Genomic DNA, 72,089 nt, shown 5'->3' on the forward strand with positions numbered 1-72,089 from the left:
TGTGGCACTTGTGCGGCCTGCCCTCAGACTTCAAGATCTATCTCCATTGAAATAGGTACAGGTCGACCATGGGAACAAAGGAGATTTACTAACTTTTATAGAGAACGTCTAATCTACATGATCACCTGCCCTTGCCAATTGAAATATATTGGCATGACGATGAGAAAGATCAAGGTCCGGATCTCAGAGCATAAGAGCACAATACGGTGCGGAAGGCAAGCCACCAGATTGACCAGCCATTTCCTAGATGCAAAACATGGCCCCACTGATTTCATATGGACAGTGTTCGAACAACCATTTATCCCAGCACATACAGCTGACATAAGCAAATACCTACTAATTAAAAAACAGAAGTGGGTATATAAGCTTGACACTGATAAGACTGGCCTTAATGAAGATATACCTTGGATGTCCCTGTGAAGTGCTTTTCTAAGATGTGACCAGTCTTGTTACTCATTGATAACACCGTTTACCATTCATGATTTGTCCAGATAAAGCTTTGGCATTTCTTGCTGCACTTTTTACTGTTAGAAACAAGTGCACCTCGGTTGTATGTCAACACAACGCGGGCTTTTACCCCGCGTGCCATTACAACACGGGCTTTACAACGTAAGTCGTTACCACGACTTGCGCTGTAGGGTGCTGGACTTAGGAATAGTGAGATTTACTATTCCAACACCAGCCTATGTACAGTAGGGAAGGTGTTTAAATAGTAAATCTACTATTTCTTAGCCTAGAGCGCCCTCCAGCGCAAGTCGTGGTAACGACTTGCGTTGTAAAGCCCACGTTGTAATGGTAGTGCGGTGTAAAAACCGCGTGGTAATAGATGTTCCCCGTGCACCTCACACTGCTAATGGCCTCTTTAAATATTGCCATTCTAAAAAAACATCTGTGCTATGGTTTACTAACTCAGCACACTATTTTTTGATAACAAAATGATGACCCTTTTAAAGTACATTTCAGTCCTTTAATTACAGTGTTTCAATGGAGATGTATTCTCTTATTCTTATATAGTTGGTTGTTTATCGCTAAGATATAACTATTGGGACACTGTCGACTATTAGGGATACATGTCTCATGACTACCTGGCGCGACCCTATCTGTGATTACATCACATACCAGCTGCCAGCACAGTGATTTTAGGCCATGTAGCTTCGCATTATACACTTCGTTTGGCTGTCTTATTTGCACTTTTCTAGCATAATGAATTATATGCCGGCACTGGTTGTATTCCAATGCATTTATTTTTCGGCATTTATACTTCGGGTATATTTACCTTTCAACTTCTATTTCAATGTGGGCACACTAAAATGGAGCTTTCCATAGATTGCGTGAGTTTAGGTTTGATATATCGATCGGTTCAGGAGTGATTTCTCTAACCTCTAACTACGCGCTTCAATGGGACTCACTTTCCCATCAATCTAGTAAGGGCACTGCCACGTGACCGCGCTATTGCGCGTCACGTATACATGAATCCAAAGTTTAAAGATGGCGGCGCGGCTCCTACCGACCACCTCCCCGAGTCGGCTTGGATGCAAGCCGGGAGTACCGACGGAGAGATAGGCCGGTGGGAGAGAGGGAAAGAGTCTTGAATTTTGTAAGCATATAGATGTAAGCTAGAGGTACAGTGTCGGACTCGATTGCTTAGAGAGCGGTCGCGCCTTTTTGACTAACAGGCTGCTGCTACGTTGCAGTTGCTATAAAACACCTATCTACAGGTCCTATTGAAAGCAGAGGACACTTGTGTCCATTAGTCTGCTGAAACATGTCGACCATATACTAGATATAGCAGATATATGTTACATACTGCTATTTTGCACTGTTTTTAACACTTGGACGAATGAGAGATACTATTAAAAATTGTTTCTTCTACCATTCTCTCCAATTTTAATTGTCACACACAGGATATTCTTTTTTTCACAATTATTTTGCACTGCAAATTCAGTAGCCACAACACCTATACCCTGTTTTCCTTCTATCTGCCCATAACAACTTACGGGATATATACATCTATTCCCTGTGGGTGATTACCTACGATAGAAAATATGAGGAAGCCAAAATGATGAATAGGGCAGTACAGGACGGCTACTGATGGGTATCCTTCAATACCTATAAGGGTCTAGAGGTCTTATTCCTATCCCTGAAACCCTTTCATCTTCTTTTGGAGTTTTCAGTCTTATTTTTAGCACAAAGTGTCAGTAGTCTTTGACCCTTGGGCGCTTTTTGTTTGCTTAGTATCTTGTCGTGGGGGACGCTGCCCAAGAGGTCGTTAAATATGCCCTTGGACCCTAAATAAAAATAATTGTTCTGTAAGTAGCTCTGAAGCCCAGAAAAGTGCCCCGAAAAAATGCAGGTCTAGGAGGAAATCCAACCCATCAGGAAGCCCTTCAGACCCTACCGAAAAACTAACTTGGGATTATGTCGCTACATCTCCGATTTACCAGGATCATGGCAGTACACCTATGCAAACCGGGGAACATTCCTCTCCTTCCCCCCCAGCCCCAACCTGCCTCATTAGACTTACTATTCAACACCCTGAAACAAATGTAGAGTGAGGCAAGGGTGGAGAGTCGCAGGGCCAGGCAGAGGACAAAAAAAATTCTAAACTCGCTGAGTAAGATGAATAAACTTTACAAAGAGGTTGCAGAGCGGGTATCGCAAGTCAAAGAAAGGACTGAAAAGTTGGAGGACAATTTTAATAGCTTACAAACCTTCAAGCAGGAACAACAGAAGAGGGCAGAGGATATCCAGTGGAAGCTCGAGGACTATGAAAATCGTCAGCGCCACAATAAAATTAGATTGTTGGGTGTGGCGGAGGGGCTTGAAGGGCAGGACGCAAGACTGTTTGTTGTGAATTTACTAAAGGGAGCTTTTCCCGAGTCATCTTCCTGGCAGTGGGAAAACGAAATACAAAGGGTGCATCGCTTCCCGCTTACAATAAGGAAAGGGCAGGGTACAAGGCAAGATGACAGGTCCAGGTCAATCTTGGTGTATGTGGGCAATTATTTGCTTAGACTGGAAATCATGGAGAAAGCAAAACCAGAGGCCAAGCGCTCATTCAACAATGTAACATTCTGTGCCAGGCCCGACTTCTGTCATGTCATGGTAGAGAAAAGGTGGAGGTTGTGGCAGCTAATAGCTCCTATACAGGCCCTTGGTTCAGACGCATATCTTCTATATCCCGCCAAATTGAAAGTGGTTACTAGAGGGCAGATTAAAATGTTTTTTTTTGGAAATTAAGGCAAAAGAATATATGGAGAAGGGGGGGGGCGATAGTACTGTACTGTACAAGGCTGCAAATTAAGCAGTATTGAGGAATAGGTAATCTAGGGACGGGGGCTATGCACAATAAGGGAGAGAATCAATTTTCTACAAATCGGGGAGGGAGGAGGAGGCAACAGCTACATTCCAAGAGCAACACATAGGTCATGCTTGACCTATTCACCTGTACAGGGCGAGGGCGGGTTAGGGGGGGAAGGACGCAGGTGAGGAAAGGGGAGGGTAGGGGGGTCCAAACAACACACACTGCACAGCACAACGGTTTTGGTTTCACCTAAAAAGCTGGTTTGTAAGGCAAGAGAACTTTTTGATGTGTTTTAATGTCTTGTTGGATTGCCTCAATTAACGTCTGTGCGCTTTATGATGGTAACAAAAGGGCACGGGTAGCTGCACTTCTAAGGGCAATGTGACTGGATCTTGTTTGTCTGCAAGAAACACATATAGAGGGGGTAAAGGGATTTCTTCTGGAGCAGATTTGGTTTTCATTGTTAGCACATACAAAGCAAGACTCCAAGACCAGAGGTGTGGCTATTTTGTTCAAAGGGAGGGACATTATTGTAAATAGGAAAAAAGAGGACCAGTGGGGTAGATGAGTTTTGGTGGAAATAATATGTAGGGGAGGAAAGTTCACACTGGTCTCAGTATATGGCTCTACCGAAGACGACCCTGACATTTTTTAATTTTTAGATACAGAATTAGCCCGCTGGCCTGAACCCATTATGTGCTGCGGGGACTTTAATATTAATGGACTTTTGGGTTCTGATTTACAGGCAGGGTTGGGATATACTGGCCGGAAGAAGAAAACGTATTATGAATATCTGCTATGGCATACCACAATTCACTAATAGACCTCCGGGCAAAATTGCATCTCTAAAATGCTGGTAGTACTCTTTTCTTAGCACCCCATAAAATCTCGGTAAGATTGGACTATTTCTGGATATCTAACTCCCTAGTTAGCAGATTCCAAATAGAGACACCCTCGGATAGTTTCGGATCATAACACGTTGATAATAAATATTAAATTAGACAGGGCAGGCAGCAGGGAAAACACCTGGACCTTCAAAAGAGCATTACTTAAGGATGACGAATACATTAAATATATGAATATTTGGATAAGGGTATTTTGGGAGTTTAATAGAGGAAGTACATCTTCAGGTACAGTATGGGACGCATTTAAGGCAGGAGTCCGTGGGGAGACGCTGAGCTATACACTTCATAAACAGAAACATGAAAAGACTAGAGTGGAGGAAATAGTTAAAAAACTAGCCAAGGCAGAGGAGGACTTGAACTTAGCAATTCAGCGGAAAGTGCCTTTGGAACAACTCCTACTTAAAATCATCTTGGTTAAAGCCGAAGCAATAGAGGGCATTGGAAGCAAAACTGCAGATAACTACCTAGCCAAGAAAGAGATATCCTATGCGGTGAGCGAGAGGGTCAGACACATACTAGCAATTCGTACTAGGCAGAAACTCTCAGCAGGAAAAATAAAGGAGATCTCAGACGATCAAGGTAACGTAGTGTCCGAGCCCGAGGGTATAAGGGGAATTTTCAGGCAATTTTATGCAGATCCTTATGGGCTGGAACCTGGCTGTGGGGATGCAGATATACAGGAATACCTTAGGCATATTCCATCCCGACCCTTCCTGAGGAGGAGAAGATAGCCTTAGACTCCCCGATTAAACTAGAGGTGGTTGCCTCAGCATTGGACAACCTTCCCTCGGGAAAGGTGGCTGGGCCGGATCAGATCCCTGTTGAGTTTTATAAAGTTTTCCAAAGGGCTCTCATCTCCGACATCCTGATTACCGCACTCCAGGCACAGCAAGGGAAGTCTATTCCTAAATCCTGGGGGGGGGGGGGGGGCTGATGTTATAGTAATTCTGAAGAAAGGCAAACCTTCTACAGCAATGAGGTCCTTCAGGCCCATCACTCTGATGAACTCTGATGCTAAGATTTTCTCCAAAATAATTGCTAGAAGGCTAGTTAGAGTGATTGAGGGCATGGTTAGTCCTACGCAGCATGGCTTCATACCGGGGAAGGGTACAACACAACATGTAAGACAGGTAGTTACCTTGTTTGACGCTATGGGAGACCCGGGGAACCCTATGGCTGCCCTATTCTTAGACGCAGAAAAGGCGTTTGATAGGGTCTCCTGGGACTACCTGTGGATGGTAATGAGATGGAACGGTATAGGGTAGGGATATATCAGGGCCGTCCAGACGCTGTATAGAGAGCCCACAGCCCAGATCAGGATTAACAGAAGGTATACTGCACCGGTTCAGATTAGCAGAGGGACTAGGCAGGGCTGCCCCTCCTCGCCGCTTCTGTTTGCGCTATATATGGACCCTTTACTGCGTTGGCTAGCTGCTAACCCAAGGTTTCCCTCTCTAAGCATAAACGGCCCGGAGTTTGAGGCACTGGCTTACACGGACGATGTGGCAATTGTCACCTCAGACTCCGCCCTTGCTATTAGGGAAGTTGAAGCTGAAGCCCAGTTTTTTGGTCAGGTCTCAGGCTACAGACTTAACAGGGGTAAGACTCAGATAGTTAAAAATATTTATACAGTTTGCATTGATAATCGTAGAGTCAACTCTGCAGTCTATTTAGGGGTCGAGATTTCTGCAGATCTTGACGGGGTAGTGGAACAAAATATGGCACCCTTACTGACTACAGTAAGATGCGATCAAGAGAGAATGCACAATCTCCACCTATCATTAGTTGGCCGTACTAACGTTATCAATATGATAATTTTACCCACATTTCTTTATTTTTTCAGGGCGATAGCGCTATTTTTTTTAAGCTAAATGGTTTTCTGCATTAGAAACAGTAGTTAACAGATTCATTTGGGCGCATGGCAAAACAAGGAGGGCATATAGGTTTATCACCCTCCCTAGGGATAGAGGAGGTTGGCGTGCCCAAGACTTCAGGATGTACTACTGGGCCTTGCAGTACATGCAGGGACTGATTGGGGGCGGGGGGGTAGACCCAAAAATTATGTACACTTCCACTGATGTTTATGCAATGGTTCTGGCGGCAGAGACAGAGAACTGCTTTCTCAACTGCACTGATTCCACCTACTATAAAAGACCAAGGTTTAAGACAGTAAGAGCTGCTCGCAAAATTTGGGCAGCCTTTTGGAAAAAATTTGGGATGGGAAGGTTTAATAGGTACACTCGTTTGTTCAAAAATAGGTCCCTCCCAGATGCGATCTTTGCAGACCCTGTTATGGCAGATTGGGCAGAAAAGGGGATTGTGAAGATAGGTGATGTTGTTGGCACTGGTGGGGTCTTGCAGTTTGCGGATTTATAGGCTAAATTTCACATTGATAGGAAGAGCTTCTTTAAATATTTACAGGTATGGACATTTTTTAGTAATAAACATGGAGGGGCTGCAGGGTTTAACAAAAATGGAATTCTGGACAACATAGAAAGGGGCGGGAATTGTACAATCCATAGATTCTACACAGACCTTGCATCAGCTAAACCAGACGACTTGGAGAAGCATGGAACTAATTGGGCTGGGAAATTGGGTATTGAGATAAGCTGGTTTCAGGAATCATTAGATTTGGGCCGCTGGATCCTATTATCAGCTGCACTCCAGGCCCAGCCTTATAAGACATTATATTCCCTTTATTTCACCCCAGCAAGAATAGCTCAGTGGGGAGGTACCTCAGGGACTACTTGCCCACGTTGCGATTTACCTGAGGCGGATATAATTCATATATTCGCCACCTGTCCGCAACTTTACACCCTCATTAGAGATATTGAACTATTCCTTGACAGGTCTTTAGGGATTAAAACTACTCTCACTCCACTTTTGATATTACTTGGGGTTACGCCAGATTTGGATGGCTCCCATGTGGAGTTTTTATTCATCGCCATGGCGGTTCTTAGACTCTCTATAGCCAGGGCTTGGTTGGATAAAATACCTCCTGCAATACAACAATGGCTCGCAAGCCTTTTGGCTGTTTACAATTTAGAAAAGGGAATATACGCGAGGAAGGGTAGGAGTGGGAGAGTGCTCGGGAAGAAAATTTGGGAACTGATTCATAGATAGAAGGAGGGTATGTATAGATGTAATATATAGCTCTTGCAGGGACAATATTTACGTATTGTTAAAAGAACTGCCCATAAGTGATGGATCTTTTTTTATTTATTGTTACTAGCCCCCAGATTCATCAAAGTCCCGTTTTGCGAGTTTGTAATAGCGATTATTAAGGAATCGCTATTACAGACTCGCAAAAAGGGATTCATGTACAAATCACAATTTATTTTGCGATTCCTACAGCTTCCTTATTTGCGATTAGCTAATTGCTAATCGCAAATAAGGAATAACTCCCCAGTCATCCCTATGGGCCTAAAGGCCCATAGGAATGAATGGGATGACATATCAATGTGCGAATCGCTATTAGCGAATCGCATTTTGAGTTTGCGATTTTTAAGGGTGAGGGGTGTCCAAAGGACACCCTGTTGCACCCCTGAAATGACATTGGACGCTGGTGTTATGCACACACATGTCCCAAGGACATGTGTGTGTGTAACATACAACTTAGAAAAATGCACTTAAGTGCATTTTTTGAAGTTTCCGCTATTTACCACGAGGTTTGAATTTGCGGTAAATAGCAGCCCAAAATTGTGAATTCGCATTTTTTAAATGTGTCATGAATTGCATTTAAGGAATTTCAAATAGATATTTCTTAAATGCAATTGCTCGCAAATTTGCGCAAATTCTATAATAGCGATTTTTGCATTTGGGATGATGAATCCCAAATGCAAAAATTGCGCTCGCAAAGGGCCAGATTCTCAGAATCTGGCCCTTTGCGAGCCGATTTTTGTTTCATGAATCAGGCGTATATTTTTTGTGCTGTGTTGTATCACATGAAAAAACTTTTTAAATAAAAATATTTTTTTTAAAAATGAAATCAAAATGGGCTATGACTTATCTCTCATATTACAACATTTTGCTATCAGGGCCCAATATTACCTAGTGTCACCTGTTTGAGTGACCTTTCGAAGTTTAACCCAGTTTGAGTCTTCAACCCTTCTACATTCTTATACCATTTTCCTGTTCCATACCTGTTTTAGTCTATTGATTTCCCTTTGCTTTGGTATTGTGGACAGCCTAAATTGTTCTCAAATTATGGTATTAATTTCCCGATTTAGTTTTTTGATTTCCCATGATTTAGTCACTGGTGGTGCAGAACTGGCAACTTGCTTTTTACTTCTGCATGATCTAATTGCAGCCAGGATTCTCTCAAACCTGTCAACAGGGGTTTCTTGAGTGCAAATAAAGGCCATATTTTCAAAGTCTCTCTTAAAACTTGGGAGCAAATTATTTGACCAACAAGTGCGCCCATTACGGTGATTATATAGAACCTTTTAGTTCCTATGGTTCCAGAGTTCAGGCTTTTAAATTTCTATGTCAACATTAACAGCCAGAATTCTGCTTGTTGGAAGTACCTTAAATCGTGTACATACACCAAAAAGTTGGTAAGATACCATTATGTAATTAATTAATAAACGACCATATAGGCCCTGGCCAGTATAGGAGGCTGGGGAATCCTCTGGAAATCTGCCATTTAACCTTACTAGGTCAACATTCTCAAATAATGCAAAAGTAACAGGCCTTGTTTATCTGATCTTAAATGATCAGGCAGTAAAGCATCTGGAATGGACCATACTTCCACCAGCTCGAGATTTGAAAAAGACATGACAGAACTGTTGGATATTTTAGCATTAAAATCACTCACCATCATAATTTGCAAGCATTCTTCAGTGCTACTTATCCTTTGCACATAGGTACAGATTGAATCAACCAGTGAGTTGGATGCTCTTCCTGGGGGAATATACACGTTTACCAGAATAAAAAAAACAGCTTGCCCTGATTTATCTTCACCCATCCTCAATTTCACTCCCAGACAACACTTTGAGGGGTGAATGTAAAGCACGGGATCCCATCCTATGGTACAGCTAAGTAAAATAGCTAAACCACCACTAGCATGCCCTTTTACAGAAGATTTTGCTGCACAAAAGTATACATAGAAATTCTCAAAGTGGAACTCCCCACCATTCCAGGTTTCCTGGAGGTCAATTATTTTAGGGTCATATTCTAATAATGATTTGAGCTTACAATTAGTTTTACCTACCCCTGCTAGATTCCAGGATAAAATTCTTCCCAGTTGGCTACCTCCGCAACAAGGACACTTTTGTATATTCTTTTGAGCCATTCAGGGTAGCGGACACCCAACTACACTGTGCCATCTCATCCTCCACAATGGGGCTACTAGGCCTTTGCATTTGGGGACATATAATGTTAATTTATTTATTTCCTAGGTTTCTCCCTACCTCACATTGTAATATCTTCAGGATTTATAGGGTTTGCAATGCCCATGGGAATAGGGAACACGCTACCTGGCACCTGGTGGGTCTTCCCTGAGGATTCGGACGGGGCAGGCCAAGGATTCACACAAGAGAGCATGTCTATTTCTCTTTTCATAAAGGAGTCTATATTGGCTAGTACTAGCATTGAAACAACCCCTGAGGTGAATGTGACTCTAGTGTTTGGAGGGTCACTCCTCAGGTCTAAATAGACCAACTCAAGGTCTTTGCTTGTTACCAGTTGCAAGTCCTCTGATGCTGGTAACAACTCAAAAAGGTTGCTTCTATTCAGTAACATTGAGTCAGTGTCGAACAGGGAAACAAAGAGCAAGGTCCTGTTCACTTGCAGATACCCGGCCCTGTGTGCCTCTTACCAATTGGCCCCAAGACCGATACCCTCTCAGACTTAACCCTCTTACTTCTACATACTGTGATTAAGTCCCCCTCCCCAACTCTCCCCTGGTCGGGATCAAACCGTACTGGGAATGCATCCCATCCAAAAAGAGGAAGAGGGGCACCTCTGCTAACTAAACCCTGTTCTAACACAGAGGCGTATGAATTTGTCAGTACATTTCCTGGTGTAGGGTCTCTACTTGTTCCTTGATGAGCTAAAATAGTGTTGCAAGGGAAACTCTGAATCTCAGCGTCACCCATGATGACCTTGGGAGACCCTATTTCTTCCTGATCCTCTTGGCTCAGTGGCTTCTTTGCCACAGAGTCCGAGCAAGTCGTCTGATTACCATTATCTAGCCCTGCGTTATGACCAACATTCAATATAGATTGCCCCAAGGGACCTTCCTACTTGATGGTGAGTTTGCATTATTTAACTCCTCGAGTATGGTAGGAAACCCCAGTTTTTTCTGTTTCCGTTTAGGGATACGTCAAATCCTGTTCTTTTTCTTCCCTTCCTTTGTCGGGTATTACTTTTTCTTGGTGGGCCAACCTCCCCTAGGGGAGCAGTGACTAAAATAATAGCGGTCTCTTCAGTAAACTGTGGTTTAATCGAGGGACCAGCCATGTGAGAGTTGTTTAAGATACATTTTCTGAAAATAGGGTATACCTGCAATGGGGACATAACTGGAGTTACATTTAGATTTCCCCCTGGTCTAGTGGACTGGTTACTCACTCTATGTTGTTTAAATGGGGCTAAACTTACCAGGGGACTACCTCTAGGCGGTACAGCTATAGAAGTCTCCTTAACTTCGTGCTCCTCTAACTTAATTCCCTGTATGGACACCCCGTTACATGTCTGGCATGAGTCGCAATCTATATCAGGGACCTTTGCTAATTTGTTTGTTACTTGATTAACCAAGTTAAGTTCTTGGATCCCCATTAAAATGGGAGAGAGAACCTCCAATATATGATCAGAATTTACCATAGATAAAATTGATGAGAGAATTCTCTCAAATGCATAAAAAATCTATAAGGTACCCCCGTACATTCTCGACTGAGTTAAGAATGTAATTTCCCCCCTATCCAGAAATGCTTCTGATTTCACTACATCAGACAGTTACAGTGAATGAATATGAGAAAAACGAGTGGGGGAACTACTGTATAGGGCGGGCATATGGGAGCAACAGCTAATAAAACCGGAGACAGTCTTGTTTCTGGGTCCGGATCCATGGTGCTTTATTTTCTTAAATGCGCCTTCAAGACTTTGCTTTTTTCCAGTGGTATAGCGATGTCCGGTAGAGTATAGTCCTCCATTTTTACCAGTGCAGTGCTATGATCTATAAGCTGTGGCACCTGTGATGCCTGCTCACACAGATTCAGCGGGGAAGCACTAGAATTGCAATCAATGATTCTTCTGGGGGTGGTTTGGGGTTTATCAAACAAGGATTCCAACCCTGCCAATGGTGATAATAATGACAATTCCTTTCTGTCCAAGCTCACAACCGGAAAGACTTCTGCTTTGCCCTCAGCTAGATCCATTTCCATCTTGCTGTCCTCCACTCCTGCTTGTAAAGCATTTCCACCAAGAGTCTGTGTAAATAAGGATGACTGAACTTTTTCGCCTGTTTTCTGTTATTGAATAATTAAGGTGGGATAAGGAGGCGCTTTAACCTCTGGGAGAGCTGACTGAACGCCCTCCTCCTTCAACGGTTTTACATGGGTGTCCATCTCCTGGTCATCCTTGGCCTCCTTTGCCCCTTCCTTGGCTACCTTACCCAGTTTGGAGCTCTTACACCCTTCGTGAGCAGTGACATCACCAATCGATAGGTTTTCAAATGTGAAAGGTGCTCTCTATTTCTCCTTTGCTTGATAGTTTTTGGGAGTTTTAGGGGATTCCGGTAGTCCGTGGAGCGACTTGCTGAACTTGCAGGTGGCCCTGACAATCCTGTGGCTGAATGTATTGGTGCGCTTGAGCGCAAGCACCTGGTTGGCATTACAAAATATTTTAATCCTTCTAAGTTTTATTTTATTGGGACCAGATGGAACCAGAGAGATTCGGAGATTTGGAGATAACCTAACAACCTAACGAGCAGAATAGCCAGGTGGTTGAAATTGCTTAGAACTCTATAGCCCCTTAACTCCTCGTCTTTCCAGACTCCTCGAAGCCTACGCTGCTCTCCATTCTTTTCTTCGCACTCACCGTGCTCTGTGCGTAACACTCTGCTCCTGCTGTGGCACAAATGCTGTGTAATTTAACTTTGAGTCGACCACCGATCTCTAGAGTCTCGAGGTAAACACCTGCACCCACAAGATTATATGGTTGCGCAAGGGAGCAAGGAGAGAGGGATGCCCCCCTCGCTCCCCCTGCTCACCCAGCAAGTTGAATTTGAGAGTGATGGGAAAGACAGGAAAATTGTGCTCTGCTGCTCCTTCTCTGCAGCTTCAACACCACTGGCTGGCTGTAGGCAATAGGCCCCCAGGCTCTCGAAGAAGGAAATTTGAAAAACACAACCGCCTCCCCCTTTGCCTCCACAGGACGCCACTTGCTTCCTCTGTGTCGATGGCGTCGCAGTGTTGAGGCGTTGATGTTAGCGCTGGCTCTGGCTGTGGCGTTGAGGCGGGTGGGTGGGCGGCTGGTGCGGCAGACAGAGAGAAGAGAGCCCCTTCTCTGCCTGCAATTGCAATTGCAGCCGCTCTGGCTGCGGTTTCCCCACAGGCTTGTTTGAAAAATCTGGACTGGCTTCGCCGGTAGGACGTGCACATTCACAGTTCACAATTCAACTCTCAATTTAATGGCTGCATGGAGGTGGAAGAAAATAAATAAATAAATAAAAAAAATAGGGGGAGGGGAGGGTAGAAGAGCCCTTTGGGGTTGAGAGGAGGGAGACAGGAGAGTGGGAAACAATGAGAAAATATTGAGAGCAAACCGGGGGCTAGCAAGGACAAGCAGGAATAGGGCACTCTGGCAGGCTGCAAGCCGCACCCAACCTAGTTGGGCCGCTTCCGCAGTCGGCTGGGTTCAACACTCTGTGACCGCCACTAATGATGGCTGTGCTCTCTGCTCTTTGCTTACCTCTTTGTAATGACACTCTCCAGGCACTCTTGGGTCCCAGGTCCCGAATCCTTCCTGTACTCCGAAATGCTCCCAAACACTCCCAACTGCCAGCCTCTAGTTGAATGAATGAATGAAGGATGTCTTGTAGTGCGCAAACTTAACCACAAGGGCATCAGGGCGCAAGCAACATACAAACATTGGGAACCAAAATGCTGATACCACAAAGATTCACAAAATGCTGATACCAAAATGCTAAATGATACCATGATTCACAAAATGCTGATACCAAAATGCAAAATGATACCAAAATGCTGATACCACAAAGACAAGTCTTCAGAAGTTTATGGAAGATCGCAAAAGCTGGTTGGCTAGCCAGTTCTACGGGGAGCGAGTTCCATAACTTGGGTGCCAAGGTGGAGAAGGCTCTTCCTCCCCATTTCGTCCTCCTGAATCTGGGAACAGTAAGTAGATTTTTGGAGGCTGAGCGGAGAGTTCTGGTAGGGGTATAGCGGCTAATTAGGGACCTGATCCCTTCCGAGCCCGAGCCATGGACAGCCCTGTGAGCCAGACATAGGAGTTTAAATGAGATCCTGGCCTGAATCGGCAACCAGTGAAGATCTTTTCTGGCCTTTGTTGCCGAGGAACGCCTAGGTAGGTTTAAGATCATCTGAGCTGCGGCATTTTGGACCACCTGGAGACGCTGAAGTGCTTTCTTATTAATGCCTGCATATAGCGCATTATAATAGTCAAGTCTAGACCCCACCAGGGCAACCGTTGATTGTCTACGGGCATCAGGTGATAGATAAGGGGCAATCTTTTTTAGCGTCCGAATGATGGCACAGCATGTGGACACTGTTTTATTGACTTGAAGGTCAAAGGAGAGGTCAGGATCTATAAGAACTCCCAGATTCCTGGCCAGACGGGTTGGCTGGGGACAGTCCCCCAAGGAAGTAGGCCACCAGTCCTCAGACCAGAGATCGTAACTCCCTCCAAAGACCAGAACTTCCGTCTTTTCTTCATTCAGCTTCAAATAGTTGCGGATCATCCAATGCGCAACTGCTTCCATGCAGGCTCTAAATTTAAAGGCAGAATCTTTTATTGACTTGTTGGTGGAGACGATAATCTGGGCATCGTCGGCATACGATAAAATCTGATACCCAAAAGATCGTATAATTGCAGCAAGTGGGGTCAGGTAGATGTTAAACAAAAGAGGGCTCAGCCAGAGCACTGTGGGACCCCACATTGCACCTCCTGGTAAGATGACAAAAATTTACCCAGTTTAACTCTCTGCCTTCTCTGATGTAAAAAGGAGGAAAGCAGATTCAGGGCAATGCCCTTCACACCTATCCCCTTTAGCCGGTCAACCAAAATTGAGGGGGAAAGGGTGTTGAAGGTTCCGTTAGGACCAGCAGCACCAACAGCGTGGTCTGTCCTCTGTCAACCTCTGATCTGATGTTATTGATCACGACAGTGAGGGCAGACTCAGTGCTGTGGGCGGCACGAAACCCATGTTGGGAGCAGTCCAGCAAATTTCCACTCTCCAAAAATGCGGCTAAGTGGCGATTTAAGTGGGTCTCAAGCATTTTAGCAGGGGCTGGGAGCAGGGAGAAAATTTTTTAAGACTTCCGTATTCAGAGAGGGCTTTTTTAAAAGGGGTCTCACCACTGCTGTTTTCAAGGACTCCGGAAAGATCCCTTCTGAAATAGCTTTATTCATGACCTCTAGCAGAGGGGGGAGGACCACCTCTCTGCATGCCTTAAGCGTTTTTAGAGGGCAGGGGGTCAAGGGGCGAACAGGACTTAGTAGCGTCAAGAAGACGATTGATATCTTCTCTTAACAGCAGAGGGAAACTTGCTAGGCAAGAGGGGGAACCAAGTTCAGAAAGCTCAGGGGCAGAGACTGAAGGTTTAGGCGGAGATGCCTGCATGGCATCCAACTCCAAATTCAGAGATTCCAGGGAGCAGTGTATGTCCTCAATTTTAGTGAGAAAAAAGCTCGCAATGTTGTCGATTATTTCTTGAGTCTCGACAACAGAGTTAGCCGATTTGGGAATTGACAGAGTGTTAATGATTTAAAAAAGCTCACTAGATGATTTCAGCGAAGCGGTGATATTGCTGAAATAGCCCATCTTTTCCTCTGCTATAGCATTTTTATATTCCTTTATCGCCTGTTTATGAAGGATTTTCCTGGAGGGGTCTGGGTTAGCCATCCAGGATCTTTCCGTTTGTCTACATTTTCGTCGTAGAAGTCTCAAACGGTCAGAGTACCACGGTGAGGAGGGACTCTTCCTAGCAGAATAAAAATTTTTAGGCGGTGCCAGAATGTCTATAGCATGACCAAGGGCTTTGGACAGGCAATCTGCAGCGGCATTGGTCTCCAGCGGTAAGGAAAGGTTGGTCTCAGCTAGATAAGTAGATATGGATATAGGGAGCTCTTACAGACTGCTCTGAAGTTTCTCCTAGTTTCCCATATACTTCTACTAGCTTGGTTAGGGGCAGGCAAGGTGGAAATGTTTAGGTGGAAAGGGACTGCCCGGTGATCCGACCAAGATAGAGGAATCGAGGTTCCGGTCACTAATCTGGAATCATTAGAAAAAATGCCATCCAGCGTATGTCCAGCTATGTGTGTGGGGCCGACAACCAGCTGGCTAAAACCGTAGGCAGATAGACCGCCGACCAGCGCCATGGTATCTCTGTCATCTGTTGCTTCCAAGTAAAAGTTAAAATCACCCAGAAGGGTTTGATTGCTGTTTGTTTGTCTCCCCTCCTGAGGCGGAAGCCGGAGGTTGCTCCATTGTTAACTTCTTGAACTCGCTGTTGGTTTATGAGCTACGGGCTTCGCTTGGTATTCGCTTGATGACCCACTTGCGCAACACAGCAGACTGACACCACTGATCTCCTGGGCGCTTCGCTGCACTCCACTGATAAGCCCGCCATGTCCACAGCAACCCTCTGCGCTCTCTGTTCTGACCTCGCTTGTCCCCGCTCCCGGGAACAGGCCAAGCGGCGCTGGTTTTTGCCCCCTAATTAATGTCCCTAGTTGGTAATGAAGTCTCGCGTCCATCTCCCAGCGTCCCGTGTCCTGCGCCGATAGAGTAAACTACACGGGACGCTGGGAGATGGATGCAAGACTTTGTACAGACCGACTTACTTTGGGCGAGTAACTCTCCTTGAATGTACGGCGGGAGACTTACAAATCCTATTTGGGAGCAACACGATACTAATTACACCGGCGCAGAACACGGGACGCCGGGGGATTGATGCGGGACTTCTTTGAGGAAAAACCTCGATTTGGCGGGTGACCCGCTTCTGAATAGACGGCAAAAAAATTACCGAATTACGTCTGTCAATGCTTTTGCCAGGGATCTGGACGAGGGATATCTACAGAAATTTTACACTCTTGAATTCTGATCATAGGATGAGTGTGTTTCACGAAAATCTTTCCTTCATACAGATATTGAAGCCTTGAAAAAGTCGCAAATTGCGACGAAACACGTGTCGGCTGTACCCTTGCTGTAACAACTAGGCAATAAGGGTGAAAATTTATAGCTGAACAAAGTGCTATTTGTTTTTTCATTGTGTATATTAAATAATTTGTTGACTATTTTTAGTCAAACATACACTCATCTTGGTTGTGCTCTGTCATTGGATTTGTACTATAGGCAGGGTAGCTGGGTTATGGCTGAGTTGTGCACCAAACAATGCAAACGGTGCAGTGGATGTCCGGAGCTTTCCGAGACTCATTGCACCACAGCACCTCAACTCGCTCCTCCCCCACATCCCTCACGTCTCACATAACAGCGTCTAGTCGTATTTTATGTATCTAGTCATCTACTTAACACATATCAACATGCACTAGCACTTTTGTCACACTTTAGTTCAACGTTTAGTGCAATGTACATAGACAGGTTCAGGTACTTAGAAATTTCCTTCCTGCTTTGTGTTTTCTTTTTCTTGTCTCTTTCATATGTTGAGTAATGCCTCTGGTTTATCTTAAGAAATACTGTTTTTCCTGAATTTTCTTTGTTACCGACAGTACTATTTTGTTGACTATGTTAAATCACTGACACTCTCCTTTCAATATTGTGTTCCTTCTCATTAAAGGCTTTAAATTCCTTCCAGATTGAATGCACTTTGGTCGTGAGATCGGACATTTTGGCGTCAATCATGCCCAGGGTTGTCTCAATTGCAGCTATCTCCCTGATGATCACCTTCATGGCCGTATCATGTGGTGCTGCAGTAGTCAGCATTAGTTTGCATTTCCACTGCAAACAAACAAGGATCTGTCAGTGCATCCCTAAATTATCTCTGTTGTCTCCGCATCTGGGGGATAAACAGGGCATGTTGCGCCCTGTACTTCACAAGGAGACAAAGGAATCCCCTACCTAGTACACATGTAAGGCTCACTGGCGGCGGCCCAGGAGTGGCCATCTAGAGAGAGTCCCCGTTTGGACCCCTAGCCAAAGCGTATTCGGTTCCAGGAGAACCCCAGTGTAAACTGCCAGTCCAGGAGTAGGCCAGGGCCAAGATGTAAGGTGTAGGAAGAAGCCCAACTGCCATGTTGCCCAGCAGGGTGAAGTTGGCCCTCTGAGGTCAGGTAGTAATCTTGTGACTTTGGCCTCACTGTGTTATACGCAAGGCCAAATCTCCCATTTGCAGGAGGAAGAGCTGGTCTGATCCATTCGAACGTTATACGCAAGGCCAAATCTCCCATTTGCCTCCCTGAGAGGGGTACCCCCCTGCTCCCCTTTATTGGAGCATGTTGTTCCCTCCCATGTGCTTGGCACTCTATGCCGCTGCAATCGATTGAGTGATGGTGACAGTAACGCCCAATCCTCGCTTCACAGGCTCAGTTCTTCAGGGAGGTGAGGGCATGCTGGGGCCAAGTAGTACTGCGGGCAGAACCCGCCCCCCCACCCATGGGGGTTTCTCCGTGGTTGCACATGGTTCCCTGCTGTAGATGGGGTGTTTATAGTGCCACCTCCGGTGCAGGATCCTATTTTCCCCACTGTTCATAACTGTGAGGTGTCCGTCTTGAACTGCGGCCATAGTCCTCCTCTCCTATTGATTGGAATTTTGTTGTTTTGGTATCACTTGATTTATTAAATGATCCTCCATTGTTTTTATTGATTTGGGATTTTTCTTTGTTGTGTTTTCATTTTATTACTATTTGAGTACTGCATAAATACTTTACACATTGCCTACAAGTTAAGCCTGACCGCTTGTGTGCCAAACTACCAAAGGGTTAAGCACAGGTTTATTTAGTGAATTTTATGGTTCACCCAGACATGGGTTGTGAATTTTCTTTGTAGTGGGTTCTCTCTCCCTCCAACAAAAAATCAAATTTCTTTCTTACAAGTGTCTAAAAACATTCGCAAAGGCAACATCTTATGTAAATGTGACCTTATGTCTTGGCCAATGCTTATTTAGCTTGTCATTTCCATTACAAAAAGGGACCAGCTATTTCAGCTTAAAGCATTATCCCAGTAGCCTCCCAGCATGAATCATTTGAGACAAGCATGACATGTGCCCATTGCCTTTACACTCAACCACATGCCACCTAAGTCTGTATTTGTTGTCTACTCCAGTCAATGACACCAAAGTTATAGGGTCTAGCCAGCGCTATATAAAACTTTCAAATAAATACATAAATATACCTTCCAAGTCACATCTAACGCCTGCTTTTTACTGGTGTTAGTTTTTGGCGCCGCTCAGATTGACAAAATCCTGTAAATCTGGGGCAGCGTCAAAATACAATGGGCGTTGCACGGAAATGCCCACAGCAACACCCATTGCATGACCCGTCATGCAAAGTGATGCGTGAAAAGGGGCCCTATTTACTAGACAGCGTTAAGTCACTCAAAGTAGCTTAGCGCCTCTGTAAATATTTTGCAGGGCATAGCACCACTGGAGCGTCAGTGAAAGTGACGCTCCGGTGGCACTATGCCCTCATAAATATGCCCCTTATGTCTTCAGCACAAGCACTCACTCAGAAAATGAGCCAAGCACTAGAAGCAGTGTGGCACAGGAACACATTTTGAGCACCGGAGAATAGTTAAATTCTAGGGTTACTCTCAGTGGTTATGGTACAGGGCACTTATTTGCAGGTAGTGAGTATAGTCTCTGGTGCACCATCTGTGACTGCAGAATAGAACCAAAGGCCTTCCTTTAAAAGCCTAATAAGGGAGATAAGTAAAGGGTCCTTCCTGACCTCTCCCAAAGGCCCATTGTTATTCATAGCGTCCCAAATGCATTTTGCCTATGCCCATGGTTTAATAAATTGTAGCATCTGCATGGGAAAAAGCATTCCAATATTTCAATGTAGCCAAGTTGTTGGGACGGGAGTGTACCCTGCTCAGTAAACAGGCTTGTACCCCGTCCCTGCGTGATAGACTGCTGTAGGAAACTGACTCTCTGTACAGTGTCCTAAAATGAAGTACACTATGGAGAGAGTGCACGAAATCCTCAAAAGGCAGGTAGAGGTAAAAGTAGATAATACTAATACTCTTTTTGTGGTACTGTGTGCGAGCAGTTAGGCTTATCCTAGGGTAGTGTTAAACCTTTGTTGTACTCACAGAGGCAATAAATGAGTCACACACTCAAGAAAAAATCTGAGTCCAATTTGTAAAAATATCATTTTTGAGACCAAGAACACAGTTCTAAGGTGATCACTTTCAGAGATAGGATTTTGCAAAGTTTGATAAATCTATCACTTCTACGAGCAATGGTGCACCATAGGAAACAATGGGTAAAAAGCAGAAAAATGCATAGAAATTCAGGCAATGCTTTCATGAAGTTCCCCTTTATGTTTTAGGTTGATGTCAGGAATAGGTCCAAAGTTCCAGCAGGAGAAGTTCAGGAGCATCCGGATCGACCAGGAACAAAGGTGCTGAGGTCTTGGAAGCAGGTGCACAAAGACGAAGGAGGCCACTTGAAAATTCACTGCACAGGGGGACTTACATGTAAGTCCGGTGGGTCTCCTTAGAGCGAGGAGGTTGCAAGGGTCTGGGGACCATGGGAGTAGGGCTTGCTGTTCGATGCTGTGGCCGGGTGCAGAGCGAAAAAGTCAGCTGGGCATTGTGCATACTGCTTAACTTGGAGAGGCGATCTCTGGACAGCTGGGCACTCAGGAAGTGTGTCTCAGGTGTATTGATGTACCTCAATGGGTACTTGCTTTTGCTGCTTCTGGAGTCCAGAGCGGACTCTTCTTCTTAATGTTTGCCAGAGGGGGCTTGTACCCCAGGTATTGGTACCCCATGGCTCCAGTAGATCGAGGTACCTACAAACTTGGTGGAGGGGGACACCTAACACTCTGGAGCTGTTGTACCTTTTCTTGATTCGGTGCAACATTAAAGTCATCGGGGAGCAGCAAGTTGACAAACCTGACTTCATAGGATTGGTGCCTCCAGTGTGCAGGGGAGTGATACCTTCACTCTAAGGAAGCTTACTGTGATATCTCAAAGGCTGGAGGTGCTCTGGGATCTTGGAGTCCTTTCAGGTTTCTGGACAACATAGCAGCAGTGATTGTTGAGTCCTGGGAGCAGCAGGCAGGGTCTGGCACCTTTTTCTTCTGCAGCAGGGCTTCAGTTCTCGAGCAGCGGGTCTTCTTTCGCCTGATTTTCTCTTGTCCGTTGAATTTGTAATTCAGGTCTTGGGGTGCCACCTAAATACTGAATTTATTGGTACCAGGGGAGACAGGTAGTAGGCAATAGGCTTCTTTCCTTTAGGGTGTCTGCACCCTCCAGTGACTACTTCCTGTGCGAAGCTGTACTACCCTAGCACTGATAGGAGATTTTATTCTATATCAAGATGGCGGAATTTCAGAGGAGGGGTCACATAACCAGTCCCACCCTAGAGGTGGTGTAGGCTGAGACGTGTGGACCCTCCTAATCTAACTCATTTTCCAACCTTTCCTCCCAACTAAAGTGGAACAGGAAAGGGGGTTTGGCCTCCCCATTATCTGGAGGTTCCTGGATTGGATTTCAAAGGCTCAGTGGCCTATGAAGCTTCCCACCCGGGAAGGCCTCCTGTCCTGGAGAAGGTGTGAAGCACCTCCGCCCAGAGTAGGATTTGTCTCTGTCCTCTGAGAGCACTGGTGCTCACCCCATGAGGTCAGAAACATATCTGGTAGTAGCAGGCTGGTGAAACCAAGTCAGAAACCACACCAGTGCTTAATAGGTTTTCAGGGGACCCTCTAAAAGGGTCTCCTGTTGGAATGTATTAATAAATCTAACACTGGCATCGGTGAGGATTTATTAAGACAAGATGTTTGGTACCAAACACCTTAGACATCAGTCTAGCCATCATGGAGCTAGGAAACTCATGTTGACAAGTATCCAGCTCATATACTCTTTATGGCTTTCCTGTGTACTTACAACATTTCAGAATGGACTGGACATTGTAGGTGCATATCTGCTTATGCTGATATGCCCACACATAGGATACCATGCACCTTGCCTTAGGGATAAAGGCTCGCATTAGGGGTGATGTGCCTATATCTCATGCAGTGTATGGGAGGCATGGCATACAGGAGTGTATGCTATGTCAACTTTTCGGATTTCTCTGCACCAAGACGTGAATCCTGCAATGGCAGAGCGAATAGCCTTAGTGAGGGGTCCTTGGGGTGGCACCACAAGTTCTGCAGCCCCAGAGGACCATCTTCAATACCCATGCCCTAGCTACCAGGGGTACCATTTATTAGGAACTTACAGGGGCAACTAGAGTTGTAACAATCAAAGTACAGTTTTGGGGAAAGAGATCTGGCACTGGAAACCTGGATTTACAGTTCAAAATAACACCAGGCATCAGCCAAAAAGTGGGTGCTAACCATGTCAAAAGAGGCACTTAGCTACAACTGCAATTGAAACTGGTATCCTGACTTGTGTTGGTCTCAATTGACATGCTAATCTAGCATGTAAACTGAGTCCTATGCCTGACCATGCTGATTTTCATGTCCAAAATCTGTTGTGGTACTATGAGGGGAATGCCAAGCGTGCCTTCTGTCTTGAAATTGCACTACTGTCCATGTCCTGTGTTGTTGACAGGTTACCATATATTGTGGATTAAGGACATGAAATTATGTGTAATTTGTGCAAACCACACTTGAGGTTATCGCAAAAGAAAATTAAATTGAATTTGAAAGCATACCTCATGCTCACAAGTCAAACAAGATACAACCACGTGGGACTGGGTTGAGGAGGAAATGTCTCTTGCAAACCTTTTCAACCTCATTATATCAAGTTTCAAATTGCACACATTTTGCAAAAGTAATGAAACTTTCACCTTGGCCTAAATAGACCTGTCCCTACCACTATTCTCTATACACCCACTACAGGAGCCTAAAACCCTAATATTTTACTTTCATTTGAACAGCACTACAACTTGTCTCTTTCCAACCCATGCTTCTTCACACTATAGAATCCTCCTAATACATATGTTACCTCTATCTACTTTCTGTTTTACTAACCCTCTACCACTTTCCAAACTGTTCGCTAAGAAAAGAGTAGACTCCTTTCCAACTTTAAAAAGTCCCATCTCACTGCTATTACTTGCCCAGCGTGCACCTTTGAAGACTGTGTCTCCCTCACTCTACCACCACTTTTTGCTCGGGTCCTTGAGTTCATGAAGAAGCTATGTGAGGAATACCATAATTATGGATTGTTTCTCAGTAAAAAAACAAAAAAATGCAATACTTGGGATAGTGTATAGAAACCTAACTTGTTTAATAGAAAAATAGCTTGCAAGCAATCAAAATAGGCAAGGCACTTGCTGTTTCAATGGACCAGAGATTCACCTTTGATCAGTTGAAGCATGTAATGCTAAAATCCATTCATTTTGGTGTTGAATCCATACACGTTTTCTCAATGCAAGTGAATGGGAATGAGGATATATGATAGAAGTAAAACTTATATTATCAAGTAGGGGGTTAAAAATTATCGCAGTTTTAGCATCAGAAAACTGCTGCTAAAGCGGCGATAATGGGCTTGATAATATGGCCTTGTGAATTCCAATAGAAACCCATGTTCTGCTGTGAACATGGGCTTCGATTGGAATTCTCCAGGGTATATTATCAAGCCCATTATCGCCATTTTTTGCAGCAGTTTTCTGCCGCTCATACAGCAATAATTTTAGCGCCCTGCTTGATAATATGCTCCAGAGTTATTCTGGCTCGTACTAAAGGACGTTTCTCTAGCAATTTACCTGAGCGAATAATGATCATTCAAGTGGAGGAAGATCTTGGAAGTACAGGTTCTGAGCTGTGGAAGGCCCTCACCCCATTCCCAACATCCAGACCTAGGAGCATGTACTTCAGGAAACTCCTGAATATTGTTCTGTGTAGACTCTCATTGTAAATGGACCTTCCAGAATCCCAGGAGTAGCACTTCCAGAATTTCAATTACTGCCACCTACAGTACTGAACTGGATTTTGTCTCTCCCCTATTCTGCTTTAAAACTGGCCACTTCTGCTGAAGCACACTAGCACAATACAGCATTAACAAAAAACGCCATGCTGCTCAAGCCAAGCTACCAAGGGCGAGCCAGTGTATTCCTTGCAGGAAGTTTAACTCAGTGGGCCAAATTGTGTGAGTCTGTTAAAGGTTCACGTCACAGCAGGACTGTGATCCTCTCTTCAACTTTCTAACATTCTGATGACCTAAAGAACCATCTAGTTTCTGACTTTTCTCCATATTCATATGTCTGTCCATACACTCTGTTTGGACCCCTTCGAAATATTTAGGATTCGCACAATCCTCATATTAATTAGGTGAATTGTACATCACGCTGGAGAAATCTTGCACAGCTACCAGAATTTCACGTAATTCTTGCTAAGCAATTCCGCAAATTGTGCATTATTCTTGGTCACATAATTGAAGACCATTTGCGCAAAAAAAGATATTGTTGGAGCTTAGGAACAACCCGAAGAGCCAGAACATCAGCGGCTATTTTTTTAGTGCAAAATGCTCCTTGCGTCCAAATGGATGTGAGGACACGCTTCACAAAAAAATATTGCCGGAGTTCCATTTCATGTAATTTCACCTACTTTCCCATCATTTCCCCAAAAACTTTGTGTAAATTTCACACGTTTTAAATTGGTAATCTCTTTTCACAGTTGCAGGGACACACCTTCCCTGCAGATGCCAAACTGGCATCATGATTGAAACCCTGTATGTAGAAAGATTTCCTTGGGCTGCACACGTAGTTCCAGATTAAAAATATGCAGAGGAAACTGGCACAGCAGAATATCAATAACATAGTCCCAGTGTGGCAATGCGCCATTGATCTGAGCCCACCACAAGTCCTGCTGGACACAATGGGCCTCTGTTAAACAGATTTTGACGCAGGGCAGCATAGAAAGTCACTCTGATCCGCTGCCCTGCGTAAAAAAGAAAAGGACATATGAGAGAAGCCACATTACTATCCTCTTTGACTGCATAGCGAACAAATGTCTGCCCTAGGCCAATGTAGGCACGCTTGCACCATGGTGCAAGGGTGCCTGCTTTGCAGGAATTATTGTTTTTGTGAAGGGTGGGATACCTTTCTGCCGAAAAGCAATGATTGAAGGCATTTTCCTCTTTCTATGTGTGCTGCAAAATGCAGCACACACGGAATGAGGAAAAAACGAGGAGAAATAAAGATATTTCCCCTCGTTATGCCACTGCTGATGAGCAGCACTGTTTTCACGTATTTCCACAATTTCGCTATGTTGTAAATCTGAGATTGTGTCAAAATCCATGGGCATTCCATGGTAATACCCACCACACCACCCATGGCATGCCTCCCTTTCGCAATGTGAGGCAACGCAGCGACTTGTACTGCATTGCCTTACACCATATTTATGAGGCCATGAAATGCAACACAGGGCAGCTTTGCATGGTCTCGTAGCACCTGCACCACTGGAGAATCATTAAAAGTGCCGCTCTAGCTGCGCTGCCCTCTTTTAAATGAGGCCAATATTAGTCCATATCTTTCTGTAAGCTCCAGGGGCCTCATTTACAATGATTTGGCCCAGGGGAGCGTTGCAAGTCTTGTTGCTACGCTGCCCTATACCAAATCAAAAGGGGAGGAATGTATTATATTTACGAGATATGGTGCATTCCTATCTTTTCAGCCAGCTGCCAGCACACAATAGGGTGCTATGGTGTCTGCATTGTTGGCAGGACACCTTCCAGCGCAAAAACAACCCATGGAGGCGTTTTCCTCTTTCTATGTGTGCTGCAGAATGCAACACACATAGAAAGAGGAAAAAAATGAGTTGAAATAAATATAATTCTTTTCACTACGTCTACCCAGGGGAGGCTTACAGTTTTGACACATTCTCAAACTTACAGATCCTTGTAATTCTGGGAATTTGTCAAAATCCATGCGTGTTGCCTAAGAACACCCACCGCAACAACCATGGAACACCTCTCTGATGCAGTGTGAGGCAACACAGTGGCTCACGCTGCATTGCCTTACACATGGGGAATATTTTCTAGAAAATGACACAGCGCGGTGCTGCAAGCCATCTTGCTCTGTCAAGATGCATCATTAGGAAAGTGCAGGGATGCATCGTATTTACAGCAATATGGCACATCCCTGTGCTTCCCTTTGTGCTGGTGCAAAATTGGCTGCCTAGCGCCAATGCATGGTGCAAGGGTGCCTGCATTGCAGGAATGATTGTTTTTGTGCAGGAACGGACACCTTCCTGCACAAAAACAATAATTGATGGCATTTTCCTCCTTCTATGTGTGCTGCAGATTGCAGAGCGCAGAGAAAGAGCAAAAAACGAGGTGAAATAACACGATTTCTCCTCGTAGTGCCACTTTAACGCTGCCCCAATTTGGTACATTCCCAGGTTTATGAAACCTTGTAAATCTGGGACTGCATCAGATTCCAAGGGTGTTGCCTGGGAACACCCACAGCGACACCCATGGAACACCCCTTTTACGCAGAGTAATGTGTGAAAGGGGGCCATATTTACAAGGCCATGAAAAGCCATGCAGGGTGGCTCCAAATATGGACCGGCACACTGGGCCTCCACAACGTCACAAAAGTGACACTCCGGTGGCATAAAAGTGCCGCAGGGGTAACGAAAATATGCAACCATCTTTACGAGGCCATGAAAAGCCAAGCAAAGTGGCTTTGCGTTGCCTCGTAGATATGGGTGTGCACTCTGCACCACTGGAGCATCATAAAAAGTGACGCACCCGTGGCGCAAGGGGCTTCTAAATAAGCCCCCCCGGTTCATTTCAATATTGTGTGTTCAAACAAGTGAAATGAGAAGAAAATGTACAATGGAAATCTAGTGGATAAATGAAAAATGCTCACCCTTCTGTGGATGTGCCAAATATGCCCCCATGGTTCAGTAGTAAGAGACTGCATACACAATTAAAACAGCAGTTAACATATGGGCTTAGGATTTAGGGGCTGTGAATTTTGATGTTATTGAACTATTTTAAGGCTACTTAATTCTAATTAAACAACTGAGGCGAACACATTCAATGCTATCAAGCATGTCAGTAGTACTGTGCCATCTGTTGGCATTTGCTGCAAGAATAGGGATCATGAAGTATACAGAATGCATTGTTTCTGGTCGGCAGAGAATATGCAAGGCTCAAGTCAGCAAGAATGTGCTATGATTTACTAAACCAAATGAGCTGTTCCAGTGGCGCAGCTTCACCTTTGGCAGCCCTGAGGCAGGTAAGAGCGGAAAGATGCTGACGATTCCTGCACGTCTAGGGTGACCAACTGGCATGGTTGCAAATTCAGTATGATAAGTGTAAAAATTCAGGACAAAGGGTCAAAATTCAGGACAACATTTCAGGACAAAGGGTAAGTTTTACGGACACATCCAGAGCCGGACTGGGAACCAAAACCGGCCCTGGCAGAGTGCTCGCCCTGGGGGGGTTGGGGGTGCCGCCAAGCTCTTTGACAGGACCGGTTTTCTGCCGATTTTATTACAGATTTAATTAGAGGGCCGATGTTGCAGCTATGCTGCAAAAACGGCCCTGTAACAAAAACGGCCCCTGGGGGCCCAAAACCAGCCCCCACCCGTGCGGCGCACCGGGGGATTTCCCGGTGCCCGCTACGGCCAGCCCTGGACACATCAGAGGAAGTTGCACAATAGTATAATAGCAAGTAACTAGATAACCACTTAAGTACACGTCAAAATAATTTTATGTTAGGTTGAGGCAATCGTGTACTTCACGTTTTTTCAGTATGCGTGCAACTTTGAGCAACTGTGCAGGGCTTTTTGTGGTATTTCATCTGATAATAATCTATTTATATGGTTCCTGCACTGGGTTGTCCAGTCTGTTATTTTGTTTACTACTCATGGTCCTGAGCAGGCATGTTTGTTGAGAGAAGTGGTCAGGAAATTCGGCTCGGATAGACTTTGTTACTAGCATCTCATACCTGAGTGCCATTGTGAGATGTAAAGCAGCAAACATAGGTGAACAAAAGGGGGGATTGCTGTGATGACAAAATATAAGGGGGTTTCCCAAGGGGATTATGGATACTGGCAGGTAAAAAGGGGAAAAGCACAATACAATAGAATCAGCAACTACCCTGCCAGGGTATATTTTATGGTCCCTAAGAGGATCCTTAAGTATCAGTAGATGGTGACATGGGATATGTATCAGAGCCAAATGCACATCAAACAAGGTTCATTTTCACTTTTTGGATTTATTTATTAAATTCATATTAAAATTTCATCTATATCATTAGGATTGACACAGGTTAAATTTAACTCAGCAATTCGCATAAGATGGACAAAATAGTGGTTTTAACATGATCTATTGTTAGAGCCAAGCAAAATATATATGTACATACAAGTCCCACACGCTCCCAGACTCATCCACTAAATACACACTTACTTTCAGACTCACCAGTTACAGATATACACAGTCACATATATAACATTCATAGCGGTACATCAGGGCCTGCAGAAGGGATATCATATAGCTGCATAGGCAACAGTCAGATTATGGAGGCAAGTAGATTGAGGAGAGATAGTTTGACAAAAACTCGACTTTAAGCCATCCACAATGATCACGCCGACACACGTTTCGGTGTTGTGCCTATTTAGGATGCACCTTCATCAGGGCAGTGATGACCAGGCGGCGGGGACTCACACACAATTTCCAAGCAACACAAGGAAGGGGGTATGTTTCACGATGGATTACATGTACTCCCAGCGTCAATAAAAGGTAGATATCTGTAATGAGAGGTCCTCTCCTGCGTAGGCGACAACAGGGATTTTTGGTGCGCAGGGGGTTCAGGAATCTGTAGTCAGGTCAGGATTCATAAACGCTTGATAGGATTAGGGAGGGTCTCTCGGGGATAGGTTCAGCAGCTCAACCTATCCCCGAGAGAGGACGCCGCCCCGCGGTCCGTTTGGACCCCTATAACCCAGGGCCGTACTGTCATTGCCTACATATTCCGTCTTTGACTGCAGCCGCTTCACGTATCTTTCCGTAGAAGAACTCGCCGCGACGCGGTCTCCCCATATCTCTGGCAACTAGATAATCCATACATCTCACGAAAGACCACCTCTGACTTAATTGAAGACGGCGCAGCTCCCCCCAAGAGAGAAGGTGAACCCTCTGATCCAGCAGTTTTTGCACTACTACTATTTAAGAAAAGACCCTCCCTAATCCTATCAAGCGTTTATGAATCCTGATCTGACTACAGATTCCTGAACCCCCTGCACACAAAAAATCTCTGTCATCGCCTACGCAGGAGAGGGCCTCTCATTACAGATATCTGCCTTTAATTGACGCTGGGAGTACATGTAATCCATCTTGAAACATACCCCCTTCCTTGTGTTGCTTGGAAATTGTGTGTGAGTCCCCGCCCCCTGGTCATCACCGCCCTGATGAAGGTGCAGCCTAAATAGGCACAACACCGAAACGTGCAACGGCGTGATCATTGTGGGTGGCTTAAAGTCGAGTTTTTGTCAAACTATCTCTCCTCAATCTACTTGCCTCCATAGTCTGACTGTAGCCTATGCAGCTAAATGATATCCCTTCTGCAGGCCCTGATGTACCGCTATGAATGTTATGTATGTGACTGTGTATATCTGTAACTGGTGAGTCTGAAAGTAAGTGTGTATTTAGTGGATGAGTCTGGGAGCGTGTGGGACATGTATGTACATATATATTTTGCTTGGCTCTACCAATAGATCATGTTAAAACCACTATTTTGTCCATCTTATGCGAATTGCTGAGTTAAATTTAACCCGTGTCAATCCTAATGATATAGATGAACTTTTTATATGAATTTAATAAATAAATCCAAAAAGTGAAAATGAACCTTGTTTGATGTGCATTTGGCTCTGATACATATCCTATGTCTCTCTCAGACATCAACAGCAAAAGAGTGTTCCTGTTCTGTTTCAGGTGGAAAAAGGCACAGAGCACAAGGAACCAACAAAGCCCATTCGGTTTGTTAATAAAGCCCTCACTCACCGACCTGGTCGGTGACTTGCTTCATCATCGGGCCCCACCGGGTGTGACCGAATGCCACCCCGGTGTGCTGCGACGCCAGAATTACTGCGGAGCTGGTCTTGTGAGGGTGGGAGGGCTATGTGAAAAATTATGTGAATAGTGTGAAGTGGTGACTTAAAATTGCCTTGTATGTATCAAAAAATTAATTTAATCAAAGATCATCAAGGACAAGATTAAAAAATGTGATGGCGAGTAAGGCCAACTAATTGTATGGTCTACTCCCACTAGCATTAAGTGACACCATCTACTGATACTTAATGATCCTCTTAGGGACCATAAAATATACCCTGGCAGGGTAGTTGCTGATTCTATTGTATTGGGATTGCTGTGATGAACCCACTATAGGGAACGCATTATGGATGTTTCAGCAAGTGGAACTTAAAATATGGAATCTGACTTTGCTTATGGGGGCTTCACAGAGAGTTGCACTAGCTGACGGAAGTCACAAAGGTGCTTTTCCCTGCAGCCTTCTTAAAGAAGTCACTGTCAATACATTATTACAGTTTATTTTTGTCACCTTACCTAGTGCTACAAACACAATATACATCTGAACCACAGCTCATGACACTATGAGGCTCTCCCTAAAACCTTACACCTAAAAAAAAACATGAAAACATTTACAATTACTAGTGTAACATTCAGGTAGCAGTTGGCTGTCACTCAAAATGCCATATGCATGATGTATAGATCCCACACATAAGCACACAGAAAATACAAAATAGTAACACATAGACAAGGGTGTAGCCAGTAAATACCTCCCACTTAGAATTAAAGCTATTATGGCACCAATAAAGCAAAGTAAGTCATCACCCCACTTCCCAGAAGATCTCTCTTGTCCAAGGATCTAGCCATTTATCCTTCCATCAAACCCCTGATATCCACCATTTCAAATGTGCATTCTGTCATGTGTTAATTCTTTCATCCATCATTCAGTCTTTCACCATTCATTCTGTCCTTCCATCGGTGTGCCCATCCATATCCATACCTTTTCACCATTTGCAAACCTATCTATCATCTATCCTTCTAGCCATTATTTCACTCTTCCATCCCTTCATCCACCCTTTCACTCACCATCCATCATCCATTCACCCTTTCGCACAACCCACCATTTTACTCATCCATCCACACTTCCGCCCATTCATCCATCCAACCATTTACCCTTTCACCCAATCCATCCTTTCACTCATCCATCCACTTTTCCACCCATCTACCCATTCACTCATCTATCCAACCATTTACCTTTTCAGCCATCCAGCCATCCTTTTACTTACTCATCCATCTATTCATCCTTTTTTCCAGCTCTCCACCCAACTTTTCACTCATGTATGCATTCTTTCACTGATCCATTTTTGCATTCTTTTTTTCATTCATCCAGGCACCCATTTTCCCATCCATTCTATCAATCATTCATCCATGCTTTCACTCATCCATCTATTCATTCATCCTCCCTTTCTCTCTCCATTCCCCTTTCACTTAGCCACACATCCTTCCATCCATCCTCCAATCCATCCACCCACTCATCCATTTACTCATCCACTCCTGAATCCATACATTGTTCCTATCACTCATCCATCCTTTCACTCATCCATCCATCCTTTTAGTCATCCATCCATCCATTCACTCATCCATCCATCCTTTCTCTAATCCATCCACCCTTTCACTCATCTACCCATCCTTTTGTCCATCTACCCTCCCTTTCACTCACTCATTCATACTTACATCCACCCTTTCACTCATTCATCCATCCATTCATCCACCCTTTCACTCATCAATCCATCCATCATTTATCTCATCCATCCACTAATTCACTTACCCATCATTCACCCTTTCGCTCATCCATCCTTTTACTGATCCATCCACCCTTTTAACCATCCATCTACCCTTCCACTCATACATCCATCTATGTACCCTCATCCATCCTTCCACTCATGCATCTATCCATCCTTTCTCTCATTATCTATCCATTCAACCTTTCACTCATCCATTTATCCTTTCACTAATCCATCCAGCCATTTACCCATTCCTTCACTTATTCACTCACCCACCTTTTCATATTAATTATGAGCTGAGCCTTTGTCTACTGAGTTACAGAGAGAAGAGGCCCATAAATAACTTCGCCCTTGCTGTAGTGCCAAAAGCAAGGGGTGGAGGGGAGGGTTCACTATGCCCCTGCACATAGGCAATCTGAAAACTTGGAAGTCATGAGTCATGCACAGTGCCAGGACATGAGGTGACTGTGACCCGGTGTCATTTCCAGGGCTTTTAGTGGGATGAAAAACTGGGGGTCTCTCCAAGGGGCGTGTCTGATGCAATTAAGGGTGTGCAATAAAACACCTAAGCCAAAAATATGTGCTGAGCATAATGTGCCGCCCGACTGGTATTTTACAGTTTCTATCATTCATCCAGTAACATTAGACCTACAATAAGCCATGACTATTGGCTTTTTAAATGGATGTTAGTTGCCTAGAACAAATAAACAAGCATTTGCAATGCAATAGGTCTCGCATTAGGAAAGTTTGAGCTATTGGTCTTGTAAATGACAATTTTTTTATTTATGTGTTGTTTTTGAAAATAGCTAAATTAATAGCTTTGTCATTTGCAATGCCAATAGTTATAACTTTCGCAAATGTGATAGCATTTGTAATGCAACATATTTTGTATTTACGTGACTTAGATGTATTGATATTACAAATAACAATGGCTTTTAATTTTTTAAAATAATTAATACTTAAATAATTTATTTAATTTATAATGGCAATAGCTTAAACTTTTGTAAATAACTTTTGCGAAGATTATGTTCAGTGTATTTTATTGTGACGAAAATCCAAGAACATAAGTGAAATATTAACATCTTTTTGTGACATTTGTAATAAAGCTTGAAACATTGAGAAAACATATTTGAACCAGTGATGCTGTGGTGGTGCTGAGTGGTGCTGTGGTTGCACTGAGTGATGCTTTGGTTGCGCTGAGTGATGCTGTGGTTGCGCTGAGTGGTGCTGTGGTTGCGCTGAGTGGTGCTGTGGTTGCGCTGAGTGGTGCTGTGGTAGTGCTGAGTGGTGCTGAGTGGTGCTGTGGTGGTGCTGAGTGGTGGTGGGGTGGTGCCGAGTGGTGCTGGGGTGGTGCCGAGTGGTGGTGCTGAGTGGTGCTGTGGTGGTGCTGAGTGGTGCTGTGGTGGTGCTGAGTGATAATGTTGTGGTGCTGAGTGGTGCTGTTGTGGTGCTGAGTAGTAATGTGGTGGTGCTGAGTGATAATGTGGTGGTGCTGAGTGGTGCTGTGGTGGTGCTGAGTGGTGCTGTGGTGGTGGTGAGTGGTGCTGTGTGATGCTGTAGTGGTGCTGAGTGATGCTGTGGTGGTGCTGAGTGATGCTGTGTGGTGCTGTGGTGGTGCTGAGTGTTGCTGTAGTGTTGCTGAGTGGTGCTGTGGTAGTGCTGTGGTAGTGCTGAGTGATAATGTGGTGGTGCTGAGAGGGGCTGTGGTGATGCTGAGTGATGCTGTGGTTGAGCTGAGTGATGCTGTGGTTGTGCTGAGTGATGCTGTGGTTGCGCTGAGTGGTGCTGTGGTGGTGCTGAGTGGTGCTGTGGTTACGCTGAGTGGTGCTGTGGTGGTGCTGAGTGGTGCTGTGGTGATGCTGAGTGATGTTGTGGTGGTGCTGAGTGGTGCTGTGGTTGTGCTGAGTGGTGCTGTGGTGGTGATGAGTGGTGCTGTGGTGGTGCTGTAGTGGTGCTGTGGTGGTGCTGAGTGATAATGTGGTGGTGCTGAGTGATAATGTGGTGGTGCTGAGTGATAATGTGGTGGTGCTGAGTGGTAATGTGGTGGTGCTGAGTGGTGCTGTCGTGGTGCTGAGCGGTGCTGTGGTGGTGCTGAGTGGTGCTGTGGTGGTGCTGTAGTGGTGCTGAGTGATGCTGTGGTGGTGCCTAGTGGTGCTGTGATGGTGCCGAGTGGTGCCGTGGTGCTGCTGAATGATAATGTGGTGGTGCTGAGTAGTGCTGTGGTGGTGCTGAGTGGTGCTGCTTAGTGATGTGGTGGTGCTGAGTGGTGCTGTGGTGGTGCTGAATGGTGCTGTGGTGGTGCTGGGTAGTGCTGTGGTGGTGCTGAGTGGTGCTGTGGTGGTGCTGAATGATAATGTATTGGTGCTGAGTGATAATGTGGTGGTGCTGAGTGGTGCTGTGGTGGTGCTGAGTGATAATGTGGTGGTGCTGAGGGATAATGTGGTGGTGGTGAGTGATAATATGGTAGTGATGAGTGCTAATGTGGTGGTGCTGAGTGATAATGTGGTGGTGCTGAGTGGTGCTGTGGTGGTGCTGAGTGGTGCTGTGGTGGTGCTGGGTGGTGCTGTGGTTGTGCTGAGTGGTGCTGTGGTGATGCTGAATGATAATGTGGTGGTGCTGAGTGATAATGTGGTGCTGAGTGATAATGTGGTGCTGAGTGATAATGTGGTGGTGCTGAGTGATAATGTGGTAGTGCTGAGTGATGCTTGGGTAGCGCTGAGTGATGATGTGGTGATGCAGAGGGCAGAGAGGCACAAAAAACGAGTCTAACAGAGGGCAGAAGGGCAAAAAACGAGTCTAACAGGGGGCAGAAAGGCACAAACAAGGAAGCGGAAGGGGTAAAACAGAGAGAAAAGAAGAACAGAGAAAGAGAAGAGAATGAATAAATGGGAAAAGAAAAGTCACATAGTCAAGTTAAATGTAGAATTGTGGCATATATATACACACTTATTCTGGATTAAATTCAAACGGAAAAGAAGAACTAGACGGTCTTAATACTTAAGATCCAGAGTAAAAAGGTATGCACCCCGTCTCCTGCGAGGATTTAAAAAAACAAAAAACAAAAAGTGTTCGCTTTTTAGGTGTGCAAGGGTGAAAAACATCTGTAAGGAAGTATGATCGGAAGTTATTTTGTTTGTGTGCTGTACTGGCACATATTGGGTGAATTCCGACCCTGCCCAGTCTTCTACAAATCCGGTCTGCAAAATAAACCAGCAGGCAAATAACAACAAGGGAGTAAGGGTGGCGAGACACATGGGAAGCAGCAGCCTTTGATGTGCCGGCCGGCCATGCAGTCATGCGATCAAGCATGATTACTGTATAGTTCACCGTCTCAAGCTACCATGTCTTTAGATCAGAACCGTTTGTAGCGCGATGTGCAACAGCTGCTGTCTGCTTGCAAAGTGCTAAGAAAGAATCCAATGTACAAGATGTCGCCCTAGAAAAGGTATTTCCGTCTCAGACTTCAGAAATCAAGTTTCAAAATACATCATGCTATAGGAAATGAGACAGCACCTTTCCTTTGAACGGCTGGGCACAAAACTGTTCTCACGATAAGTGAGGAGGGGGAGGGGTTGACTTCCTGCTATTCACACTGTGCATGTCGTCTAATGACATTTACAACACACTGTAGGGAAAAGCATAATAGAAATATTTTATAAAAATAAAAAAACAATCATTGGACTTAAGTTATTTTGAGAGCTGACCACAACAATACTGCAATGCAGATCAAACCGCAAACAGGTGGATGAAAGAGTGCAAATATAGACACACTCATGTTGTGTGTGGGCTGCTGCTATCAGCTCTTGAAGGCTTTCAAATGTGTGTCTCGGCTCTGCGAGGCATTTAAAGCCTGGCGCGCACCCCCGTGAGTGGCACATCGGGGATGAATACATTACAGACTGTGTTTAAAACACAAGTATTACTCAGAGCAAACAGAGGCCGCGAGCGAGCCAGCGCTAATTCGAGAAGCAAACAGAGGCCGGGAGCGAGCCAGCGCTAATTTGAGATAAGATAAACCAGTTTGTGGTTGGTGACAAAATGTAAGAAATTATTCATTTGGCTTAGTGTTTAAGTTCACAGTTTTTTGTTCAATTGTGTGAAAATGCTTCACTGAGCACGAACATTAAAACAAGAAAGAACGTAACAACCAAATCTATGGGCTTGTAAAAAGACGTGGCGTTTGTGCGTCTTAAAGTGTGTTTAAGTTCACAGTTTTTGTTCAATTGTGTGAAAATGCTTCACTGAGCATGAACATTAAAACAAGAAAGAACGTAACAACCAAATCTATGGGCTTATAAAAAGACGTGGCGTTTGTGCGTCTTAAAGTGAAAGAGTGAAGCAGGGGGCGGGAGCGGGAGCGGATCTCTTTGAAGTAGCTCACAGCCTCGAGGCCATGAAAGTTGAAGCAATTAGGGGGCAGGTGGGAGGGAGGCTGATAGGCAGAAGACTCGGGCAAGCTAGTGCACGAGAGCACATGCACTCGTGGAAATACGCTTGGGGAGAGCTTAGTTTAACTTCTTGGTTTCACTGCTATAGACTCGTCCTATTCATTCCTGCGGAGTGGAATAGGCCGAGACCTCAAAACAGCAACTATGGCTTCCTTTTATATGATATTAAACCTGCTTCAGCTCTGAAATTATCATTATGAGACTGTGTAAGAACTAGAACCTCTTCTTTTTAACTTCTTTCACCGGCTTTTTTTCATGAACTGCCACATCACAGCATTTTTGTCCACCCTAAGCGTGGAAGGGTATTCTCAGATGTGAGACCCTTGCTCATTGCACCATCAGGATTCAAGCAAACCGGGCCGAAGACGGCTGTAATGCCAGAAACCGGTCCCCGGGAGCTTGTTTCCTTCCCAGTGTAAGAATTGGCTTTTGTAGTTTGGTTTGCCCTGTTCCCATCATGCACTGGGACAGGAACAGACTAATTTGCATACAGCCAGGTTCTGAAACTGGGATGGTGCAGTGAGCTAAAAAACGGTGTTGGATCTAGCCCTGATCTCTTGACTGGGTGAGAGCTTTCTGCTTAATTCAGAGACTCTGTCCCTCACCACCCCTTGTTGTAAATATTTTTGTCCACCCTAAGCGTGGAAGGGTATTCTCAGATGTGAGACCCTTGCTCATTGCACCATCAGGATTCAAGCAAACCGGGCCGAAGACGGCTGTAATGCCAGAAACCGGTCCCCGGGAGCTTGTTTCCTTCCCAGTGTAAGAATTGGCTTTTGTAGTTTGGTTTGCCCTGTTCCCATCATGCACTGGGACAGGAACAGACTAATTTGCATACAGCCAGGTTCTGAAACTGGGATGGTGCAGTGAGCTAAAAAACGGTGTTGGATCTAGCCCTGATCTCTTGACTGGGTGAGAGCTTTCTGCTTAATTCAGAGACTCTGTCCCTCACCACCCCTTGTTGTAAATATTTTTGTCCACCCTAAGCGTGGAAGGGTATTCTCAGATGTGAGACCCTTGCTCATTGCACCATCAGGATTCAAGCAAACCGGGCCGAAGACGGCTGTAATGCCAGAAACCGGTCCCCGGGAGCTTGTTTCCTTCCCAGTGTAAGAATTGGCTTTTGTAGTTTGGTTTGCCCTGTTCCCATCATGCACTGGGACAGGAACAGACTAATTTGCATACAGCCAGGTTCTGAAACTGGGATGGTGCAGTGAGCTAAAAAACGGTGTTGGATCTAGCCCTGATCTCTTGACTGGGTGAGAGCTTTCTGCTTAATTCAGAGACTCTGTCCCTCACCACCCCTTGTTGTAAATATTTTTGTCCACCCTAAGCGTGGAAGGGTATTCTCAGATGTGAGACCCTTGCTCATTGCACCATCAGGATTCAAGCAAACCGGGCCGAAGACGGCTGTAATGCCAGAAACCGGTCCCCGGGAGCTTGTTTCCTTCCCAGTGTAAGAATTGGCTTTTGTAGTTTGGTTTGCCCTGTTCCCATCATGCACTGGGACAGGAACAGACTAATTTGCATACAGCCAGGTTCTGAAACTGGGATGGTGCAGTGAGCTAAAAAACGGTGTTGGATCTAGCCCTGATCTCTTGACTGGGTGAGAGCTTTCTGCTTAATTCAGAGACTCTGTCCCTCACCACCCCTTGTTGTAAATATTTTTGTCCACCCTAAGCGTGGAAGGGTATTCTCAGATGTGAGACCCTTGCTCATTGCACCATCAGGATTCAAGCAAACCGGGCCGAAGACGGCTGTAATGCCAGAAACCGGTCCCCGGGAGCTTGTTTCCTTCCCAGTGTAAGAATTGGCTTTTGTAGTTTGGTTTGCCCTGTTCCCATCATGCACTGGGACAGGAACAGACTAATTTGCATACAGCCAGGTTCTGAAACTGGGATGGTGCAGTGAGCTAAAAAACGGTGTTGGATCTAGCCCTGATCTCTTGACTGGGTGAGAGCTTTCTGCTTAATTCAGAGACTCTGTCCCTCACCACCCCTTGTTGTAAATATTTTTGTCCACCCTAAGCGTGGAAGGGTATTCTCAGATGTGAGACCCTTGCTCATTGCACCATCAGGATTCAAGCAAACCGGGCCGAAGACGGCTGTAATGCCAGAAACCGGTCCCCGGGAGCTTGTTTCCTTCCCAGTGTAAGAATTGGCTTTTGTAGTTTGGTTTGCCCTGTTCCCATCATGCACTGGGACAGGAACAGACTAATTTGCATACAGCCAGGTTCTGAAACTGGGATGGTGCAGTGAGCTAAAAAACGGTGTTGGATCTAGCCCTGATCTCTTGACTGGGTGAGAGCTTTCTGCTTAATTCAGAGACTCTGTCCCTCACCACCCCTTGTTGTAAATATTTTTGTCCACCCTAAGCGTGGAAGGGTATTCTCAGATGTGAGACCCTTGCTCATTGCACCATCAGGATTCAAGCAAACCGGGCCGAAGACGGCTGTAATGCCAGAAACCGGTCCCCGGGAGCTTGTTTCCTTCCCAGTGTAAGAATTGGCTTTTGTAGTTTGGTTTGCCCTGTTCCCATCATGCACTGGGACAGGAACAGACTAATTTGCATACAGCCAGGTTCTGAAACTGGGATGGTGCAGTGAGCTAAAAAACGGTGTTGGATCTAGCCCTGATCTCTTGACTGGGTGAGAGCTTTCTGCTTAATTCAGAGACTCTGTCCCTCACCACCCCTTGTTGTAAATATTTTTGTCCACCCTAAGCGTGGAAGGGTATTCTCAGATGTGAGACCCTTGCTCATTGCACCATCAGGATTCAAGCAAACCGGGCCGAAGACGGCTGTAATGCCAGAAACCGGTCCCCGGGAGCTTGTTTCCTTCCCAGTGTAAGAATTGGCTTTTGTAGTTTGGTTTGCCCTGTTCCCATCATGCACTGGGACAGGAACAGACTAATTTGCATACAGCCAGGTTCTGAAACTGGGATGGTGCAGTGAGCTAAAAAACGGTGTTGGATCTAGCCCTGATCTCTTGACTGGGTGAGAGCTTTCTGCTTAATTCAGAGACTCTGTCCCTCACCACCCCTTGTTGTAAATACATCACAGCATGGGCGTTTTTCTACATTTGTTTCACCCAGGTGCGCAACGCCCATAGGGTTCAAAGGGCTTCAGCCGCCCCCCCCCTCATCATGTGTGCCAGCCCAGGCTGAGACTGCTTCCTGGGCACCCACACACTTTTTTAGTACGTCACATGTCTTTAAAAGACCATTTACTTGTTAACGAGGCTTTGTTGTTTTTTCACCCCTTCTTAGAGCCCCTGCTTCTCCACTCTGCCTATTGCTGGGACAATTAACCCCCCCCCCTCCCACCCGGATGTTTTTTAACCCCCCCTCCCCCCCTCCCCCGAAATTTGGTTCTAGTTGTGCCTCTGGTTTCGAAACTTTCACCACATGTTGTAACAGCTCAAAGTGGCCCTTTGTCATTCTGTATGTGACAATCAGCTAGCATACAGAATGACAATGATCAGGGTGGGGCTGCTCTTGTGCTCAGAGGAGTGCAAGGTGGTCGCATCAGGGAGCTCAGGCCTTTCGCAGAGGAACAGCAGTGCTCCCTGCAAGACCTAACATTACAGACAAAAGGCGTCCTTAAGAGGGAGCCTCATGGACAACAGTCATCACTGACGGTTCGTGAAATGTACGGACAGTTCGTCACCCTATGCGTGTGCCGCGATGGCCACAGGTAAGAGCAAGGGGGGGGGAGGGGTACTTGCGATTCCTGTCTGCCCTATGAGTAACACCCACAGGTAAGAGCAGGGGTGGGGTGCCGCCCTCAAAACTCGTGCCTCCTGGCGCAGACCCTCTTCCCTTGCTACGTCACTGGCCTGTTTGGGGGTTGTATGTAGAGTGCATCTTTTACATCATGACGCAGACGTGAGAACTGCTAAGCAAGATTCTTGCTTCAAATGTAAATTTAGAGAAAATGCTTAAACAAAAGCTTGGCTCGGGTTTTTTAGAACTTGTCTTTTAAAAGTAAGATTAAGACCCAATTACTAGCTGCACAGTACCGGCGTAGTTTCTAGTGCCATGCGGTGCCACCAAGTAAGTACCATGCAATTATGTGAAAAGCCAAACAAATGGGGAATAACAGTGCAGACCTGTTATCACTGGACGGAAATCCACATGCAATTCCCAGTTGCGTGTGGGCTTTAATAGGGTGGATAATAATACTTTATTTGATTTAAAAAAAATCATAAAAGGGTGGACTTACCACCATGCAAGCGGCATTTACATCATAAAAACAACACAAAATCAACTTTAAATCAAGTTAGGAATTAATATCATGCTATACAAAAATAGCAGGAAGAAGGTCTAAAAGGAAAAGAATAAAACGAATGATGTGAGTTCTTGCTGGGGACACGTTAATTTTGACTCATGATGAAAGGGAAAAAAATAAAAAGTATAGAAGAATAATGGTAGTTCAAACAAGAGGCTCGTTATTTTTAACTCATGATACAAAAAGACAACCGTTTGGAGAAGAGGGGAAGAGAGTGGAAAAGTCTGTGGCCTGCCAAAGCCTGGCCTATTGTCCAGAGACCTCTTTGGATGCTGCCCTTTTTTCCCGCTCTATGGCGGCGAGATTCAAAAATGTTATGGTTTTACATGAGAGTTCTATCCAAGGTCCACTTAGGTATCTTATCACCGCCGCCCTGCAAGTTCTCACCTGGGCTTCTCTTAGAAGTGATCGAAGAAGCGTTTTCCTTGGATTTTGAAGTGCCGGGCATATACATATAAGGTGCAGTAAAGACTCTACGCCGTTGCCACAGAGGCGGCAATCGGGAGTTGCCCACAACCGTAGCCATTTGGGAGTGAGGTCTTTGGACGTGAAGCAACCCAGCCTTAAAAGGCTTAATTTCCTTTTGTAGTGGTCCCTGAAGCATTCTTTCAAATAATCCTGAGGTTTTAGGTTGGTATATGACGGCAAAACGATCCAGGCTTGGCTTTTGCCAGCCACTGCTGCTTTATCCATGAGTAGTGGTGTTTGTTTGACTGCTTTCTTGATTATCAGTTTGAAGGCGGAATAAGTCATGGGCAGACGCCAAGACTCTTCTAGTTTTAATGCCTCCAAAGCTTGCCTCAAGATCTTGTATGTTGAGTCTGGTAGCCCGGCCTGTTTTTCGACTTCTAACCAGCGAAGGTGGGCCAGGGATTCGTCTTCTGCGTCCCTCATACGCCAATAATATTTGGCGAGTGCTCCTTGTCTTGCTGGGAGCTGGTTAGTAAGACCGAACTCCAAACGAATTTGGGCTTGCAAAATATGTCTCGGGATTGAGAAAAGAGTTTTGAACAGCCTGGATTGGGCGAGATTTAACGCTGTGGCGTCCCGGATTGCCAGTAGTTCAGAGCCGTATGTCAGTGATGGCAGAAATTTGGCGGCTACGATGTTAAGAATGTGGCCGGTGGAATGTCCGTTTAATTGCTTTTGAACAGTTTTGAAAGCAAATTGAAGCTGCTTAGCTTTGGATTCCCCCTGTTCTAGGTGCTGTTTAAACTTTAATCGGTGGTCCAATAAGATTCCTAGGTATTTATAATGGTCTACCTGGATTAGAGGGGTAGAACTTATCTTCCAGACAAAAGTTTTTTTTTTTTTTTCTGGAGCCACAGAAGCATATGATGTTAGTTTTCTTTAGGTTTATAGTCAGTTGTGCGTTCGAGAGGTACTGCAACAGTTTGGAGATCAAGCGTTGTAGACCGATGGGGGTTTTTGAGAGGAGCACAATGCCGTCTGCGTATTGAGACTTGTTATAGGTGAGTGGGCCAATTTTGGTGGGTTTCCCTGGATGGTGCTTAGGGCACTTTCTAGGTCCGCGGTATAGATGTTAAAGAGGCTGGGGGCCAGAATGCAGCCTTGCTTTAAACCGTTGGTTGTATGGAATTTCCTTGTCAGGCGTCGACCATCTCCTTTTTTCACTTGGACCCAGGTATCTGTGTAGAGCTCAATAATTGCTCCCAGCAACTTTGGCGGCACGCCCCAGGCTTTCATTTTAGCCCAAAGATTAGATCTTGGCACTTTGTCAAAGGCCGCTTTTAGGTCCAGGAAACAAGTGTACAGCGGGGTGGAATTGTAGATAGCTTTGTTAACAAGGAGGGCTAGTGCAGATAGATTGGTCAAGGTGCCCAGTCCTGGCCGAAAGCCTGTTTGTGTCCGGGGCATTATCCCTGTACTGCTCACCCAGGATTCCAGTTCTACCAACAAGTTGGAAGCGTAGATCTTAGCCTCCACGTCTATTAAGGCTATAAGCCTATAGTTGTTATGGTCTGAGCGGGCCCCAGATTTATAGATTGGATGCAGAATGCTGCATCTCCATGATTCGGGAATGTTCCCGGTCTTTAGACTCTGACCAAATAAAGGTGTTAGTTGACTGGCCCAAAACGATGGGTCTTTCCTAAATAAGGCGTTGGGAAGCCCATTTGGACCGGGCGCTCCGTCTGCTCTCAATGATTTTATGGTATTTGAGACCTGCTTTAGTGAGAACAATTCCATGTCTCCTGGGCTTTAATAGGGGTGTACACAAGTGGCTTTTGTGTAATTCTGCAAACATTCTGAAAAATGACACAAGTTACACATAATTACAGAAAATGCAAACCCAGCATTTGATGCTGCATTTTGGTGCAAAATCCCTCCTCTTAGTGATTTTAGACGCAACGATGCATGTCACTCTAAAAAAATTGTAACAAAAAAAAATGTGCACCGCAAACAGCAGCCCCTCGCATCCCGGTCGTTTGTGTGTGCTGCATTTTTGCTGCAAACAGTGTGTAATTTGGCAACATGGCCTAATAGCACAATTTCAAGATATCTGCATTACAAACATAATGTAAAATTGCTGAAATGGTCGAGTAGTAGAAAGTTTGCCCAGGCCTGCTCGGATCAGGAGATAAATGGGAGCAGAGCCTGTGTGGGGTGTTGGGAGGAGGAATGTGGTGGGAAGAGCAGCATACTGGGGGAGGTCAAGCTTTGGGCTGATAAGGGGACCAATTTATACTCCGCACTAGGGCCGGCTTTACGGCAGTGGCACTGGGCTCTGACTTGAGGAGGGAGCTGACCTCAAGGGGGGGCGCTGTGTTTTGAACTAACTTACGATTTAAAAACACCTTCAGGAGAGTTCCTTGTGCATCCAGTTCTCAGGCAGAAGTAAAAATGTCAAGATAACTGATTAATGTTCCTGCTAGAGAGTGAGATCAGAGATTTGTCTGGGGTCAGTTTTTACTCCCTATAAAGTAGCACATGGGGTTAATATGCCAACTGAAAAGAACGTGTAGCATGCAAATCACAGATCTGTATTTTATGTGAATAGCTAAGAGGATTACTGCTTTTGTCACAGAGATCCTTTTGTTACCACAGTTCATAAGATACAACCCTAATATAGAAAACAGTGGCTGTTACAAACTGTCATCAGAGAGCTTCATGCAAACAGCATAAAATTGGTTGTGATGTTCTGTTTTGTCCCCCAGTCTTTCATTGTCTATTCCTAATGTTACTGAAAAGTATTTGTTTGGGTAGATATACATTCTTATTAGTAAAGGCAGCCTTTACTAGTGCCTTAAAATAAATTAAATGTATGTGAGAGAGGGGCTATGGAGCGATAAGGCACACTTTTGTCTGGTGGTCTTGAGGGAATCCGAGAAGGTGGTCATAGGGGGCACCAAAAATTGTCAAACCGGGAGCCTACAGCTCTAAAGACAGCCCTGCCCCCCAGTGTTATAAAAGGTGTGAGCAGGGCCTGGTTTGCTCTTGTCCCCACAGCTCCAACCTGATCAATAATTGATGTTATCAGCAGAATTTTCTAGCTGTAAAATCTGCACAATATTCCTCCAGTAAGTCCAGGTGTCTGCCTTTTTCACTGCCGCATCAACATAACTACAGAGGGATACTCGGGGATTAAACCCCCAGGCCAGTAAGCAATTGCATGGGCAGAAACCTCCAGCCTATGCTGAGGATCAAAAAACAGGTAATGCCAATTAGTTCATTACTTACCGCCGCCTCCTGCCTATCGCTCTCCTGCATATCGCGTCCGCCCCCAGGTCTGCTCCTGTCACTGCTGCGGCCCTGGGCTCAAATATCCCTCCCCTTACATCAAACAGCCTTAAATTGGTTATTGACCCGTCAAAGAATCAGCACTAGCAACCTTGTGCTACTATCCCTCTACGCCAGGCCTCCTCAAACCCACCATGCTACAACTTGCTCCTGTTGACGACGATGCTCCTGCAGTTTCCCTGGGGTCCAAGAGGACAACAAGAACGAGACCCCTGGGAAGTTGCCTTCAAGAACCTCCTAAGCTTTGGCTCTGTTTCCTCCGCACTCCTCCAGTGACATCACCAGACCCCTCCTCATCCAGTCCGTCTTCTCGGCCCGGAGGAGGCTCGGTCCTGTGGCGCTACTGAGGGCGCCCCTCCCCTAGGCGAGGGGTACTCCTGTTCATACGGCACCCAGTAATTCCAGGTGCAGACACACCACTTGTGTTCTCATCAAACTGGCCTTATGTATGCTATAATCTTTATAACAACTGTTAGTTCTTCTGACGTATGTTTCTGAGTGGACACCACTACACTAAAATCTTGCATTATAAAAAATGTTGTTTATTTCATCCAATTAAAATATTTTTATTAGATCACAGTGTACCAGATGCAGAGGCCGGTTTTCCTTTTCGTAATAAAGGGCGACTGCTGACTCTAATGGTTTAGCAAATTTACTTTGGTCCCTAGTGCACAAGCAAGAAAATTTGGTTATATTCCCCCTGCCCTATTAATGCTACAAGCAAATGAATTGTCACATTACTGCTCAGCTTCCCTTGGCATTACAATATAAATGTTAAAGAAAAGTGGATTAGTAATACTTGTATGATATCATATCAAAGTTTTCCTGAGGGATTATTTCCCAAGGAATGTGTAGGACATTTTGTGGCAAACACCCAATTATAAAGAACGAGGCATTAGTCAAAATTGAATGTAAATTGATGTGTCATCTAAATAATGTGAAACGAGGTACTTAAAACTATATTAGAATGAACGAATGAAAAGCAACTTGTATAGCAGGTTGCTACTTCAAGTAGTGTCACGGCGCTCAACTCGGAAGCAACCTTACAGAGTACAGTCGGATCATCTATTTTTGCTTAAAAGCCAGGGTTTCCGGCTTTCTATTGAACAATGAGAAAGCATCGACTGAGCGCATCTCGAGGGGAAGCTTGTTCCAGGCAGATGGCCCTAGATAGGAAAAGGAACGTCCCCCAGCTCTAGTGTGGTGGATCTTAGGGATTTTAGGCTGAAGGCTGTTGGCTGACCCCAGGTTTCTCGATGCAATCTTCAAAGCTGATTCTTATCCTGAGATAACCTGCACTTGTATGATGAAGGGCCTTGTGGACCAGAACGAGTATTTTAAACAAGATTCTCTTCCTTATTGGGAGCCAGTGGAAGGGGCTTAAATGAAGGGACATCTGCATTCTCAGAGGTAGGCTGAGAAGAATGGGGGCTGCTGTGTTCTGGAACACCTGTAGTCTGTATATCAGGTAGTCGGAGAGTCCCAGATATAGGGCATTTCCATAGTACAGCCTCGAGTTCATAAGTGCCTGCACGACCTTGCAGAGTACAAAAGGAAATGTAAGAACTTTTTTTAAATACAATGTAGCGCAAGACATGTGCCTATCACAGATTTAATTTTTGGTTGTAAGAATAGACAACTATCAACTTTGACACGAAAATTCTTAACTGCTCTCCCCTGAGAGCCTGGGGGGCGGGGGGGGCGAGGGCATCTTCAGGAGAGAAGGTCTACCATGGTCCAAGGGTGCCTGTGTTGTGATGAGAATATTTTTGTGCAGGAAGGGGCACCTTCCTGCACAAAAAGAATTAGGAGAGGTGTTTTCCTCTTTCTCTGTGGGCTGTAGAATGTAGCGCGCATAGAAAGAGGAGAAAGAGGAACAAATGAGGAGAAATGGAACCATTTCTCCTCGTTGCGCCTCCTTACCGTTCCCCTGGGGAGGCTAGGTTTCTGACGCATTCCCAGGTTTACGAAAGATTGTAAATCTGATAATGTGTCAGAATCCATGGTTGTTGCGTGGGATCACCTGCAGCAACACCCATGGAACGCCCTTTTCACGCAAAGTGCTGCGTGAAAATGAGCCGTATTTACACAAACACGAAAAACCATGCAGGGTGGCTTTACATGTCCTTGAAAAATCGGGCGCCAAAGTGCGGCGCTAGTGCGTCATAAAACGTGACGCACCAGCAGCACAAGGGGTTTGTAAATATGCTCCATGATTTCTATTACTAATCACATGATCACATTCCCTCAAAAAAGACGTGCAGGTGCCTGGATGAGCTCATGAGAATTAGTAGATGGCCCTCGCCAGTAACACAAAGGTAAACAGTTCCAGCCGAGTAAGCAGGGGGCATATTATCAAGGGGGTTTATCTCCGCTTTTTTGGCTTTAAAAGCCAAGAAAGCGGAGATAAAATTATCTCCCTATTACCTAGCTGTCGCTAACACCAGTTAGCGACAGCTAGTAGGAGATAGCGGCCATATTGGGCCCCGCTTTGCATGTCAGTGATATTTATCACTAATGACATGCAAAGTGGGCGTGCCAAGATGTTAGCGACTGGAAACAGTCGCTAACATTGCTATCTCCTATTACTAACTTTTGGAGATATTCGTGCTAAGCGCGACTATCTCCAAAAGCTAACACCTGCACTGAGCAGTTCTTAGTTCCATGTCATCCAATGGGAGGTGGATAACATGGCTAAGAGCATTAGTTCGGTAATGCATGAATATCGCTGACTTTTCAGCGATATTCATGCATTGCGGCCGATTTTTATCGCATTTGCGATAAACCTTGGTAATACCAAGGTTTATTTGCGATAAAAATCGCTGCAGCTCTGCGGTAAATTTTTGTCTCTAACCAAGCAATAGCGATAATTATCGCTATTGCTTGGTAATATGCCCCCAGGTTTGTACATTTCATGTCTCTGGTGTCAAGGCGCAATGAGTTTCATGAGCAAGAAAACCTGCAGCTATGCAATAAGGCAGATATAGTTACTGTTCACTAGAATAAACAAAATGCATTTTTATATCAGAGAATTAAATATTGTATCATTTGAAACAAATATGGGTGTTTGGTATATTTAACAATCACTGTTTTAAAATGAAAAAAAAAAACATTTAAAGTGTTAATGCTTTTGGGTGAAAGCTCTTCTGAGAGCAGGAGACGGCTTTGTATTGCTACATATACATGTCTCTAGCTTCGCCAGCAGCCTTTGGGTAAGCTAATCTGACTTTCAAAAACGCTTTCAAACATTTTGCATAAAGGAGACTTTCAAACTTCTTTCAGAAAACATTAAATTCCTGCCAAGACATTGAGCCTGAGATGAAAGCATTTCCTCTTGTGTTCTTCGCATCCTCTTCTGCTCACAGTACAGGGGACAGCACAGCTTCTCTTCTCAACTTCAGGGAGGTAAGGCCAGGACACTAAACATGAAATATCATGGGATGACTCTTGGGCTGTGTTAGATGAGCCCATATAAATGGGACGGGAAACAGCATTTATAACGCTGTCAATACTCTGCGGGTAGATAACAACGCGGACGTTACATCGTCCGTGTTGTTACCACGCATGACAGTACATCGTAGGTCGTATCTACGACTAAAACCAACACATTCCCTAGTGTTGCAATAAACTGGAGTAGCAATAGTAATTTATACTATTCCTAAGTCCAGCGTGCCATCTAGTGCAAGTCGTAGAAACGACTTGCAATGTAAAGCCATGCGTGGTAACAATTCTGACGATGTAACGTCCACGTTGTAACCTACTGTGTGGTAATGTATGTCGTAGTAACATCATAGATTCAAATGGGACCTTTGGGTCAGGTGCATGATGTTGCTGAATATATGGAGCGTACAAACTACTACCAGAGAACTGCCAGTGCGGTAAAAAGCAACAGCCAGCCAAATTCTCCACACACCACTAGACCCTACCTCACTTTTACTAGCAGTGAAAGCAACAATGGTTCATGTGGAATTGTTCAATATAAGCAGAGTCTAAAAAAATTACCTGCCAAGTGATGAAATATTTAAACAACAAGTACCATCAGGTAGCCCTGAATAAGCATGTATGGACTTGTTTATGAATTTTCACAGATAGTATACATTTAGTAGTGTTATGTCTGGTGGAAGCTCGGCAGACACAGCAACCAGTGCTTAAGTTGAGCCGGTGGTTTCTGGTGCTCGGCACCGGCACCAAATTGCTACACCAGCACTTATAACAGTCTGCCACATGGTGGCGCTATTTGTCTAAGTTAAAGATGACAAGGACTAATACCTACTGCCCATTCCATTCTCATATCTCTGGGACCCTGAAATAGTCTGATATGTCACTCTTGTAGTAGTGTGATGGTTAGTAGTTGTGTTGATACTGCCATTGGCAGGGCTGACAGGGGCAATAGGTGGTGCAAAATTAACTGGCCTTGTGGGGAGGGCCCTGGCACTTCTTTTTTTACAAATTAAGCACAGAGAGCAAGTACATGGGCCCAGGAAACACAGGGGATCTTTTACACCAAATCCGCAATTTTCTTACACTTCCAACCATTGTGTTACACAAGTACTGTTAGAAGCTGCTAAATCTATTTTTTGAGTTCAAAATATTTTATTGAAATTTTTTCATAATAAAAAATAAGCAAGACATACAGAAAAAACTAACATTGCAAAGATCTAGTAAAGTATTAATACTGAAGATACAATAATTGTTAAATCATTTTCAATAAAGGAAAGTACATTTATGCATAGAAAACTTAAAAAGGGGAAGGAAGGAGAGGGAAACTTATAATATCGAATGCATAATAGTTGATAAATAGAGCTACTATACAATATCAATATAAATAGTGATAAAACATAAAGGGGAGAAGTAATGGAGATATAATTAATTTGATAAATATATATCAATAGGATTCCAAAATAGATGATAAGACATAGAATTTTGACAAACCCCAGACAATGATAACTGTGCACGTCTTCTTGTAAAAATAACCCACCAAGCATGAACTGAAAACTTTGAAACATCTTTCCAACAAAAGGTAATTGATTTTAACGAAGCGGAAATTAAGAAGTTAAAAAGTTTACATTCAAGATCACTTAAATCTTGGGTCAAAATTACATATTTGCAAATTCATATTTTATATGATACGTCTTCTTGAATATTAAGAATCTTCTTAATAATGTCCCATACATCAGTTCAGAATTTGGATAATAAAGGACAAGTAAAAAGCATATGTTGTAGTGATCCAGGGTGTAAATTACAATGCCAACATGTATCAGATTGAAGAAGTTTAGCGTGAAATAATCGTGATTGAGTCCATACGCAATTAATTAAAATATGAGAATTTGTTTGAAAAAGTGAAACAGGTAACCATCCAGAAATATTAGAAAGCCAGATATTTTCAAACGTATCAGTAGACAATGAAAGAGATAATTAATTGTACCAAAACGTTGCAATCATATTTATGTTACTGCCTAGATTAGAGGACAATTTTTTATATAAAATAGAAACACCATGAACATTGGATGATACAGTTTGAATATAAATAGATAAAGCTGCATGAGTATTAGATGGAATAGCTTGGAAAAGGAATCCAAAATTGAATTACTTAAATATTCATATTTTATAAGGTCAGAATCAACTAAACCAAACTTTGTTTGTAATGTTTGAAATGACATACAATTATTATTAGAATAAACATCTTTAAGATAAAAAGTACCAGCTTTAATGCTTGAAGACCAAAAACTAATATTTGTATTTAGTTTAATAACATTGCTATACCATAGAGATAATTCATCAGTACTGGACATGGTATGTTCAAAAATTGAATCACTATCATTAAAAATCATTTTGGTGGATTTAAGGATAAGAGATTTATGAAAAAATGATGATTTGTTAGACATTGTTAACAGTGTGGGAAATGGAAAAGGACTTACAATGGATTTTTCAATATAGAACCAGGTGGGAGGATTATGTAGACAGGAATGATTAAACCATTCCTGTCTCTTGTTTTAAAATAAAATCTGGAATACCAAAACCAGCATTACGGTTAGACATTTTTAATTTTTTATAACGAATACGTTGCGCTATATTATTACAAAGAAATTTGGAAAGGAGTTTATCAATCTATATCTATACTAATATAATAAAGAGAGAGCCCAAACCTTTGAGGCGGGTAATCTCAGGAACCACAGCACCAATCACAACACCCAATACAGCGTTGGAAAGGGCAGTTGCAGCAGAAGGACATAGGCTATGCAGACGCCCACCATATACATTTAAAAGGTAAAAGAACCGTGCCAGCAAAGTAGTCCCTTGTGGGCGTGTCTGCGTTATGCTGTGGGCGTGTGCTGGGGGCGTGACAAACGCTGGGGGCGTGTGGTACGTTCCGCCCTTCATGCCATGTCTCATATCGTGTGCTGTGGGCGTGTGCTGGGGGAGTGGGCGTGTGCGGGGCGCGGGATTACAGAAAAAAAGCGAGCATTGTGCCCAATATTTCATTGTTTTTTCTTCCCGGATTCTGTACATTCCAGCTCCGGGTGTGCTTGCCCCGTGCTCCCAGTGACGTGCACCTGCTTTACTGTATGGAGGTCAGGCATGGCGCTTTTCCCAAGGGCCGGATGAGCGCAAACAGGGGCCATTGTGCAGGAAATGTAATCTCGCCTTAACTTCCGGTGACACCTGAAGCGCACACTGGAGATTTCGACTTCTGTTGCGCACAAGCCTCGCGCCACGCACATCCGGACACAAGGCCCGCCTCCACAGAAATAGCAAGAAAGGGACTATCCGTCCCCCGGGAATATGTGATGATATTCCACAAACCAACATCCCACATACCATCACTCCGTAATTTTTATAACGCAGGACTATTACTCCGCGAAGACATGATTTCTAAAACTTTTACAACGCATATGACTTTATCACGCATGCCATTATAACGCAAATGCATGTGTGGTAAAGACATATACATTGTAAAAGTACATTATTAAAACATCAAATATATGTTTGTATATATGTGTATTTATATATGTTATGTTGTATTGTTGTACTATACAAATTTTAAATGGTTTTTAACTTTTGATAGTTATTTATTGTTTTAAATGCATCAATACTTATGAACTTGGCTCACCATTTTGCACATGATAGTACTGTACTGTATATTTTGCTCTTTGGCTATTATACAGGGAGTTCCAATAAGTACTTGCTCTGTTTTTCCAATTTCCTCTATTTTAATCCAACAGGTCTTGCCTTCATGAAATTAATGTGTAGTTTACTGTTAACGGGAGAACCAGCAGTGAGGTCAGTCCCTCTGGGATTAAGTCTAGGCTCAGTTTGATCCAGAAGAACCAGTCCAGAATTATTTTAGTCTCATTTTTTCTTAAAAACACTTTGCACTAATGCACTTTATCTCATGAGCACTTTTGGGTACATGTCACTAAGATGGCAGCTATACAAGGGGAAGGCGACCGCGGCAGAAAAGCTCTGACATAACTAGCGGTGTCTATCAGACACCGCCAGCCATATTAGGATGGCGTCATTATTATGCCTTTCCGCGGCGGCATTTCCGCCGTGGAAAGGCAAACGGACTTTTCTTTGGGGGCCCGTTGTGGGCCACCAGGGGTGAAGGGGGTGGGGTGTGCACATGGGGGGTACCTATGGTACCCGCCTGCCTTTGCGTGCACGAAGCAGCAGGCACCATGCGGTGCCTGCAGCTTCGTGCACGCAAAGGAAAACATGGTTTATTTAACATTGCGGCGTGTGCTAACCCATCTTAACCCTATAAATATACCCTGTACCCCACAACCCAAACCTATCCCTAAACCCTAAAAATACCCCAGTACCCCAAAACCCAAACCTAGCCCTGAACCCTATAAATACCCCTGTACCTCAAAACCCAAACCTACGCCTGAACCCTATAAATACCCCTGTACCCCAAAGCCCAAACCTAGCCCTGAACCCTAAAAATACCCCTGTACCCGAAAATCCAAACCTACCCCTGAACCCTAAAATACCCCTCTACCCCAAAACCCAAACCTAGCCCTGAACCCTTAAAATACCCCTGTACCCCAAAACCCAAACCTACCCCTGAACCCTAAAAATACCCCTGTACCCCAAAACCCAAACCTAGCCCTGCTCACTAAAAATAACCCTGTAGCCCAAAACCCAAACCTATCCCTGAACCCTAAAATACCCCTGTACCCCAAAACCCAAACCTAGCCCTGAACCCTTAAAATACCCCTGTACCCCAGAACCCAAACCTACCCCTGAACCCTAAAAATACCCCTGTACCCCAAAACCCAAACCTAGCCCTGCACACTAAAAATAACCCTGTAGCCCAAAACCCAAACCTACCCCTGAACCCTAAAATATCCCTGTACCCCAAACCCCATACCTATCCCTAAACCCTAAAACTACCCCTGTACCCCATACCCAAAACTATATCTGAACCCCTAAAATACCCAAACACCCCAAAACATATACCTCAGTACCCCAAAACATATACCCCTATACCCATACTTACCTTATCCAAACATAAAAATAAAACCATGCTTTTACCATTCATGAATTTACAACGAATTTCGTTGTAAATGTATGGGTGGTAAAAGCATATCAAATGTAGTACCATGCGTTATAATGGCATTATAGTGGCACCTGATAATTCTCGCCTCGGTGCCTATTTTAATCATGGGTCCCACTCTGCAACTCTGGGCAATAGCTTGCTTTATCTCCACAACGGCCCCAGCAGCGCTGGGATGCCTGGCTTCACCTTGGGGGTGCCCAGGAGTGGACGTTTCACAGGGAAAAGCCAGGAAGGGTTCCTAAGCGGTATACTGACAGCGCCGAGACACTTCCGTTGGAGGTAGCTGTGCGCTCTATAAATGCTAGCATTTACATTTACATTTATTGCGGAGTCATGGTACTTTTGTAATGAAAGTATGCAGAGTGATGGTATGCGGAAAGAAAGTTGCGGAATAATGGGTGTTTACCCTCCCCCGGTAAGTACATTGGTGGCACGGCGGCCTACTTTTCCAGCAATATACTCATATTTTTTCACCACCCATTTGAAAAATGCACAGGTCTCTATCATTGATGGCCAGCACCGACAAACACTTTTAGACACACCTCCCGCCACAAGTTCTAGAATTGCGAACTTTAGAGCTGGGGAGCTACGTTCGAATCTCGGCATCAGCTCAACATCCTGTGATTCCAGGCAAATCGCTTTGTCTCCCCGTGCCTACCACAAATGAATGTGTTCTTCTTTAAGGTAAATTGTGCTCATGCCATGTTGCCGAGTTCGCGCTAAATAATATTACAAGGAAAAATAAAGTAGGGAAACTCGAGTTCACACACTACTGAACGCGCACTCTTAAGTGCATCAGCAGTGCACTGTGAATCGGAGCATTTCACAGGCTTGTCACAGATAAGAAATGCTATCAAAACGAAATCCTACAAAACAATATACTACTGGCCGGCAGCAATTCATACCCGGACAACGTCGGGACGGGCTGCTAGTACGCAATAAAAAGGAAGGTTTAGACCTGCCAAAATGTTTACTTTTCCAAGTTGAAATGGCTGTTTAAAACTGTACACACAGGCTGCAATAGCAGGTCTGAGATATGTTTTAAAAGGCTAATTAAGTGGGTGGCAAATAAGTGCTGAAAGGCCACTAGTAGCATTGAATTTAAAGGCCCTGGGTACCTGTAGTTCCAATTTACTATGGACTTACTGGTAAATTAAATGTGTTAATCGTGTGTAAGCCAACTTCACCATGTTTGAAGGAGAGAGTAGCTACACTTTAGCACTGGCCAGCAGTGGTAAAGTGCACAGAGTCCTAAGGTCAACAACAACGAGTTCATCAAAAATGGAGAAGTAAGGCAAAAATGAACGGGGGATACCACCCTAAGGCTAACAGGTCTAACAAAAGGTATCAAATAAAATGGAAATTTCCAGAGATTAAATCCTGCATAAAGAACTCTCAAAAACTCTTACAAAAGTACACCATTTTTTGGGGCTCATAGCGCTTATCTCCAGTCCTTAAATCTTCCTCCAGCAGTTTTGAGTTACTGAACAAAGGGCAAGTGCTCAGTGTACATTTGTCTATGCTTTTTAGGTCTCGCCTAAAGCGTAGCGCGTAGCGCTGCTCTAGGAGTGACTTTAGGAATCGGTCAGCTCTTTACAAGCACTCATGCTTGTGCTGGCATCCACCTTGCGGGAGCGAGCAGTGGTGCGCATGCTAGTTGAAAACAGATGGCCTGCGCGCTGCTGCTCGCTCCCGCAAGGTGGATGCCAGCACAAGCACGAGTGCAGCGGCGTGTTTTAAATCAGCTTCGGCCGCGCATGCTTGCTCCTCCAGTGCCTATTTCACCCTCGCTCTCCCTTGTCCCCTCGACCCCGGGCCCCTTCACTAGTAATGCGATTTAGTATTCATTCAAGCTTGAAAAATGTCAGCCCCGGCCACTGTGACCTTCAGTATAATTATTAAGAGTTGTCTGCGCGCATTCATCTGGGCCCGGGGGTGCGAACTCCCACCAACCACAATACACACTCTGACACTCATACTACATACGACCACAAAATGCACAACTCACAAGACAGTGCACCACACATGCATGAAACATCACACTACAGGCATAGGGCGACAAAGCACGGTCACCTCACACACACAAAATGTGTCTACCCTCTCCAGCACGCACACCTTTCTTCCTCTTCAGTATGCATTCCCTTCCCTACATCCCCTCTTCAACATGCCTGTGAGCAGTGCTCACTTGCATTATAAACTTGTATGTCAGTGCTGAGGCAATAATAGAGGCTCTTCAGTACAACTGTCCCGATTTATAACTCAATCCTGGCCTGCCTCGTGCACTACCATAAGGAAGGCCCGCCCACTCTATTAACAAGCATTGGCATAGCCAAATGGTCTCTCCTTTTGAACCTTATAAGTATTTAGTTTTGCAGTACAATATCCTTTGTTCAACAACATCAACTGTTGCATGGCTAAACACTTATGAGGTCCCAAAGGCAAGACCTATTGGCTATGCCAATGCTTGTTATGTCTGTAAGTGTCAATAAAAATTAATAATTCTTTGCAAACAGGAAGTTCATGATATTTCACGAGCACAGGGTTGGAGCATATGCCTTTTTACACTTACAGAAACATTGGTATTGGTATTGGTATTGGTATTCGGTATTTGTAAAGCGCAACTATCGCTCCGGAAGGAGCATCCTGGCGCTAACTGGAAAGTATGCATAAAGTTGTGGTTACAGAGGCAGGATTAGATGGCATCCAACACATACTCGTCTGATAGACTGAAGATCCATGTTTTTAGTTGTTTCCTAAAATGAGTTTCTTTGGTCAGTGACCTCAGGTGGTGGGGCATGGAGTTCCATGCTCTGGAAGATAGATGGGTCAGGGTTTTACCCCCTTTGGTTTTTTAAGTTGAATTTAGCTAGTTTTAGCAGGTTGTTGTTGGAGGATCTCAGGGTCCTCTGGGGGTTGTAGTGTGGGTAGCGTTTAATTAGGTATTTGGGGCCAGTGTGGTTAAATGCCCGGAAGGCAACGATTAGGATCTTAAAAAGAATCCTTTTGTGCAGAGGCAACCAGTGGAGGGTTCAAGGAGCAGTTGATGCTGAGGACCTCCTGGGGAGTAACGGTCTGGGGGGGAGCTGTGGAGTCCTCTGGCCACCAAAGATTAGGACAGAAGTTGACATTTTTCCCCATGGGGAGGATTTCTGTCTTGCTAGTGTTGCACTTAAGGTGGTTTGTTTCCATCCACAGAAAGACGTCTTTCAAGCAGTTTTTTAGATTTTGTTCGGCAGTCGTTGAGTTCTCATCTAACGGGACTATGAGTTGGGTGTCGTCGGCGTATGATGTAACAGTAATGCCGAATGATTCGATCAGGGAAATGAGGGGGATAAGGTAGACGTTAAAAAGCAGGGGGCTTAAGATGGAGCCTTGTGGGACTCCAGATCGAATCTTTTTCTCTGCAGAGCTGAAAGGTCCTAGTGTGATGGATTGTGATCTTTCTGTTAGAAAGGATGTTATCCAGTCCAATGCCAGGTCGGAGATACCAATGTCCTTAAGTCTGTCCAGGAGTATAGAGTGAGAGATTGTGTCGAACGCTGCTGTGAGGTCCAATAAAATCAGCACGGCGTTCTTTCTTTGGTCCTGTAATAGTTTTATGGAATCAGTCAATTCGATCAAGGCTGTTTCCGTCGAGTGCTGGGGGCGAAAACCTGATTGTTGGGGGTGGAGGATATTGTTTGTTTCTAGATGGTTTTTGAGTTCTCGGTAGACTATCTGTTCCGTGATTTTTCCCAGAACAGGGAGAAGTGATATTGGGCGGAGATTGGTAAGGTCGGAGGGGGATTTATTCGGTTTTTTCATTAAGGGCTTTACGATGCCTTGTTTCCATACCCTAGGGACAATGCCAGTGCTGAGGGAGGTATTTACTATTTTGTTTATGATGGGATTAACAACTTCAATCAGTTGGTGAAGGATTCAAGGAGGGCAGGAGTCGGAGGGGGCACCTGACTTGCACGCTAAAATTACTTCCCGGGTTTGGGCTAGACTGACCTGTGAGAACGTCTTTAGATTTCCGGTTATTTTTCCTGCTTGTTCCGGGAGGGTGGGGGACTGGGAGCTTTGGTATGGGGGAAAGTCTTTCTGAATGAGGTTGATTTTCTCTTCAAAGAAGTCTGCTATTTGATCGCAGAAATCTTGGGAGGGAGGTATTTCGGGCTGTAAGGCTTTGGGATGAGTGAAGGTTTTAACTATTGCGAACAGGGTTTTTTGTTTTTGCTTAGCCTCATTGATGGCTTTGGTGTAGAAATCTTTTTTGGCGCTTTTTATAATGGAGTGGTAGCTTTTCCTTAGTTGGACATAGGAGTTTCTGTCCGTACTGTCGTATGTTTTACACCATTTGCGTTCACCTTTTTTGCAGAGAAGATGGGCCTTGGCTAATTCTGGCGTGAACCAAGGGGCGTTTATTTTGCTTTTTTTATCAGTTTTCCTGGTGCATTTGGGTGGAGCGCGTACTCTGATTTCATGTTGTATCCAGTTATGGAAGAGTTTGGAGTCCTGTTCCACGTTACCCGTCAGGCTAGGGGTCTGAGACTCGAAGGTAGGCTTGAGTTTGAAGGAGTCTTCTACCGTTTTCCAGTTGACGTGGTTCTCTGGAAGTGAACTGGGTTTGGTTGAATTTTTAGGGCGCGGGGTTCTGATGAAGAACGGGATCAGGTTATGGTCTGTCCAGATTTGTGGGACAGGGGTTTGGGTTTCTAGAGGGGGAAAGTTAGTACAGACCCCGTCTAGTGTGTGTCCGGCTAGATGAGTGGGTTGCTTGACCCTTTGTTGAAGGTTGAAAATTTCCAAAGTTTGGTGGAAATTTAGTGTCTGAGCGTCCTCTGTGGAGTCGAGGTGCAGATTAAAGTCGCCCAGGAGGGTGACATGTGGGTATCGGGTTAGGAGCTGACCAAGGGTATCACTGAGAGTTTCTAGAAATCTGGTAGCAGTACCTGGGGGGCGTTAGATAAGTCCTCCTGAGAAGGAGGCGGACTCATTAAGTTTAATAGAGAATCCAAGGGATTCGGCTCCTTTTAGTGAGTCAAGGGTGAAGGTATGGCATTTGAAGGAGTTGCGTAGCAGCAGGGCTACTCCTCCGCCTCTCCCCTTCAATCTGTCTTGCCTGAAAATGGTATAGCCTTGTGGGAGGGCAGTGGCTAAGTCAGGATTACTGTAGTCCGTAAGCCAGGTCTCGGTTATGAGAAGACAGTCAAGGTCTAATTCCTGGATGAGGTCTTTTATGTCTTGGTTATGGCAGCACATGGAGCGTGCCTTAATCAACCCTCCTTTAAAAAGTGGACTGTTGTCCCTAGGGTTTATTTGAGGGACTGTGGTCTTGACCGGGGAGGAGGTCCATCTGCATAGCCTACAGCTGAATGGCCCCTTGATGGTATTCATGTCAACTTTACAAGCACAATTGTTACCGGTGCGTAGGTTTAAAAGAACGAAAACATGTTTACAAACATTACTGATTGGGAACATCTGAAATCAAACCATGGAAAAATATGGTCTGAGCAAATCTATCCCCTCATGGGCCAAACTGCCACTCCTACCACATACACGCAGAGCCCAATAGTTATGCTGTGTTAAAATACAAACTACACTGTTTGCAAACATCAAAGTCCGTGTGGGATAAAGTGGCCCCCTAGTGGGGCCAACTTTCACACCCTCCACTTAAAACACACGGGCTAAAGTCATATTTGGTTAAAAAAAAATAGATTCCATAATCAGCGAATATTAAAAAAGATACATCAAAAGGTAGCGTGGGCTAACACCATGTCCTAGCAGCCCCAGCCATTACACATACTACATAGCTATATAAATGCCCTAACTTAGGTGGACTTCAAAACCAAATGAACATCCATGAACATGAGCCAAATCTCACTCAAATAGTCACAGATTTTTATGTCCATTACCTAGCGGGCCCAACGAATAAATCTAGCACATTCAGATATCAACCCCAAATTAGCCAGGTTAAAAATATAAAACAATCCAATATTCAAGAATATCAAATAAAACGTGAAGATTGCAATTGTGGTGTGTATCAAAAATGCAGCCAATAAATAGAGTGTTGCATACTACAAGCATATCACAACGCAGACAATAAGAGAGGATGCCAGCTTTGGAATGCAACAGCCTGTGAAAAGCTGAATATTTTATGGGGTCAAGCAAGTCACTTGTAAATATGCAGGGCTCGCGTTAAGGGCTAATTGGAAATAAGAGCTTTCCACATAGGATATATTAATGACAAGCACTGCTTTTTGTAAAGACATGATTTTATTCACTATTGAGCAGAGCTCAATGCACTGATAATAAGAATCTTTCCACTGCAAAAACTCAGACTGCAGGAAATGTTTATTGTAGCGAGATTAATTTTACTTATTTTAGCACTAGTGATGATAAAACCGAAACAAGATAAATGAAAAAAAAAGACTGATATGAAAATGACTTGTCTATGTTTCTGCAAGTGACTGGCTACCGGGCATTTTGGAATGTTGCTGAGCTGGGGGCTGATTTCGTAGATGGGGACTTGCGTGTACTGAACGAAATTCGTTTTGCTTTAATTATTTCAAAGTACACGCAGGTCTCCATGATCGAAATCAGCCCCCACCGGAGTGAAATCAGCCCCTAGCTCGGCAGAATTCCAAAACGCCTGGTAGTCAGTCCGGCCCTGGCACAAACTCAGGAGTAATATATATATATCACCAAATAATGGTTGTTAATATTCATACATTTGTACCACCCAAAAATTTAAATAATACTCGCCACAAAAATTCAAATAGGCATAAATCTATAACAAAAATTATATTCACTAAACTAACTAAAGTCAAACAAACGTTAACATTTGCAAAGTGGCAACAACATAAAACGTAAAATGCCCTGACATATTCTAATTCACAAATTGAGTTACAACCTTAACTTTGTCTCCCACTTGTGTGCTACTAACATAACCTTAAATGCAGCCTGCTTTACTCACGTGCCAATTCCAAACATGTTTGTACACAGATTTCCTCATTGCGTAACCTATAATATCAGGAATTATGGGCCACATGTTTCAAAAATCCATTTTGCATTCTTTAAATATGGAATTTTAGGTATTGCTATTTAAGGAATGCAAAATGGTATGTAAGAAAAGAGCGATTGCCTAATAGCGATTCCTAAAGATACGCAATCGTAATTTGGTAATCACTATTAGGCAATGGTACTTCATTTGTTCCTATGTGCTTAAATGCCCATAAGTGCAAATAGTTTTCCTTTTACCTAATTTGCGATTAACTAATTGGTAATCACAAATTAGGTAATGCAATCCCAAGAGTGCCTGGGGGCCCAAGGCTCCCCTGAAGCACTCTTCAAAAACATTTTCACATGTAAAACACATACATGACTTAGGGGCATGTGTGTGCTACATGGCCCTTTGAAAAATATATTTTTGTGCATTTTTCAAAATTTGCACATGGTCCCATCGAAGTGGAGTTGATGGTAATAGCCCTCTTACATGCACAGTCTGCATTTAGAAAATGCTTGGTACATGTGCTAAGGAAATCGCAAATTGTGATTCCCTATTTGTAGTCGCAATTTTAGGTAATGACTATTTTAGCGATTACCTAAAATTGTGACTACAAAGCCTTTCATAAATCTTGAAAGGGTTTTTTGCATTTGCAAACCGGCGAAATTACCGATGTGCACTGTTTGCGAATGCAAAATTGTTTGATACATGTGGCCCTGTATCTCTAATAATTGCACATGGACTAACACATTTACTAAGCAAATGAACATCTAACACTATGACATGTAGATACTACCCAAAGTACTCCCACATATCAGCATATAAGAAATATGTTATAATGTATGGTAACACCCAGTGACCATAACAACACACCGATCAATCCAGTGCTGAATGTCACCCAATTTCACAAAATACTAATACCAACCAGCACAAATAAACGATGTGGTAGTTGCTATTTCAAGTCAATGTCACTCCAGCTACTTCGTCCGGCAACCCTATAAACTCTTACGTACTTAAGACCAAATTCACTCCATCTATCATTCTCATCCTACTTCCAACTCTCATGAGTGGGAGAAGGTTGGACACATTTTACATTTCTATAGAATGCATGGCTAGGCATCCAATGACATCCAGCACATTTTCACTGGGCCTCCTATGGCCGGGATGCCCGTCACCCCCTTCCAACACAATCCCCAAGGATGGGAAGACGGACGCAGTTCTGAACTTTTGGAAGGCGGGAGGGAGTCACCCTCCCGGCCGTATTTATTAAAAATATGAAACAAAATTAAAACATTAAATAAAAGTTTCATATCATGTACAATTTTCATTTATTACATTTCGATGAAGACATGTTTATTGGCTAACCTTAACAAATCTCTAATACAAAGGTTTACTAGCCGAGTCTAACATCCTGCAAATGCATACATTCTAAATTAAAATTGTACATCCTAGCATTAAGGGCCAACGGCAAGGTCACAACCGGTGTCAGATCCCTACTACCAAAACTCTCGCCCTCACGGTGTGAGTGGCGGCCGCGCAGAGGACTGTACCCTCCGTGCCAACTCCAATTTCCCTTGTCTTGTTGGGGGCCCCCATTTCAGCTCGACGCCATCTTAAAGGTCGTCCGAGCACCCGTGTGAGGTATCTGTAGGAAGAACAGCGTGGACTCCCCCCCACCCCACACTCTCTCTCACATCCGCCGTCGCGGATATCCGGGCCCCGGGAAATTCGTAGGAGGGGCATATAGCTGCCTCCTCCCCTGAAAGGGGCCTATGGCCGTCTCCCCTTAGGCGACCCATCCTTAGTGGGTGCCGCCTCCCAGTGGGAGGGGCCAATGGCCGCCTCCCCCGGGCGCTCCCATCCATAGTGGGTGGCGCCCCCCTCTAGGGACCTTGAAATTACTGCTCACCGATCATGACCTTACCGCCCGACCAAAAAATAAATACGACATTTGTTTACCTACTAAGGGAGAAAATACCATCCTGTCTACTTGTATCAATAGTTTACTCTTAAGAAAACAGTACCCATAAACAGAAATTACATCCTTAAACTAGCATTTATTTTCATCAATACGGAGGGAAAGAAGATGTTATCAGAGCCAAAACTTTATTGCAAAACTAACATTGCCATAAGGGGCTGGTGGGTGGGTCAAAATTGCTCCTTGTTCCGTCGAGGGCTCACGTGCAACGAGTGGGTGCAGCTTCCAAGCACAGGAACAAGAGGACGCTTCTTCGGATTCCCGCTCTCTTTATTCTTCTCCGGGAGGGCGTGTACCCTCCCCTGGTACGCCTACTGGGCGTGGCCATCGGTGTAGGTGTCTAGGACAACCCCTCTTGGGCGGAAAAAGGCGCGCCCCGGGTACGCCGCTTCGGGCATACCAGCCGAGACACGCCCCCCGCCCAAAATGGTTTCCCGGGAGGATAGGGGCACCCAACCATACGTTCGGGGGTACCGAGTGGTCGCCCCTTTCCATATGGCCGGGATGCCCGTCACCCCCTCCCAACACAATCCCCAAGGATGGGAAGACGGACGCAGTTCTGAACTTTTGGAAGGCGGGAGGGAGTCACCCTCCCGGCCGTATTTATTAAAAATATGAAACAAAATTAAAACATTAAATAAAAGTTTCATATCATGTACAATTTTCATTTATTACATTTCGATGAAGACATGTTTATTGGCTAACCTTAACAAATCTCTAATACAAAGGTTTCCTAGCCGAGTCTAACATCCTGCAAATGCATACATTCTAAATTAAAATTGTACATCCTAGCATTAAGGGCCAACGGCAAGGTCACAACCGGTGTCAGATCCCTACTATCAAAACTCTCGCCCTAACGGTGTGAGTGGCGGCCGCGCAGAGGACTGTACCCTCCGTGCCAACTCCAATTTCCCTTGTCTTGTTGGGGGCCCCCATTTCAGCTCGACGCCATCTTAAAGGTCGTCCGAGCACCCGTGTGAGGTATCTGTAGGAAGGACAGCGTGGACTCCCCCCCCACCCCACACTCTCTCTCTCATCCGCCGTCGCGGATATCCGGGCCCCGGGAAATTCGTAGGAGGGGCATATAGCTGCCTCCTCCCCTGGAAGGGGCCTATGGCCGTCTCCCCTTAGGTGACCCATCCTTAGTGGGTGCCGCCTCCCAGTGGGAGGGGCCAATGGCCGCCTCTCCCCGGGCGCTCCCATCCATAGTGGGTGGCGCCCCCCTCTAGGTACCTTGAAATTACTGCTCACCGATCATGACCTTACCGCCACAGGCCGGATAGTTGACCGGCTATCCGGCCCCCCCACAAACTCCTACTACGGGTCATGCTTCTTCAATCCCCTTAGCCATGCTATGTAGTCTCCTATGAGTAAGACATTCCCCTCCCGGGACAGGTGAACCCCATCATTGAGATACATGTGATCACCCCGAATACACCCATGTGGAATGCTATGCAGCTGCGCAGAGCGAAACAATCTACCAGTTTTGTTGTTAACCTTCTTCACCGAATGGTTCAGAGCTGACACTGAAAGGCCCCCCCGCCAAACCCTTCTGGGAATCATGTGGGACCAGGCAATCGTGCACCCCGGGATTCTTTTTGCCAACCAGCTAACGGCAGACAAAACTCGCTCGAGTAATACTCGCCTACCGAGTGTCACCAAGTCATTGCCCCCCAGGTGTACTATGATTACAGATGGCGGTGACCTCTCCCGCTCTAAGAGACTCTCAACAAAAGATTCGAACTGGTCAATACAGAGCCCGCCCCTTCCGTGGAAGGCCACTCTGTACCCGTATTCCCCAGCTGCGTGAGTCATGTCACCTGCTTTGAATACGTCCCCGGCCCGCCTCACGTATGAGTGGCCCACGACCCACACCACTCTCTCCTCAGCAGGTGATCCGTGACCGCTGGTCCCCTGGTGCTGGGTCGACTGTAAATTCCGCCCCGCATGATATGCTCGTGAAACTGTAAATCAAACAGAAGACAAGAAGCGTGAGTACATGTAACTTGGCTTCACAACATGTGCAATCGCACATACCTTTTAAAACAATTCGAGGACCATCGTCCTAACTGTTTCACCTCTTCCGCAATCTGACCCCTGGCTGTAGCCTCAGTAGCAGCCCCTATCCTGAAGGAGTGGGTCCCAAAATCACACGAGTCCATGCCCGCCGCCGCGATTGTCAGTGCTAGCACCCTCTGGAACTGAAACCTCGTCAGTGGGGTGGCAACGATGTGCCTCAGCAAACTCCCCCCCCATGTATCCGCCCTCAGTGCCAAGTATTCCTCTATGCACCTTACCGGGCACGTGGGGGACCCTCGCATGCGCTGGACAACAACACTGTTTCCCATAGCTCCCTGGTCAGTCTTGGACCTAGCTATCGTGACTACCATCGAATCACCCCTAATCAGGATGTGATCCCTGCATAAGCCTCCCTCCATATCTTTCTTATTCTTTGCGACCAGTTCGCTCACTCGCATAGCCCCATGGAACGCTAATGCGAAAGCTGCCCGGAACAGAACTGCTTCGAATTGGGAGGAGCATGTCATGACTAGTTTCGCCATGAGTAGGGACAACCTTTCTAGGCAAAGCGGGCGCCTCTCGTCTTGCTTACGACCCTCAAGGCACTGCCAGCCACGAAGGGCTTTTTTCGCCAAAAAGGAACCTGTTGGGTCTTTGATGCCATGCACCTGCGCCATGAATGAGATGGCCGCCCGGTGTCTATTGGCCGTTGCCGCTGATCGGCCTTCCCTGTGCAGTGCTACCAGGAACCCTAGGAAGGAATCCTCCTGACCCCAGCTCTGATTCCCTGTCGGACCCAAAAATGCACAATAGGAACGAAACGCTCCTTCGTATGCCTTCCTCGTCCTGGGGGCTAAGCTTGCTGCCACGAGGTCTTGTAATCCGGGGCACCGATTAGCCAGAGTGCTTCGGGGAATGGTGCCGCCGCTAGGTCCGCTGTCGGTAGATAACCCCTGAACGCCTGCATATGTGAACGAGAGAGTGCATCAGCCGCATGATTCAGTACACCCGGCACATGTTTCGCCCTGAACTGTACATTCAATCTCATGCAAAGCAGCACAACTTCCTTCAACAATCTCAAGATCCATTTGCAGCGTGCTGCCTGATTGTTAATGCATTCGACAACAGTCATATTATCAGACCAAAATACCACAGAACGGTCTCTGAACTCGTCCGGCCATGCCATCAGAGCAACAAAAATAGGGAATAGCTCAAGGAACCCTATGTTACCTGTGAGACCGCTAGCGTGCCACCACGTCGGCCATGTTTGCGCCGACCATTGATTACCAAAGATGGCGCCAAAACCCACGCTCCCCGCCGAGTCAGTCCACAAATCCAGCTCGTCCGAAGACGCTGGTGGCTTGTTCCACACTACTCGACCGTTGAAGTCCGCCAGAAATGCCAACCAGATGCGCATATCCTGGCGGACCTCTGCAGACAGTCTTGTGCGGTGGTGTCCTTCCTTGAGACCAACCATAGCTTGTGCAATAGAGCGTGAAAAAGGGCGGGCCATTGGTATCACTCTCAAGGCAAAGTTAAGCTGACCCACTGCTTGCTGTAACTGGTGCAGGGTCACTTTCTGCTTACTAAGGCACAGTTCCAGGGAAGCCCTAAATTTAGCTACCTTTCCTACTGGCAAACGGAAACATCCCTCCACAAAATCGAGCTCAATTCCCAGAAACTCCAGTGAAGTAGATGGTCCAACTATCTTACCTGGTGCCAATGGCACACCAAACTCCCTCATGAGGATGCAAAAGTCCTGTAGCGCCTGCGCACATTTCGTGTCGCCGGCTGCTCCCAAGAACAGAAAGTCATCTAGGTAATGCATCACATGCCTATGCCCTGTGGCCTCGGTGAATGCCCACTCTAAAAAACAGCGGAACTTTTCGAAATAAGCACAAGAGATGGAGAAACCCATCGGCATGCATCTATCCATGTAGTAACGTCCTTGGAACGCAAAACCTAGCAGACGCTGATCCTGTGGGTGTACCGAGAGCAGCCGGAACGCCGACTCGATATCTGATTTCACCATCAGCGCTCCGGGGCCCAGGCGATTCAACATGGTGACGGCATCATCGAAGTATGCGTACCGCACCGAACAGACTCCTGGGTCAATCGCATCATTCACTGAGAAACCCCTTGGAGCCGACAGATTATGGATCAGCCTAAATTCCCCCGGGTCTTTTTTGGGGACCACCCCTAATGGGGAACAGATGAAATTCGCCACTGGCGGGCGCTGAAATGGGCCTGCGACTCGGCCTAGGGTCACCTCTTTAGCGATTTTCCTTTCCACCACACCTGGATTATGCTGTACCGAGAGCTGGTTTCTACAGAAGGGTTCCCCACTAAAATCCCCCTCCGGGATGTGGAAGCAATATAAATATCCCTTCCTCAACACCCCGGCGGAGACATAATCAAGGTATTTGTTTAGCCAGGGAGTCATAGCCATGATATCAACGGGGGTAGACAATTGTCCACAACGATCCCCCTCAGTCCTGTTTGGACCCTCCTCTACCTCCCGACCCGCTATTCTTTGACCTGCATGAACTCTCCGGGTGCGAGGAATTCCCACAACCCGCACACGCATGTTTGAACTTACATGCCCCTTGCGGTCTGGTACAGTTGCCTCTATTGAAGCCCCAACAGACCCCCCGCTTTCCACCATTCCCGCCGGTTCTCGGCTGGTGATCGCCACCGGCGCCTGCTTGAAAGGGCACCGTGGGCTGCTGGCGGGAAAACCCTGACCCATTCCCACCTGGCGAGGACGTCCTCGCCGCGCCAGGCAGGAGCTGCTTCTGCCAAGAAATCGAGTCGAGGCAATCCCATGTCAGAGATGAATCATACTCTTTTGCTTTACGGAATTTCATGTCGTAACCCATCCATTCCTTCCCCTCATATGTTTCATAAAAATCCATTATACGTGCCTGATAACAAGACAATTCGTGCAATACCTCGGGCTTACGCTCACCTATAATCGCAGTAAACATTGCAAAGGCCTTGGCCCAATTTGTTATCGTCTCATCCACCCTGAATCCCGCCATTTTGGCTCGCCAGACACTCGGGTGCCACAAATCTTTCTGTGTCTTAGCATACTCCATCTCGCGATGGTCAGTCAACAACGAAAACATATTAACATACTTGTCTGCCCATATCAATTCTTTCGTGGCCAATGGGATATGTTGAACCACTCTCTCCCGTCTTGAGGGCAATGAGCCCTCCCCCGCCACTGGCAAAGCGAGCTTACCCGGTTCCGCCGTTGTTCCTGCCGTTTTCTCGATGCCAGTTGCCGGTCCTTCCGGGGTCACCTGTGGGGAGACAAGAGGGAGATTCGCCTTCGCGGCATCTCGCGACTGCCGCAACTGCTGAATTAGTAACTTGGCCTCTTCGGCCGTGTCTCCGGGCGCCGTAGCACCCCCTGCCTTTTTGTTAAGCCACGCGGCCAACTGGGTGGCCAATTCGGGAGGCATGTCCTCGTCGTTGGCGGGCGTAATCACAACCGGAATCGGTTGACCCGCGTCTGGGGTTGGTACTGGGGCATCAGCTGGTATGACCGGGGGCACCTCAGGGACCGGAACCTCCCCTGCCGCCGCCCTCCTCTTGACCCGTTTCCCTCTACCCTCGGGGACGACTCCCGGCAGTGCCGGGCCTACTACCTTCTTCGGGTTACCAGGCTTGTTCATTGCGGCCAGTTGCTTCTTAATGCCCGCCATATCACAACCAAGCGCCGGAACTTGACCGACGCTTCGATCTATTCTCGTCATTCTGTTCACCAACATGCGAAGCACCTGGTCTGTCTCGGAACCCTTTCCTGCCTTCTTGCCAGACATGGTTTCAATTATCCACTCCGGGTCGATCAAGACGGTCCGAGACTCTTCTCTGTAAAGTCACTGAAAGAGAAACACAAAAATTACAAGTTCTCAAAATTGCTCCTTGTTCCGTCGAGGGCTCACGTGCAACGAGTGGGTGCAGCTTCCAAGCACAGGAACAAGAGGACGCTTCTTCGGATTCCTGCTCTCTTTATTCTTCTTCGGGAGGGCGTGTACCCTCCGCCGGTACGCCTACTGGGCGTGGCCATCGGTGTAGGTGTCTAGGACAACCCCTCTTGGGCGGGAAAAGGCGCGCCCCGGCTACGCCGCTTCGGGCATACCAGCCGAGACACGCCACCCGCCCAAAATGGTTTCTCGGGAGGATCGGGGCACCCAACCATACGTTCGGGGGGACCGGGTGGTTGCCCCTTTCCATTCGTATCTGCAGTGATTGAAGAGATCATAACCTGTCACTGGAAATGTGATAAGTGGAGGCGCAGGTGGCCATAGTGCTAAACAGATACCCCAGAAATGTCAGTGAGTGCTGCGGGGATATGCGAGGACAATGATGGAGAGAAGAGTGGCAGAAAGGGAAAAAGAAAGAGAAGAGTTTGTATGGGGCATCTCTAGCCTGCTGCTGCACATAAAACAATATTGAGTTCACAAGTTCTGGTTGCTGCCAGAATAGAAGCAGCATTTGCAATGCAGTAGGTCTAGCATTTGCAAGAGTTTAAGCTATTGGCATTGTAAATGTCAATGCCTTTATTTATCTGTTTTGATAATTAACACAAAAATAAAAGGCATTGTCATTTACAATTCCAATAGCTTAAACTCTTGTAATGCGAGACCTATTTTATTTCCAAGAGGTGGCCGCCATTGTCCCAGGCTGCTTGGAAAGTGCAAGCGAGCATGGTGCCCTGAATGTTGCAGCAAAGCATGTCGTGCCTGCATGAGGAGAAATGCATGAAAGAAAATAGTGCTTACAGACTACTTTGTAACAACAGAAGTAAAAGTGCCAGATCTCATGGGAGGTTACAAATGAAGACAAGGCGGTACTATATAGGGACTAACAAGCCTATTTATGAATCAGAAGCCAGCATTTGCAAAGGGCAATGACACAAGCCAATGAATAATATAGGTGGGGAGTCTACTCCATACCCCAATACAGAATGCCTCGCAGAGCAGCGCACGCGCTGCCCAGGCTCGACCTAAAAAACAGAATGCGAAATGTAGGTAGAGGTAGCTACTTCACTTGGGCCTTATTAAACAGTGCACTATGCAGCTAGATTGTAATGGTTACTTTAATTAGCTCGTGCTATTTGCGCGGTGTATTGCGCGAAGAACACGTTCTCTCCTTGTCATGTTTCAATATTACGACCACGTGTGTTTTGGTCGCGTGTTATGTTATTGTTTGATATTGCACCCTCGTGCGATGCGGCCGTTAGGTGGTTACTCCTAACGTGTGCCCAGTCACCGTTGGGGTCTGCTACTGAATGGAGGCATCGCGCATCGGGTGGAGTTTATCTTGTTAATGATGAAATAAACCATCTGCAGTTATACTCCGTTTCGAGTGGTTTATTCAACTTAACATTTGGCGACGATCGGGATCTAAACTCTGCGCGAACACTCAAAGGAACAGATCTAACCTTATGAGCTACAGGCTGAGCCCCTGGAATCAGTCTTATCCTATGTTCAAAACCTTCCACACTGCCTACTTTGTCGCTGAACACAGGTTTAAACTCTTCCATTAATAGTTTTACATCAAAAGACTGTTCAACAGACATGCATTCCACCCTTGATACAGGTAAGTCCCCAACCTTAACAGGATTATCGTCACCAGGAACTAAATATAACCCCATGCGTGCAAGATCCTTCCAGCCAACTATATTTTTGCCCTTTTCAGCAACATAGATTATGGTAACAGTCTCTCTACCCAAACATTGCACCAGACCCTCAAAGTATCCAATCATGTTAATGTCTTTTTCCCCAAATGCTTTAGGGTTTACATCTGAACTCAATAATTCAACTTTCCTTTTCCATAAGTCATAGAAAGTAGAATCTCTTAGAATAGTAAAGGGAGAACCAGAGTCCGCCATGACCTGTAATGGAATGTTGTCAATAATAGCAGAGCATAAAGGACCTTTTATATCATTCACTTGTCCATTATCATCTAAAATGACGACAATATTAGAAAAAAGCATTTGTGCATTCATCAAACATGTCAGATTCAACATAGTTAACAGGAGGAGTTTTCTTCAGACTCCTACAAACCCCTTGGAAAGGCCCATTTTTTTACAAATGACACAACGTCTATTCATGGCGGGGCATCCTTGAAAATTACCCAAATGGTTCTTTGATCCACATCTGTAACAAGTAGGAGGTTGTTTCCTTTGTACAAATGTCGGATTTCTGTTTTTAACATTTACAGTACATACATCATTGTCTAAACAAGACTCAGGAGAATTAATTAAATTAATACCACTTTTTGATGTTTCAGCCATGACTTTGCTAGTAATTGCGGAACGTTCAATACTTAAAGAAAGATCAATCACCTCACTTAGGGAAGGATTCTTGCAACCTAAAATTCTTTATTTAATCTTCCTTGAAGAACAGTTAAAAAGGTGGTTACTCCTAACGTGTGCCCAGTCACCGTTGGGGTCTGCTACTGAATGGAGGCATCGCGCATCGGGTGGAGTTTATCTTGTTAATGATGAAATAAACCATCTGCAGTTATACTCCGTTTCGAGTGGATTATTCAACTTAACATAGATATTAAGTTACACATTGTTTACATTGCACTTTCAAGGAGGGACAGTGTCTTGTGGTTTGTGCTTTCACACCACCTCCCCCACCATGGGGCCATAACCCTACCACCGCTACTTTTTTCGGTGCTATATACTGTTATTTATGCTATCACAGGGTCAAAGGTCATAATGCCATACAGCTCGACCTGAACCCCACCCACAGCAAATATTAAACTTGACTTCGGTTGTTAGTGTAATGTGGAATTAACAAGTTTCATGAAACTCACAGGTGCTATGCTTGCTCAGCTTGCAATCATCTGAAAGAAATCGTGCGGGAGGGGTACACTAATCAACGCGCATCTTTTAAATCACATTTTTGAACTGAGGCTCATTCTGCCGATTTCTATAAGACGCTGGTTGTAAAAAATACAAATGTACAGTTCAAAATCCCAGGCATCTTTCCAGAGCCATTTGCAGTTAGGAAGAACGTACCTGATAATTACAAAATAGAAGCTGCTGAAGGAAACAGCCGCGCAAAAGTGAGCACTCAGCAATTTAATAATTGTCCTGTTTGAGCAGCACATATTTTTCTATAATTGGAACAATGTGAAAGCAGGATAGTGCAGCATTTTGTACCGAGGCTTGTGATAAATCAGACATCCCTTTAGAGCGCGTGAGTTTTAATAGACTGGGGTATGTGGGTCTGCGTCATTTGTTTATCTTTTATGTTCCAGTATTGTTTACGATGCACGTGCCAGCTTTATTTGTTTATAGTGCATATATCTAGGACGGTTGCTTGTTTAAGGTGAATGAGCCAGTGCTCTTCGCTAATGGTGCATGAGCCAATGTTACTACTTTATTGTGAATGTGTCAAGTGTTTTTACTTATGGTCCATGACCCAGTGTTATTGTTTACAGAGCATGTGCAAGTGTTACTTATTTATAGTGCAAGTCCAAGTTTTAGGGGCCCGTTTCGCAGAATGAATTTAAGACTCAATCCTAAACTTACTACTATTTTGGTATTCACAGAATGCACTTACTACTTTTGGCATTCACAGAAGTTAGGATTTTTTCTTAAATTTGTTTCAAGACAAACTTAAGACACACTTAAGACAGACTTAAGACAAAATCCCAACTTAAGTCTGTCTTAAGTTTGTCTTAAGACAAACTTAAGACAAAGGGCCAATGTATCAAACTAATTTTTAGTCGCAAACGCTGCGAATCGCAAAAAACAGCGTTTGCGATTAAACATTCGCTATTCGGAATGTATGTAGCAAACTTTTCTAGCAAAGTAAGAAATTGCTAAAATAGCGATTCTTAAGTTGCGAGAGGCAGAATTCTGTAATTTTCCGTGCGATTCCTTATTTTGCTATTACCTCAGTTTGCGAAAATCGCAAATTGGATAATCACAAAATAAGGAATCGCAATGAAATGTATCAAAAAATCGCAATTTGCTAATTCTCAAGAATCGTACTTTAGAGAATCGCAATTACCACCAAGTGGGAGTAGGTGATAACCAGGTGCAAAGTGTAAAAGGAGGCCCCCAATGCAACTGACTTCTTCCACAATGTCTGGGCTTTACGTGATAGCGAGGAGGCTGCAACTGAGAGTTGCTGCACAGAGGAGGAGACGCCAGGAGAGGATATTTCGTGCGCGCATTTCCATCTTCCAGCGCACAGAGGAGGACATCTACACACACTACAGACTGGATGAAGAGAGTATCCATGACTTAATTGAGGAATTCAAACCCTTCCTTGAACACCCCACACGCAGGACACAATTCATCCCCACTCACATCCAGGTCCTGTGCTCCCTGCACCTCTCGGCATCAGGCAGTTTCCAGGGAGTGATTGCCTTAGTAGGAGGGTTGTCGCAAAGTGCTCTTTCGCGCTTTTCCATGCATTCCTTGATGCCATGGTACATAGGATGACCCACCACATTTACTTCCCAAGCACCCCACAGGCACTGCACCAGACCAAACAGGACTTTTATCAAATTGCCCAATTTCCCTATGTCATCGGATGTATAGATGGGACGCACGCTGCAATATTCCCCCATCCCACAATGAGTACATGTTTAGGAATCGTAAATCTTACCATTCCCTGAACATACATGTGGTGTGTGATGCTAAACACATCATCA

This window comes from Lissotriton vulgaris, chromosome 9 (genome assembly GCF_964263255.1).
Source record: "Lissotriton vulgaris chromosome 9, aLisVul1.2, whole genome shotgun sequence".
Taxonomy (NCBI): domain Eukaryota; kingdom Metazoa; phylum Chordata; class Amphibia; order Caudata; family Salamandridae; genus Lissotriton; species Lissotriton vulgaris.